The 72,089-nt window shown below is 36.5% G+C and overlaps 2 protein-coding genes across 2 annotated transcripts; both read left to right on the forward strand.

Moving 5' to 3' along the window:
- Nucleotides 1-12,289: 12,289 nt before the first annotated feature.
- On the forward strand, nt 12,290-19,552 carry LOC128661639 (histamine H3 receptor-like). Its single transcript, XM_053715870.1, has 4 exons — nt 12,290-12,518; nt 15,430-15,596; nt 18,681-19,416; nt 19,524-19,552. Exons 1-4 carry the CDS (start codon nt 12,290-12,292, stop codon nt 19,550-19,552), a joined length of 1,161 nt encoding a protein of 386 aa, XP_053571845.1.
- Nucleotides 19,553-32,565: 13,013 nt separating this feature from the next.
- Nucleotides 32,566-40,590, forward strand: LOC128661640 (histamine H3 receptor-like). The gene is made up of 3 exons (XM_053715871.1): nt 32,566-32,794; nt 37,041-37,207; nt 39,817-40,590. The coding sequence occupies exons 1-3, from the start codon at nt 32,566-32,568 to the stop codon at nt 40,588-40,590; spliced, it is 1,170 nt and encodes a 389-aa protein (XP_053571846.1).
- Nucleotides 40,591-72,089: the final 31,499 nt, after the last annotated feature.

Here is a 72,089-nt window from a genome sequence, read left to right on the forward strand (position 1 = left end):
ATCATGCGGCTAGACTAGCACAAGCTTCTCTATTAGGTAAGAATGATCGTAATATTTTATGGACCGGACTTCAAGCTGATCTGGAGGGATACGATTCCTCAGCAGATATATTATGGGACTTAGCACATGTATATGGTAGTCAAGGTGGTAGAATACTAGCTACAGTGGACACAATTAGGGTGTGGAAATCACTTACTGGACCCTTGAGACTCATTCACACAAATTCTAGGACCAAACCATTCAAATTTATTCTGCACCCAGACTTGCATAAACAAGTGGGGAAGTGGATTAATAAGGGACTCTATAGGGTAGCTGATTTCCTTAGCGGGAATCACATACAAACATACTCCCAAATTCAGGATAGAATCCGACCACTGAAACTACATTGGTTTCTTTACCTCCAAATCTCCTCTGCCTTACACAAATATTGCAACCTTTGCTCCCCACAGATACCCACAACATTAGAAAGTATTTGCTCCTCCCCAGACAGGCTGAAGAAATTGATCTCAATATTATATTTGACTCTCCAGGGAGCTAACTCTCCGACTCACTCAACAATAGTAGTTAAACAGGATACTGGACTGGACCTTCCACGAAATAAATGGGACTTGATCCTGCGCCACTCAAGTAAGGGTCTGATCAATGCGGATCTCAGATAGAACTGTATTAAGACGGCCTTTAGGTGGTACCTAACCCCAGAGAGAACATACCATTTTTCCCCAAATGGAACAAACCAATGTTATAGAGGGTGTGGGGCTAGGGGGTCCTATATACACATGTGGTGGGAATGTCCCGGGGTTAAGGCTATTTGGGAGCAGCTTCAGAGACTCTTGGGCAGAGTTTTGCAGGAACCTATTGCCCTAACAATAGCTCAAGCTCTCTTAAACCATAGAATCATACTGTATAACAAAGCAATCAATACATTCATTAGGACATTGTGTACTGCGACGAGGGTTTGTATAGCCAGACATTGGAAGACAGGGGCTCCATCCTGGTCTGAGGTACTAGATAAAATAGAGCACATATATACCATGTCAGAAATAGCTGCTTCTATACAAGGGACCAGGGATCAGTTTACTAAAATATGGTTTTATTGGATAATGCGAGAGCAGGAATGATGGAGGACTCTCCAGAGGTCGAGTGTTATTGTATAAGAAGTCACACATCACTAGAGACCCAACCCACTCAAATTCTCAGGTCTCACTCATTAGATTCTACTTCCCTCTGAGAAAGAGACTCGAGCTCCATAAAATACTCTGTAGTTGCCAAATAATAGTACCACAGAAATATTTAAAGTTAAGTAGTGTTTATTATTTATGTTTTAATGTAAGCTTAATAACTGGCAAAGAACTTGAATGTTTTTCATGATACTAGATGTGAGACAAAGGGACTTCAATGTAGCAACTGAATGTATATATAAAGATTGAAATTATGTCCTTGGATTGACAAGAATGTTTTTGATTGTACCCTAATTTTTTTGCTTCTAATAAAGAATTATTTCAATTAAAAAATCCTTACACTAACACCTCTTTAGGTGCTCACAGTTGCTTAAGTCCCACTTGAAGGATCTTCATCCCGGCGGCTCCATCTTCATCCAGGTGGCTCCATCTTCATCCAGATGGCATCTTCTATCTTCATTCTGGCAGCGTCTTCTATCTTCATCCCGGTGGAGCGGAGCGGGTCCATCCTGAAGACATTCGGCGCGGAGCATCCTCTTCATACGGTCGCCGCCGTATACTGAATCTTCAATGCAAGGTACGCAATTCAAAATGGCGTCCCTTGCATTCCTATTGGCTGATTTGATTTTGGAAATTCAAATCAGCCAATAGGATGAGAGCTTCAGAAATTCTATTGGCTGTTCAAATCAGCCAATAGAATTTCAGTAGCTCTCATCCTATTGACTGATTTGAACAGCCAATAGAATTTCAGTAGCTCTCATCCTATTGGCTGATTTGACTTTCCAAAATCAAATCAGCCAATAGGAATGCAAGGGACGCTATTTTGAAAAGGCTCCCTTGCATTGAAGATTCAGTGTACGGGGGCAACCGTATGAAGAGGATACTCTGCGCCGGATGTCTTCAGGATGAACCCGCTCCGCGCCGCTGGGCTGAAGATAGAAGATGCCGCTGGGATGATGATAGAAGATGCCGTCTGGATGAAGATAGAAGATGCCGCCTGTATGGATAAAGACCTTTCCGCCTGGATGAAGACTTCTCGCCGCCTGAATATCCGGGCTTCAGAAACTGTAAGTGGATCGTCGGGGGTTAGTGTTAGGTGTTTTTTTTAGTTTAGGGTTTGGGCTTTTCTTAAAAGAGCTAAATGCCCTTTTCAGGGCAATGCAAAAGAGCTAAATGCCCTTTTAAGGGCAATGCCCATACAAATGCCCTTTTTCAGGGCAATGGGTAGCTTTGGTTTTTGTTAGAGTTAGGTTTTTTTATTTTGGGGGGTTGGTTGGGTGGTGGGTTTTACTCTTGGGGGATTCTTTGTATTTATTTACAGGTAAAAGAGCTGTTTAACTTAGGGCAATGCCCTACAAAAGGCCCATTGGAGGGCTATTGGTAGTTTATTGTAGGCTAGGATTTTTTTTATTTTAGGTGGGCTTTTTTTATTTTTATAGGGCTATTAGATTAGGTGTAATTCTTTTTTTTTTTTTTTGATAATTTTGTTTGTTATTTTTTGTAATTTAGTGTTTGTTATTTTTTATAATGAGATACTTTGTAATTTTTATAGTAGTGTTAGGATTTCTTTTATTGTGTATTTTAGATTTCTTTAATTGGTAGTTAGTTTTATTTTAGTTTAATAGTTATATTAGTTTAATTGTTACAGGTAAGTTTTAATTTAATATAAGATAGGGAAATTGTAATTTTAATATAAAGTTAGGGGAGTGTTAGGTTTAGGGGTTACTAGTTTAAATTAGTTTATTGCGATGTGGGGGGCTTTCTGTTTAAGGGGTTAATAGTTTAATTTAGTATATTTTGTTGTGTGGGGCTTTCAGTTTAGGGGTTAATAGGTTTATTATAGTGACGGCGGAATTAGGGGTTAATAACTTTAGTATAATGGGGGTGATGTGGGCGGACGGCAGATTATGGGTTAATAATATTTAAATAGTGTTTGCGATGCGGGAGGGTGGCGGTTTAGAGGGTTAATAACTTTAGTTTAGTGGCTGCGATGTCGGGGAGTGGCGGAATAAGGGTTAATACATTTTATTAGTGGCGCCGATGTTGGGAGCGGCAGATTAGGGGTTAATAACTTTAATATAGTATTTGCGATGTGGGAGGGCCTCAGTTTAGGGGTTAATAGGTAGTTTATGGGTGTTTAGTGTACTTTGTGACAGTTTAGTTATGATTTCTATGTAACAGCTTTGTAGCGTTAAACTCATAACTACTGCTCCCAGATTGCGAAAAAGGATCTTGTCGGTATAGGCTGCAACGCAAGCTTTTTAGCCTCACCGCAAAACTCGTAATACCAGCGCTATGGAAGTCCCATAAAAAAACGGAATTTTTTACGAGTGCGGGACTGACATTGCATTACAGGCTAAAAGACTTGCGGTACAGTTATGCCGACAAGACTTGTAATGGCTGTGTTCCTGTTTTAACGCTTAAAAGACAATTTTTTCAGTGTTTGTAATCTAGGTGTAAATAAATAAACAGATACTAGAATCTCAATGAATAGCTGCTAAAATACTGCAACTGGACAATTGCATATCAATAGAAATTGAAATAGATATTCATTACAAAAAAACAGAGAAATAAAGACACCGGTGTCACAAAACAGTCTGATAAAATATCGGCTATTTTTAAAAGTGAATATATTAAATAGATTTATTAAAAATATATATTAAAAAGTCCAATGATAATGTCTCTCAGATATACTGAATAGGTGTTACAAACAAAGTCAGTATGGTTCAGAAATTACCAATAGTTGCGGCATTGGTGAATATGTCATCCACAGATAATAAATTAAATCGATTTGAATGACACCTTGATTGTGTATGTATTAAGCCGTTTAATGCATTATGTGTTGTTGAATCAGGTAAGATATTTTATATAAAGTACCTTTCTCCAATAATGTTTCTCTTACTGTGTAACCGCGTTTTCTGTGGCTTCCTTACTTCGAGCTATGTGTAGAGCTCTTCCGACATTTCCGTGGTCACATGGATCTCTTTAGCCAATAATTAGATGAGTAGTGTGCGCACTGGTATGATTGGCTCCAAAATGAAATTTCAGCTCCTCCCGCTATTCATATACATCTTCCGCAAATTAATGGATCAATGGCAGGGTAGATGCAGCGGTCCTAGGAGTACTCTGCTTTACAAACACGTCCTCAGTATGTGCTATTGGATATCATCTATGCGATTTGGCTCGTAGAAAGCCTTTGTCAAGATGTCCAATAGCCAGCTTGTAGTCCTTTTATAGGGTATTAGTTTAACCCTTTATTGTTCCAATCTGGCTTTATATTAGGTTGTCCGAAAAGAACATATATCAAATAAACTTATTAAATCTGTACATTTTGGGAAATAACTTAAAGTGCCAGTAAACCCACAAAATAATGTTATATAATTCTGTACATAGTGCAGAATTATATAACATCAGCTTAGCAAAAACTTTGTACCTTAAAAGATTAAAGTGAAAAAATGCTATGAAATTTACTTTCACAGTACGCCGCTCCTGGCTCTACTGAGCGGGTCTGTTTGTTTCCTCTAAGCCAGCCCGATTGTGCCATTAAACTCAATGTAATTCGCTCCCTCTCTGGTCTGGTAGCAGGAGTGATTTACATTAAGTTTAATGGAGCGATCGGGCCGGCTGTGAATAGACAGCGTGCCCGATGCGCTTAGAGGAAACAAACAGACCTGCTCAGTAGAGCCAGGAGCGGCGTACTGTGAAAGTACATTTCGTAGCATTTTTTCACTTTAATGTTTTAAGGTACAAAGTTTGCGCTAAGCTGATGTTATATAATTCTGCTTTATGTGCAGCATTATATAACATTATTTTGTGGGTTTACTGGCCCTTTAATGCATAATTGGCACGGAACATTATAATAAAATTCAAATATAAAATTACAGCAATAGTATGATCAACATTCCTAGTCATAGTTTAAATGTAAATTGAAAAAGTTAATTAAAAATAAAATAAAAATAGTCTGCTGATGAACTTTTAGGGGAGTATTATTTTAACCCCTTCTTGTTACAGTCTAACTGCATACTAGTTATTTTGATGAAAACATACCAATAAACTTATTATTAGATCTGTACAGTTATGGGAAATCGTTTCATACATACTAAATATAAAATCTTTCAATACAACTCAAATGAAGAAATTAATAAAAATCATCAACATGGAAATTAACTTTCTTAGTCTTAATTGAAGTGTATATACTTATAAGGCAAGTAATGTTTAAAGGGACAGTCAACACCAGAATTTTTGTTGTTTTAAAAGATAGATAATCCCTTAATTACCAATTCCCAGTTTTGCATAACCAACACAGTTATAATTATACACATTTTACCTCTGTAATTACCTTGTATCTAAGCCTCAGCAGACTGCCCCCTTATTTCAGTTCTTTTGACAGACTTGCATTTTAGCCAATCAGAGCTGTCTCCATGGTAAATTCATGTGCATGAGCTCAATGTTATCTATATGAAACATGTGAACTAATGGCCTCTAGTGGTGAAAAACTATCAAAATGCATTTAGATTAGAGGCAGCCTTCAAGGTCTCAGAAATTAGCATATGAACCTCATAGGTTTAGCTTTCAACTAAGAATACCAAGAGAACAGAGCAAAATTGGTGATAAAAGTAAATTGGAAAGTTGTTTAAAATTGCATGCCCTATTTGAAACATGAAAGTTTTTTTTGGACTTGACTGTCCCTTTAAAGGATATATTGTATTAGGAGGGGAATGGGTCAAATCAAAATATAGTGGTGTTTAAAATCTGATTGCCCATTATAAACTGCGATATAAACCTACCAGTAAACCTATTATTAAAACTATATATATTTGGTAACTTATTTGATACTAGTGATACTTTAAAAGAATAAATAGTATTACTAATAGTAGAAAAAATAAATAATAGATAAAAGTATCGTTGGATCTATCTTATATCAAGCAGTTTAGATCTAATTCGCCGTTTAAACCTGATGAAAATAAAGTGCCAAAGCTATATATAAATTCTGCTTCTTTCCTAAGTAATTTTTGTTCTATATTCCCTCTCCTGCTATCTTTTTCAATTTTCAAAATTCCCCGGTATTTCATAGGTTGAACTTTGCTATTATGTTTTTCTTTAAAGTGCCTATATAGTGCCTTATCCTCTATGGCTAGTTATATGGCTAGTACGTGTTCTCTAATTCTGTCCTTAAGTTTTCGGCTCGTTTGTCCGAAGTATTTCAGATTACATTCACATTGGATCATATATATTACATTCATATCTGTACATTTTATTATTTCTTTTGATTTTTGTTCCAGTTTTTGCTGATTTGATACTTTTTAGTTTGGTACTAAACTAGCATGACTTGCCGCTTTGGCATGGAAAGAAACCTTCAATTTTAATGTCTTCTAGGTCCCTATTTTCTTTCTCTTTCTTTTTATTTCTGTACTCACTAGGTGCCAAGAGATTCTTAAAATTTCTAGATTTTCTATAAATAAATCTTGTATTGTCTCCTAATTGGTTGCCTATTATTGGATCCCTCTGTAAGAGGTGCCAATGCTTTTTGACAATCCTTCTGAACATTTTATGTTGGGAGGAATAATTTGTTATAAAAGGTATTTCTAGTTTTTGAGTGTGCTATGAACTTATAGCACATCTAGTTTGTTTTTCTTTCTTAATTTTTTTCATAAGTAGACAATCTCTATCCACGTTTTTAACTTCCTCCACTATAGCATTTAGTTTAGTTGAATCATATCCTTTCTGTTCAAATTTTTCTACTAGAGTTTTTAATTGCTCCTCATAATTTGATAGAGTCGAGCTGTTTTTTCTAATCCTTAGTAGTTGTCCCTTAGGGATATTCCTTTTCCAGTTGTCATGGTAACAACTTTTAGAATCTACATAATTGTTTGAATCAACTTTTTTAAAAAAGTTTTTGTCTGGATTTGTTCGTCAATAATTTCTAAATCTATATATAGAAAGTTGTTTTTTTTCTTACTATATTCATGTGTGAATTTTAAACCAAATCTATTTTCATTTAAATCTTCAAAGAATACAGGTGGCCCTCGGTTTACAATTTGCACCGTTTCAGAATAACAAACTTTTTTTTCAGTCATGTGACTGCTATTGAAAAGAATTGAGAAGCAGTGCATTGATTAAAATAGCCAGTAGGTGGAGCTGTCCGCTTGTGTTGCAGCAAATATATGCAAGCCAAGCAAGTTGAAATTAATCATTTTAACCAGACCTGAGCTATTGAGCAGCTTGCAAAGGAACAAGATCTTCCTGTCTATAAATCAGTCCAGATTGGAATGCATAGAAAGAACTGTTTGCAGAAAAATGCAAGTAAAGTCTGTGTTGTGTGATTATTTTATTAGGTTTATAATGCTGTTTAGCTAATGTTTTTGTTCATTTAACTTATTTTAATTATATATTCTGTGTTGTGTGATTATTTTATTAGGTTTATAATGCTGTTTAGCATTTAAAGTCTTCATTTCAAAGCTTTAAAAATAATGTATTCGGTGTTACTTATGCCAATTTTGAGAGGGGCCTGGAACCTAACTCCCTCACTTCCCTTTGACTTACATTATAAACTGTGTTTTAATTTACAATGGTTTCGATATACAACCATTCCTTCTGGAACCTAACCCCGGCATAAACTGAGGGCTACCTGTATATCTAGAAGTTCTGTATCTCCTCTCCAAATAAAGAACAAGTCATCAATATAGCACTTGTAGAGCACAAGGTTCGCACCCCATGGGGAATTATAGATCATATCATCTTTAAATACCCCCATGAATAAATTAGCGTAACTGGGTGCGAACCTTGTGCCCATCACTGTACCCTTAATCTGTAACAAGAAATTGTCCTCAAATCTAAAATAATTTTTATTAAGTATGAATTCTATTCATTGTATTATGAATATTCCTTAGTTTTCTGACATAGTTTCATCTTTTTGTATATATGATCTAATAGCTTGTGTCCCTAATTTGTGATCTATGTTAGTATATAACGGAAATTATTGGGTGACCTGGGTGATTGGTGAGATTTTTGTGCACTTTTGGGAGAAAGTAAAAGATCAGGGTTCTAAAGTGTTTAATTAATAGAAAGGCGTGTTCAGAATTGTCAATTAAATTTGTTGCCAAAGCTTCATCTAATAATATTTTTAATTGAGTTTGATATGTATCTCCCGGATCATTTTTTTATTTTTTATATGTTACACTGTCTCCTAATAATCTATGTGCCTCTTTTAAATAGTCGCTGTCCATCATAATTACTGTGCCCCCACATTTATTGTCTTGCTTTATTACTATAACTGCTCTTGATTGTAAATTTTTCAAAGCTTGTTTTTCTTTTTTATTAAAATTACAATTAATGTTTCTGTTATTCTCTATATCCAATTTGTCTAGATCTTGTTTTACTAGTTTTTCAAATGATTCAATGAAATTGCCCTTCTCTTGTGTTGGAAAAAAGGTGGATTTCGGTTTAAACCCTGTATGAACATATTCTTTAGTAGGTTAATTTTCTAATGTAACACTATTTTTCATAATTGGATTTTTAAAAAAATATTTTTTAAGAGTGAGTTTTCTCATGAATTGGTTTACATTTATTAGATGTTCAAATTTATTTAATTTGGTAGTCGGTACGAATGATAGTTCCTTATTAATGACATTCTCTTCATTCTTAGTTAGGGGGATGCCACTCAGATTAAAATTACCTGTGGGGTTTCTTAACCTCAAATTTGAGATCTCTGCTTCCTCTCCCTCTACTACCTCTCTTTGTCTTTACCCTTTGGGGGGTCATTTGCTTTTTCAAAACCCCTGTCTAAAAAACATTGGAATTATTAGGAACATTATATGGTTGTTCTTTCAGTGTTTGTTCATTTCTTCGATCATTAAATACCTCATATCTGTTATTAGTGGGTAGTCTCCAATCATTACTATCTGCATCAGATCTTCTCTCCAATTATTTCCATAATTTCTATTTCCGTTGGACCTTCCCATTTGTTCTTCCTTATCTCTATTGTACCATCCCCTTTCTTCATACCTGTCTTTGTTATACCTTCCTTGGTAATTCTTAGTATATCTTTCTTGTCGATAAATGCGGGGGCACAGTAATTATGAAGGACAGCGTCTATTTAAAAGAGGCACATAGATTATTAGGAGACACTGTAACATATAAAAAAAAATATCCGGGAGATACATATCAAACCCAATTAAAAAACATTATTAGATGAAGCGTTGGCAATAAATTGAATTGACAATTCTGAACACGCCTTTGTATTAATTAAACACTTTAGTACCCCGATCTTTTACTTTCTCCCAAAACTGCACAAAAATCTCACCAACCTACCAGGTCACCCAATAATGTCCGGTATTGATTCAATCACATCAAATTTGTCCCAATATGTTGATTACTTTTTGCAAAATTATGTTAAAAATATTCCTATTTATCAGATTCTACTCATTTCCTCAATTGTTTAGAAAATATTGAATGGGATAGCAGCTTTGTGCTTGTCACATGTGACGTTAGTGCGTTCTATACTAAATAAGATCACAAATAAGGGACACAAGCTATTAGATCATATATAAAAAAATATGAAAATATATCAGAAAACCAAGGAATATTCATAATACAATATATAGAATTCATACTTAATACAAATTATTTTAGATTTAAGGACAATTTATTTTTACAGATTAAGGGTACAACGATAGGCACAAGGTTTGCACCCAGTTACGCTACTTTATTCATGGGTTTTTTTGAAGATGATGTGATCTATAATTCCCCATGGGGTGCGAACCTTGTGCTCTACAAGCGCTTGATGACTTGTTCTTCATATGGAGAGGAGATACAGAACTTCTAGATATATTCTTTGAAGATTTAAATGAAAATAGATTTGGTTTAAAATTCACACATGAATATAGTAAGAAAAAGATCAACTTTCTAGATATAGAATTCATTTTAAGGTATTAACTTTTGCTTAGACCAGACTTTTTCTACTTAGCACTTTTAAACCTGTGAAATTGAGTGTGAGAGGCTCCACCAGTAAGGGAGGTTCAGTTCATTCTTTTTTCACTTTATCTAGGAAAAAAATGTTGAAAGTGGTAATTGAGAGAGTTTTATATACCAGAAAATACTTTAAATAGGTAAACATTCAGAAATCAATCTTGTGAGAGCATTTTATTTTTAAGCAAATTCCCTTCTTTTATTTTTTTAATAGGATAAACACATAGCCAAAGGTACGCTTCTGGACCACCAGCTTTCTGTTGCAGATGATGATATAGTAGCCAATGATTGGAGCATACGAATGTATGTCTGTTTTTCATTTGCCAGTCTGTATCCTCATCTAGAGTGGAACAGGAGTACAACTTTGGCAATGTATTGAATCTTTTTACAGGGGTTAGACACAAAGGAAAGGATTTTTTTCCAAAAATAAAATGCTTTTAAAAAGAGGATTTTATTTTTTACACTAAAATTTCTATTTAGTCATGTGCATGGACACTTTGATGTTATTATCTTTTGCTATTAAAGGGACATTCCGGTCAAAATTTAAATGCATGTGGTTAAATTACATCTTTGAAAAAAAACATAATTGCAATATAGATGTATTGTCAAAAATGCTTCTAGTAACAGTTATCACTGTTTTAGTGTTAGCATTTATCTCTGCACGTGCATGTGAAGCATAGCTAAATATTCTCAGTGCACCAGCATTTTAAATACTGCAGCTGCTCAGAGCACCAGTGGGGCTTGTACCATGTCAGCAATTAACAAATTGAGTCATTACCAGATAGTACAAGCACCTTAGGCTCTCTGAGCAAATACTGTGTTTAAAATGCTGGTGCACGGTGCATACTTAAATACACATTTGAAACAACTATAGCTTTTATAAGCAGCATTTTTACTAATACATGTGTTTTACAAAAATGCTTCTATTCAAAACTGAAATTCATCATTGTGGATTACAATTTTGGCTGGAATGTCCATTTAACCAGTTTTTGATGCATTTTTTTAAACTACCTGCCATGCTGTAAAAATATGAAGGCATTTTTTTCTTTTTTTTTTCTGCTACCTTAAAATACCAGTTGATCAGTGCCAACATATATTTGACCTTTTCCTACAATATTATTGAGTGTAAATAAGATAACACATGCATATTTGTGTATAGTTAAAGGGATATGAAACCCATTTTTTTTCTTTCTTGATTCAGATAGAGCATGCAATTGTAAGTAACTTTCTAATTTAGTCCTATTATCAAATTTTTGTTGTTCTCTTGGTATCTTTATTTGAAAAAGCAGGAATGTAAGCTTAGGAGTCTGCCCATTTTTGGTTCAGAACCCTGGGTAGCACTTGCTTATTGGTGGATACTAAAATGGACTGTCTCCTAAGTGTTACATTCCTGTTTTTAAATAAAAATACCAAGAGAACGAAGAAAATATGATAATAGGAGTACATTAGAAAGTTGTTAAAATTGCATGCTGTATCTGAATCATGAAAGAAAACATTTGGGCTTCATATCCCTTTAATGAAAGTAAATCCGTATTTTATTCATACAAATCCCTTTGTGTAAAAATAGTTTAGTTTAAGGACAGTAATGAGGATTGATGTGGAACTTTAATTATGCCATTGGGAGAAGAAAATGAGAGGTCACTTTTTGACACTACTCTTCATAAGTGATTAACAGCTCTGGGGGGGATTAGGTTGTCATGGTGATTCATATTGTAAATATATTAACTGTGTATATATAATGCACAATCAATAAAACATCAGAGCAAAAAAATGTAAAACTGTACAAGATATTGTGGGTTCCTTGTTTTTCAAATCATCAATCAGGATAACTGAAAAAGAGAATAAGAAAATAAAATGGGAGAAAAGTCAACTGCAATCCATGAAATTATGTAAATAAATAACAAGGGAGCGTTTTATATTTGTATGCTTTTTTATGGGTTATGATCATTATATATATAATTTATATACATTTCAGTTATAAGCCTTGCTTTTTATCCTGACAATAGGATACAGATTTACTAGCCAATTGAAAACTGCTGGATTTAATCAAGAAATAAGTATTTGCAATAGGAATTGTAAAAATATTGTGTGCATCAAGGATGTTCTTATATAAAGTACATACAAGATCCCATTTAGTATATGTCATGTTAACTAATGTTACAAACAATAGTGAAGTCGGTTCTTCATTTTTTGAGGATGTTCTGCCACATTCTCAAGGCAAACTTATTTTCTTATATATATTCATATCCTTGGTTGTTTCAGTTACAGTCATCGGTAACACTTTAGTTATTTTAGCTTTTGTTTCTGATAAGAGAATTAGAAACCAGAGTAACTTCTTCCTCCTTAATCTGGCCATTTGTGACTTTTTTATAGGTAAGTGGCTGTTTTATTCATTTTATGAACACATATAAACACTAATGTAGCCATATTGTATGGTAATATTGTACTTTTCCTTTTTTCTATGTAAAATGTTATACTTGTATAAACAGGGATTGGATATGAGCAAGAATATAAATACTTTAAATAAATAACTATAAATAAATTATGAATGCTGTTAATATCAGATTTTATAACATGTTTAAAGGGACAGTAAAGTTAGAGACAGTAAAGTAAAAAATAGCAAATTGTTTGGATAGAACAATACATTGTATCAGTTTCTCTTAGTTCTTTTGGTAAAGGGTAATCCTAAGTGAGGTCAGGAGCATGCGTGTGTCTTTAGCCATCTGGCAGCAGTGTCAGCAACAATGTTTTTTTTTTTTTTTTTTTTTTACCTTTATTGAAGAAAAAAAAAAGATATTACAAATTATAATTTTTGACTAATAAAGTCATATGTCAAATACACAATTTATATTATATTTCACTTAAATATCTCAGACAATAATGTAAGATTACAAAAAGGAAGATAAATAGCTAGCAGCCGATCACAAATAATGAGTACAAAGGTTAAATCAATGTCTAATTATCTCCCACAACAAAAGTAATCAAATTTGTATCAAGAACCTTACAATTCTAGGAATATTCCAACATTCTAATAAAAGGTTTCCATTTTTCTTTGAATATTTTATTACTTCCTAATTTATTATAATAAAGATCAGATCTCTCTAGAATCAGTTGATGGGGCAGGTTGTATTTAAGATGTTTTATAGTAGGGGGATTCTTGTCTATCCATACTCTAAAAATACTTTTCCTTCCCAATATGATGGTAGCAATAATTAAATTATTTAAATTTGTTCCATATTCTGTTTTATCTAGCAGGAGTATATTCAAACTGTTTAACACAATCTTTGTATTACCCAATTTTGACAAAAATATGAAATCTTAGCCTAAAATTGGTAAATCTTAGGACAAGCCCAGATATAATGAATGAAGTCTGGATCTATTATTGAACACTTAGGGCAACATTTTTTTTACATCTTGTCTCCATTTGGAGACCTTTCTAGGTAGAAGATAATCTTGAAGCATCATCGAAGCAATCTCTCTAAATGTTTTAAATTTATTATTTTTGCTTTTAAAGCATTGATGTATATATTTAAAACCTTTTTTATACCACTGATTAAAGGGAAATTGATATCCTACCATAAATTTAGGATTGCCCCAAAAAGTTAAATATCCTGAAATCATATAATTCGTCTTAGTTTCTTTATTTCCTCTGTACCAAGCATTATTTATGTCACGAAAAAATAAACTAGATTTTACATGATATGGTAAATCGATAGATCTACTATGCATCATATATGCCAAAATAATAATTCCTATTCTCTCTTTGATCAATGTCATAGATATTGTTATCATTTTTATCTAGAAGCCAATTAAAACTATATTTCATTAGTATAGCAATATTGTAGTATTCCATATTAGGGAGTTCCAATCTCCCATTAGTATATGGTAAGTATTGTCTTTTTAAGTCAATTCTTGGTTTCTTATTGTTCCATAGGAATAATCTCATAGCTTTTTCAATTTGAAATAAATCTAGTTTGGTAATTTTTAATGGAAGCATTTGCAAAATATACAGTAAAGCAGGAATTATCTTCATTTTTATTAAATGGATTTGACCATTTAGTGATAGTGGTATATTCACCCATGTTTTCAATTTTTCTTTTATTTTTATTATAGCCTGTTTCACATTTAATTGATAAAGATTTGAAATTTTGGAATAAATCTTAATCCCTTAATATCCCTAAAGATCTTTTGAGGGTTTTTTAACCAGAGTATTTGTGATTTTATAAAATTGATCTTATATCATGAAAATTGACTATAATGGTCTATAATTTTTAGAATATTATTTAGATGTTCCTTAGAATCTGTAATACATAATAATAAATCATCTGCATACGCAACTAATTTCAATTTACATCTCCCAATTTTGATTCCTGGAATAATCTGATTTAAGTTAGATAATAAAGGTTCCAAAGAAATATTAAACAGAAATGGGGATAGAGGGCAACCCTGCCAAGTCCCCCGCTGTAACTGAATAGTCTCTGAATACTGTCCATTTATTTGAACATATGCCCTGGACATTGTATATATATTTTTTACAAATCCTAAAAAAGTCCCTTAAAGTCAAAATTTTCCAAGAAGGTGAAGAGAGGGTGGCCACTTGATTCTGTCGAAGGCCTTCCCTGCATCCAAAGATAGCAGGAAGGCCTCTGGCAGATCAGCAGCCCTACCCCTCCTATTTCATATTTTTCTATAGCATATAAGATTTTCCTTAAGTTTGTAGCTGAAGATCTACCAAAAATAAATCCTGTTTGATCTATCGTTATTAAATGTGGTATTATTGTCTTTAATCTATGTGATAGTATTTTCATTAAAATCTTATAGTCCACATTTATAAGTAATATAGGCCTATATGTTTGTGGTAAGAAAGGGTCCCTATTTGGCTTTGGAATAATAATTATATTGGCACATTTGAAATTTTTAGATGGAATAGTACATCTGTATAAAATATGAATGAAAAAGTTGGTTCAAAATAGGAACAGTTTTATCTATTAGAATTTTATAAAATTCAGCAGGGGGGTAGTCAGGGCCCGCTGCTTTCCCTAACGATAAACCCTTGGTTATTTATTTAATCTCTTCCGAGTTAATAGATTTATTTAACATGTCTAATTGAACCTTTTCTATTTTCAGCAGATTAATTACATTTTTTTCCCAGCAACAATGTTTAGAACAATATTATACATGATTGCAAACACCACTGCCATAGAATGCTTAAGACAGGTGCACAAGAAAACCTTATTAGAAATTACCATATTTGCCTTTGTGATTCTATGAGATTTCTTAGCAGGTGCTGTTTGCATACCCCTGAGTACTCCCTTTATATTAACTGGAAAATGGACACTTGGAAGATTTCTTTGCAAGCTGTGGTTAATTGCTGACAATCTCATGTGCACAGCATCTGTGTTTAATATTCTTCTCATCAGTTATGACCGGTTCTTCTCCATCACTATGGCTGTATGTATTCAACATTTTGCTTTTATTTAGTATTCATTAGTTAGACACAACAGATTGTTAAGCAAAACCTACCAATTATTTAAAGGTGTGATTTTATAGATTATACTTATAATGCAAATTAAAATTACTAAAATACATTATTGCCCAATAACCTCTCCGCAACTCAGAAATAAAACATTGTCCAGGATGATTGAAAAACCTGTACTCACTTGATTGCAGGGGTCAAGTCGAACGGGAACGTATGGGAACAAAGTTCTTGCACTATTTTTGCAGGTAGAACTAAGTTTCCCCTGGACAGAGAACAGAAATGCTTCAGTAAACACTGCTGCTGGAGGTGAGAGGAGCTGGAGCAAAGTTTGGTTAGAGGGATAGTGAGATCCTGTGGTAATGGGCAGTAAAACTTCCTACAATACACTAAAAGCAAGCCTTTTTAGCAGTCCTGCTGTGTGATCACCCCGCAATGTGTGTAACACATGGTGCTTACATTACTGTGCAGCTTGCTCTGGGGTTATTTAACTCCCCTCAGCAGAAAAAGGACTATTGCACCTTAAGTGGGTGAGACTCTGCGACAGAGGAGCATTCTCAGGCCCAAAGGCAACCATTCAACCCTTCATTGGATTTAATTTTCTTTCATTAGCCAAAGTGTATAGATTATATACAAATAAATAGAGTGTGTTTGTGTAAGTGTGTGAGTGTGTGTATGTGTATTTATAAAACAATACTAATTGTGAGGGGGGGTGGAAGTCGTGGTGAGTTCCCACACTTTTTTTTGTAGGACTTGACCCCTGCTTGATTGGTTGCTCAAGAACATATGAAAGTGCAGTAGTGTAGGTTAAATCTGAGAAAGAGAGTGCCAGGTTTTATTAATAGGGAGTTAGAGATGAAAATGTCATATATCAACTGAACTTGTTGCAGACAAAGCAGAGTTTCACAGAGAAAAGACTTGGCTTGTACAAGGCAAGGGTTGGCTTTGTCTTGATAAGTGTTTGCAAGGTGTATGGAAAAATGAGGATATATATGAAAGTGTTAAGATTTACTTGAAATATCCTGCATTGTTAATGTTATTATGATTTTTTAAATATTAGTAAGTAGTTCATGAGAACTAATGTGAGGAGAACACAGACGAGATTGATCCATGAATACTACATTTAAAGTGGGGTAATGAAAAAGTGGGTAAAATAATTTGTTAAAAAGGCTTGATGCATTTAGAAAAGTTTAACAGAATGTTTCCTTCAGAATATTAATATAAAGGGCCCCATTTATTATACTATGGGGGAACAACATTCCCAGGTAGGAAACCTGTCTGTCTACTTTCACATGGAGCTAGGCAATTTACAAATCCAATTTCTGTTTTTCTTTTGTATCTGCCCACTTGTCACACCTAAACCAAGCTTCCATTTTAAAAATTAAATTTTTACTATTTCTTCAAAATATTCCTCTGTATATAAACACTTTAATCACTGGAACCAAGGTATAGAAGATTCCGTTTATAAATAAATTCAAAAGATTTAATTGTAATTTCTCTTTACTACATGCAGTTTTGTTTCAAATAGTTTAATTTTCTATTCGACCCCCAGCAACCTTATCATGCTAAACCACACCTCTCTAATTTTTCAAACTCTTCCTCCAAACATTCTTTCTTTCCTTCGTCTGTACAGGAATACAGCCTCCATTTTCCAAACCCCCTTCCACTATCTCTGCAAATGATCCCTCAGTATATACTGTATATATTGTACTCATCTGAAACACTTGCATCACTTTTCTCCTCACAATCATCTCAACCAACCTTAATAACCTAACACCTATAACAGCAGTAACTCCCACATTTAACATGATTAAAAGACAAAAATATACTTGTGGTTTAAAAGTTACCATTGCCTTACTTTTATACAGATTCCTGCACTACTACATGTAAAACACCTTTCTACACCCCCTCACTGAAAACTTTCCTTATTTTTATGAGGTGATACATTCAGATAAAGTTAATTACTTTTCTTTCCTCCCACATATACCTTTATGCTATTCTTTACAGACACATTTCTACCTAAACATTTACTGATAGTATTCCCTTGGTGACTTTTATCTGCTTTCATAACCTTTTGTTTTTAATTCAATTCATTTAAACTGTAAGCTTCAGCAATTCTAACTATAGTGTACTTTGTAAAAAAGTACACTTACCAATGTTTTTTAATGAAGGGCAGGGGGTTCCTACTCTTTTGAATTTGTTGAAACATATATTAATAATGTCCCATGCATGTCTGTATAGAACTGCATAATATGTTTGCACTTTAAAACAAAATAAACTAATAATAGTTTACTTGATGTCTAAATACATTATAGACAAATATATATCTACTTGTATTCTGATTGTATTCCGGTTCTCTTTGTGTGGCTTTTTATAATGGTATACAATAAAGTTGCTATTAATTTTTTATTTTTAATAATTTTGATGTGAGGTAGTGGGTAACTAATACCCTTAGATCAGCACTGGTAGCATTATGTATAATACAGCACATCTCTTGGTAACAATGGCTGTATTAAACATGTTAGGAAGCCATTCTGTATATTTATTTTATTATTTTAACACATTGGTTGCCATTTAAGGTAGTCTGAGCTGTTAATATGTTTGGAATCTCATGTTAACATTTTGAATAAGGCTTAAAGTGATGTTAAACTTTACGTTTTAGAATTAGGTCCGGAATATAAGTGATATTTTAGAGTGACATCCACTGAAGATGTGCTGTAATTTACCTTTTAATGTAGGTATGCCATTCTAATTCCCCGCGCTCTGGCCTCCCATTTCAAAACCCATTATACCCCGCGGTTGGGCTGCTAACTTCAAAACAGCACTTTTTTTGTAGCTAGAGCGCCAATTGGAGAACAATTTCAAACTGTTAGCCCACAAAAAAGAATTTTGAAGTGGAGGGCAGGGTATTATAATTTCAAGGCTAGATTTAAACATAAGCATCTTTATTAGAAGTGATCAATTAAAGACCATCTAAAATATCACTTAAATGCCGGACCTGATTTTAAAACGTGTAATGTTTGCCCTCACTTTAATGTTATTTTTTTTTAATTCCTTAGATCAGATATCGCTCTCAGCAAAAAAATCATACTCAGACAATTCTTAAAATGGGAGCAGTTTGGATATTGTCATTTCTACTATATAGCCCAGCAATTATATTCTGGAAGAATGAAGACAATTCCACTACTGAAAGTGACTGTGTTCCTGGATATTACCTTACCTGGTACTTTCTTCTTGGAGCATCAACTTTTGATTTCTATCTTCCCCTAATAAGTATTTCATTTTTTAACCTGAGCGTTTACTGGAACATTAGAACTCGAAGCAGAAAGAAAAGGCCAACTATGGTGCAGCCTACTCTATATCATGAAAAGGAAATGACAGCAAAATTGTCAATTATATCTGGAAATACTGTTTTTGAAAGATGCAATGACACAAAAACAATAAATAGTAGGAATATAACCAATCTTATTACCAAAATAAAGAAGCACTCACACATCACCCCCGGTTCAACAGAAGCTGGCGAGACCGTTAAAAGTAGACTGAGTGCCATAAAACTGTCCAGAGACAAGAAGGCTGCAAAATCCCTAGCCCTACTGGTTTGTGTATTTGGAGTTTGTTGGGCACCATACACATGTCTTCAGTCTGTCCGTGCAGCCTGTCACAATGACTGTGTTGAGTCTTACTGGAATGAAATTACAGCCTGGTTGTTGTGGCTAAATTCTTCAGTTAATCCTATTATGTACCCCTTGTGCCACAGAAGTTTCAGCAAAGCGATTATGAAAATATTTAATAAATGTGTAAGTCAAAATGACTGAATATGTATTATATATTCTGTATGTTTTAATTAAATGTAAATGATTTTCTATCATTTTGAAGTGTATAAATATATATCCACATTGCAGTTATGAAAAACATGAGTTTAAAATTTTAAGTAGCAATCTAGATTTAAAAAAAATGAAAAATCACAAAATGTTCTAATGATGATTTGTGTATTTACCATTTTTTTTTTCAATTTAAAGGGACATTAATCCTTTAACTGCTGAGCCATTTCTACCCCTGTTCAATCCCCTACTGTAGGTAATTTGTTAGTGATATTTATTTTTTTCAGTATACCAAGCAGATGCAAACTATACCATTATTTTATGTACTGACTATATCATGACGTGTGAGAAATCTGCAACTTAAGGTGTGTGGGGGGGGAAATCATTTTTTTAAATTAAAATTTTAATAAACAAAGATATAAACACTAGTGTGTGTCTGTTTTTCCCCCTAAACTATAATAAAGTAACATGTAATATGGGTAGACTTGATGGGCCTTTTTGGTTCTTATCTACCATCAAATTCTATGTTTCTATGTAAAAAGAATAGGTTATCCTCATATAAATAATGGGCTTTTGGGGAAAAAAATGCAATATACATATTAATATATCTATTTATTTAGCCTGCTTTTCCTGTAATTTCACTGTGCACTTTGTATTTTTGCCCAAACCCACTCCCCAGAGAGGTTGGAGTTCTTTCAGTGGAATTCAGAACCCCAACCATCTTAAATGCTGCGCAGCGATGCTTGATATGTGTGGGAGTTCACTTATATTTGTTCCTAACTGTCTATACAAAAGATATAATATAAAATTAAACAACACTTAAGAGACTTTTCAATGGTTTTGTCCATGGCCTGCAAAGTAATGCACATTTTGCTAACAGTATCACAGTTTTAAAGCACCTAATTTGAATGCAGATCCTTTGCAATAAAGCAATTCCTTTTTTATGCATTTATAAGGTAAATTATTTAAATCTCTCTTTACAGGGACATACTAGTTGAGCATGTCATTTTAAGTCTATCAACCCTGCACTTCTGTGTGCTTAAACCCTGCAAAGTAGTTAAACACACAGTAGAAGAACTGCTTAGGAGCGGAAACTGCTGTTGATCCAATCAACAGCGCTAGGTACACAGCTGAATCGTCCAATTATTGCTGCTGCTTGGCTCAGTGGCAGTTTTCTCTTTGTACCAGCAGTGCTCCAGGGCGGTACTTCTGCTGTGTATTTAACCCCTTTGTGGAGGTTAAACAAACACTAGTGCAGGTTTGATAATCTTAAAATAACATCTTCTAATTAGAATTAGAACATGCAATTTTTTTGACTATTATGGCCCTTTAACCCCTTAACGACCAAGGACGTGCCTGACACGTCCTCTGGTGTATCTAGCACTGGAAGCGATCCTGATCGCTTCCAGCCTCTTTCAGGGTATTGCAGCGATTCCTCAATATTGAAGCATCATACAATACCCTTTTTAAGCACACCGATACAGAGGGGGGGGGGCTGAAGAGGGAGCGGGGAATAACTGTTGGGAAAGGGATCTGGGAGGGGGGTAGGGTATTGAGTGGGGGGCAGCTACACTACAGAAAAAAATGGATTTAGCACCAGGATGGCGGCAAATAGGTAGAGGGGGGTTAGATAGCTGTTTGGGGGGATCATAGAGGCTGGGGGTTAAGGGGGATCAAAAACTGCAGCATATATATATATATATATATATATATATATATAAATACCGTCCTCTTTACTGTGTTACCCTCCTTGGGGACAGCTGCCTGGGTGCAAAGATACTTCAAATAATCCTTGTAAATAAATGCACTCTCAAGCCTTTTTCAAGTGAACAATCTAAGCTTTCTTTAATGAAACGTTTTCGGGGATGTTTTCCCCTTCATCAGCATCGCTGATGAAGGGGAAAACATCCCCGAAAACGTTTCATTAAAGAAAGCTTTGATTGTTCACTTGAAAAAGGCCTGAGAGTGCATTTATTTGCAAGGATTATATATATATATATATATATATATATATATATATATAAAAGCATATACAGGTAGCCCTCAGTTTACGCCGGGGTTAGGTTCCAGAAGGAATGGTTGTAAATCGAAACCGTTGTAAATTGAAACCCAGTTTATAATGTAAGTCAATGGGAAGTGAGGGAGATAGGTTCCAGGCCCCTCTCAAAATTGTCATAAGCAACACCTAATACATTATTTTTAAAGCTTTGAAATGAAGACTTTAAATGCTAAACAGCATTATAAACCTAATAAAATAATCACACAACACAGAATATATAATTAAACTAAGTTAAATGAACAAAAACATTTGCTAAACAGCATTATAAACCTAATAAAATAATCACACACCACAGACTTCACTTGCATTTTTCTGCAAACAGTTCTTTCTATGCATTCCAATCTGGCACAGGAAGCTCTTGTTCCTTGGAAATCTGCTCAATAGCTCAGGTCTGGTTAAACTGATTAATTTCAGCTTGCTTGGTTTTGCTGCAACACAAGCGGACGGCTCCACCTACTGGCTATTTTAATAAATGCACTGCTTCTCAATGTTTTTCAATAGCAGTCACATGACTGGAAAAAAAGGTTGTTATTCTGAAACGGTGTAAATTGAACCGTTGTAAAACGAGGGCCACCTGTATATATATAAGCCTTTTGTTTTAGTACTGGCAGACTTTCTGCCAGTACTTAAGATGGTGGTGACAATTGTGAGGTAGGGAAGGAAAGAGAGCCGTTTGAGGGGGGGTCAGGGAGGGATCAGGAGGTGGAATGTGTCAGGTGGGAGGCTGACCTCTGCACTAAAGCTAAAATTAACCCTACAAGCTACCTAATTAACCCCTTTACTGCTGGGCATAATACAAGTGTGGTGCACAGCGGCATTTAGTGTCCTTCTAATTACCAAAAAGCAAAGCCAAAGCCATAAATTTCTGCTATTTCTGAACAAAGGGGATCCCAGAGAAGCATTTACAATCATTTGTGCCATAATTGCACATGCTGTTTGTAAATAATGTCAGTGAGAAACCTAAAGTTTGTGAAAAAGTTAACCATTTTTTTTATTAGATCGCATTTGGCGGTGAAATGGTGGCATGAAATATACCAAAATGGGCCTAGATCAATACTTTGGGTTGTCTACTACACTAAACTAAAGCTAAAACGAACCCTACAAGCTACCTAATTAACCCCTTCACTGCTGGGCATAATACAAGTATGGTGCGCAGCAGCATTTAGCGGCCTTCTAATTACCAAAACGTAATGCCAAAGCCATAAACGTCTGCTATTTCTAAACAAAGGGGATCCCAGAAAAGCCTTTACAACCACTTGTGTCATAATTGCACAAGCTGTTTGTAAATAATTTCAGTGAGAAACCTAAAGTTTGTGAAAGTTAACGATTTTTTTTAATTGATCTTATTTGGCAGTGAAATGGTGGCATGAAATATACCAAAATGGGGCTAGATTAATACTGGGTTGTCTACTAAAAAAAATATACATGTCAAGGGATATTCAGGGATTCCTAACAGATATCAGCGTTAACTCGCTTAGATTTAGAGTTCTGCGTTAGCCGTCAAAACCAGCGTTAGGGGGTGCTAACGCTGGTTTTGGCCGCCCGCAGTCAGGAAAGGGTCTAACGCTCACTTTCCAGCCGCGACTTTTCCATGCCGCAGATCCCCTTACGTCATCAATTGCGTATCCTATATTTTCAATGGGATCTTTCTAACGCCGGTATTTAGAGTCTTGGCTGAAGTGAGCGTTAGAAATCTAACGACAAGACTCCAGCCGCAGAAAAAAGCCAGGAGTTAAGAGCTTTCTGGGCTAACGCCGGTTCATAAAGCTCTTAACTACTGTGCTCTAAAGTACACTAACACCCATAAACTACCTATGTACCCCTAAACCGAGGCCCCCCCACATCGCCACCACTCTATTAAATTTTTTAACTCCTAATCTGCCGACCGCAAACCGCCGCAATTTACATTATCCCTATCCCCTGACCCCTACATAATATTTATTACCCCCTAATCTGCCATCCCCAACGTCGCCTCTACCTACCTTCAATTATTAACCCCTAATCTGCCAACCGGACCTCACCGCTACTATAATAAATGTATTAACCCCTAATCCACCTCACTCCTACCTCAAAAACCCTATAATAAATAGTATTAACCCCTAATCTGACCTCCCTAACATCGCCGACACCTAACTTCAAGTATTAACCCCTAATCTGCCGACCGGACCTCGCCGTTACTCTAATAAATGTATTAACCCCTAAAGCTAAGTCTAACCCTAACACTAACACCCCCCTAAGTTAAATATAATTTAAATCTAACGAAATAAAATAAATCTTATTAAATAAATTATTCCTATTTAAAGCTAAATACTTACCTGTAAAATAAACCCTAATATAGCTACAATATAAATAATAATTATATTGTAGCTATTTTAGGATAAATATTTATTTTACAGGCAACTTTGTATTTATTTTAACCAGGTACAATAGCTATTAAATAGTTAATAACTATTTAATAGTTACCTAGTTAAAATAATTACAAAATTACCTGTAAAATAAATCCTAACCTAAGTTACAATTAAACCTAACACTACACTATCAATAAATTAATTAATTAAATAAACTATCTACAATTATCTACAATTAAATCATCTAAACTAAATTACAAAAAAACCCAAACACTAAATTACAAAAACAAACAAATACTAAATTATAAAAACAAACAAACACTAAATTACAAAAAATAAAAAAAGATTATAAGAATTTTAAACTTATTACACCTACTCTAAGCCCCCTAAAAAAATAACAAAGCCCCCCAAAATAAAAAAATGCCCTACCCTATTCTAAAATAAATATTTTACAGCTCTTTTACCTTACCAGCCCTTAAAAGGGCCTTTTGCGGGGCATGCCCCAAAGAATTCTGCTCTTTTGCCTGTAAAACAAACATACAATACCCCCCAACATTACAACCCACCACCCACATACCCCTAATCTAACCCAAACCCCCCTTAAAAAAACTAACACTAAGCTCCTGAAGATCTTCCTACCTTATCTTCACCACGCCGGGTATCACCGATCCGTCCAGAAGAGGGTCCGAAGTCTTCATCCTATCCGGCAAGAAGAGGTCCAGAAGAGGGTCCGAAGTCTTCATCCTATCCGGCAAGAAGAGGGCATCCGGACCGGTAGACATCTTCATCCAGGCGGCATCTTCTATCTTCTTCCATCCGGCGCGGAGCGGGACCATCTTCCAGCCGACACGGATCCATCCTCTTCTAACGACGTCCTAAGTCCGAATGAAGGTTCCTTTAAATGACGTCATCCAAGATGGTGTCCCTCGAATTCCGATTGGCTGATAGGATTCTATCAGCCAATCGAAATTAAGGTAGGAAAAATCTGATTGGCTGATTGAATCCGATCAGCCAATAGAATGCGAGCTCAATCTGATTGGCTGATTGGATCAGCCAATCCAATTGAACTTGAATCTGATTGGCTGATTCAATCAGCCAATCAGATTTTTCCTACCTTAATTCCGATTGGCTGATAGAATCTTATCAGCCAATCGGAATTCGAGGGACCCCATCTTGTATGACGTCATTTAAAGGAACCTTCATTTGGACTTAGGATGCTGCCTGGATGAAGATGTCTACCGGTCCGGATGCCCTCTTCTTGCCGGATAGGATGAAGACTTCGGACCCTCTTCTGGATGGATCGGTGATACCCGGCATGGTGAAGATAAGGTAGGAAGATCTACAGGGGCTTAGTGTTAGGTTTTTTAAGGGGGGTTTGGGTTAGATTTGGGGTATGTGGGTGGTGGGTTGTAATGTTGGGGGGGTATTGTATGTTTTTTTACAGGCAAAAGAGCAGAATTCTTTGGGGCATGCCCCGCAAAAGGCCCTTTTAAGGGCTGGTAAGGTAAAAGAGCTGTAAAATATTTATTTTAGAATAGGATAGGGCATTTTTTATTTAGGGGGGCTTTGTTATTTTTTTAGGGGGCTTAGAGTAGGTGTAATTAGTTTAAAATTCTTGTAATTTTTTTTATTTTTTGTAATTTAGTGTTTTTTTTGTAATTTAGTGGGTTTTTTTTTGTAATTTAGTGTTTTTTTTTTTTTGTAATTTAGTTTAGTTGATTTAATTGTAGATAATTGTAGATAGTTTATTTAATTAATTTATTGATAGTGTAGTGTTAGGTTTAATTGTAACTTAGGTTAGGATTTATTTTACAGGTAATTTTGTAATTATTTTAACTAGGTAACTATTAAATAGTTATTAACTATTTAATAGCTATTGTACCTGGTTAAAATAAATACAAAGTTGCTTGTAAAATAAATATTAATCCTAAAATAGCTACAATATAATTATTATTTATATTGTAGCTATATTAGGGTTTATTTTACAGGTAAGTATTTAGCTTTAAATAGGAATAATTTATTTAATAAGATTTATTTTATTTCGTTAGATTTAAATTATATTTAACTTAGGGGGGTGTTAGTGTTAGGGTTAGACTTAGCTTTAGGGGTTAATACATTTATTAGAGTAGCGGCGAGGTCCGGTCGGCAGATTAAGTGTTAATACTTGAAGTTAGGTGTCGGCGATGTTAGGGAGGGCAGATTAGGGGTTAATACTATTTATTATAGGGTTTTTGAGGCGGGAGTGAGGCGGATTAGGGGTTAATACATTTATTATAGTAGCGGTGAGGTCCGGTCGGCAGATTAGGGGTTAATAATTGTAGGTAGGTAGCGGCGACGTTGGGGGGGGCAGATTAGGGCTTAATAAATATAATATAGGGGTCGGCAGTGTTAGGGGCAGCAGATTAGGGGTACATAGGGATAACGTAGGTTGCGGCGGTGTACGGAGCAGGGGTCAGCGATAGCGGGGTCAGCAGATTAGGGTTTAATAAGTGTAAGGTTAGGGGTGTTTAGACTCGGGGTACATGTTAGGGTTTTAGGTGTAGACTTAGGAAGTGTTTCCCCATAGGAAACAATGGGGCAGCGTTAGGAGCTGAACGCTGCTTTTTTTGCAGGTGTTAGGTTTTTTTCAGCTCAAACTGCCCCATTGTTTCCTATGGGGGAATCGTGCACGAGCACGTTTTTGAAGCTGGCCGCGTCCTTAAGCAACGCTGGTATTTAGAGTTGCAGTGGCGGTAAATATGCCTGTCTACTCCCTTTTTGGAGCCTAATGCAGCCCTTCAGAGAACTCTAAATACCAGCGTTGTTTAAAAGGTGAAGGGGAAAAAAAGCATGCGTAGCTAACGCACCTCTTTGGCCGCAAAACTCTAAATCTAGGCGAATGTAACTATCGCTAATTTTGAAACAAAATTATTTGGAAATAGCAAAGTGCTACTTGTATTTATTGCCCTATAACTTGCAAAAAAGCAAAGAACATGTAAACATTGGGTATTTCTAAACTCAGGACAAAATTTAGAAACTATTTAGCATGGATATTTTTTGGTGGTTGTAGATGTGTAACAGATTTTGGGGGTCAAAGTTAGAAAAAGTGTGTTTTTTTCCAATTTTTTCATCATATTTTATAAAAAATGTTATAGTAAATTATAAGATATGATGAAAATAATGGTATCTTTAGAAAATTCATAAATGAATTTACAGCTAAACACAAACACTACAGAAATGTAAAAATAAACGTTTTGTCCTATTATTGCATGTGTGTTGAACAAGTGAAATAAAATTTCCTCAGTTTATTAATACTGCTGTGCTGCTCCATTTTTACTTTTTACCATTGGTAAGCAGTTGGTTCCTGTTTTTTCGAGCATTGCACCTTTGCCCTTTTGCATATGCCCTTCTGCCTCAATCCGTGGCATCTGACGTCACCAGTGTGAGCCCGAGAGAAGCGCTCGATGAGGAGTTTGGAGCGGCCAGCCGACATTGTTAAATGTAAAAATAGCCCTGGCCCCTGGTCCTTAATGGGGACTTTTCCTGCATACGTTTGAGCTTGATGCTCTGCTAAATGTTTATGAAACATTGAATAAAAATGGGAGAGAAAGTAACTGAGAGCAGAAATTAAGCACCAAATGATTCTCTTTTTCAGTAATGTTTGTCACCATTAATCACATGAACTTCTAAACGGAATAGGTAGATTTCTTCTGAGTATTTATTGTGGCAAAGCTATCAAGCATGTTTGCATATTTTATATAGTAATAGTGCTCCGTATTGCTTTTTATAAAATTAGGCTAAAGTAGCAACAAATCTCATAAATTACTTAAATATTGTAAAGCTAAATATTAAAGGAAAGCTTCCTTGATGTCTAAGAATATCTTTAAATTTAACTAGTGGTATTCCAGTGGTTCGCTACCACCGGGGATGTAAACTATAGTCTGAGGCAATAAAGCTTTAAATATATGTTTAAGTTACTTTTAGATATTAGACACTAGCTAAACTCTCAAAGGTGTCTGAAGGTTATTTCGTTAACATTCTGGTAGTCACATTTAAAAAAAAAAAAGGCTGCTTCACTGTAAGTGTCGCATTATAGCATCTCTGCAACATTACTGCTTTTCTCATCAAAAGGTTGTCAGCAAGTTTGTAGAGGAATGAGTCATCTGCAATGCATGCTAAAAATATGTGTAGAAGAATGAGAGAAGAATGAAGAGAGCAGTGGCATAGAGGTGAGCACCACTGCCTATAGAATATCACTATGTCAGTGAAAAACAATGGTTAAATCACTGCTGTATCACTAAGTCAATTAATAAATACAGATATCTGTGCTGTCGACAGCTAAAACAATAATGGAACTTTTATGTGTGTAAGTGTTAGACCAGAGTGCAACTTAATACTCACTCAAATGTGTGACATTGGTAAAATATCAAATAGGTTCAAAAACATCTGACATACATTGGTATTTTTTATAAAGTTTCACAACTAGACATAATTTAAAAACACATGTAAATGTAATAGTTGTGAAAATATTCCCAGCTAGAGGTGACAATAATTATTTGAATTTTGCTAAAAAAATAAAATTGTAATGTGCTTTTAGATTTTTAAATTAAACACGACACCTTTTTATATGAAATGTATTTATTTATTTAAATCTTTATGAAATGTTCATTGAATATAAATAATTTGTAAAGCAAAGATTAAAGACATTGAAATAGCAGCAATCTATTGAGAATGTAGTAACTTGCTTAGAATTATTTTAATTAATACTTTACTTGATCCCCTCCAATCTGGTTTCCACCCTAAACACCCAACAGAAACTGCTCTCATTAAAGTAACAAATGATCTTCAATCAGCTAAAGCAAGGGGCCACAACTTATTTATTCTTCTGGATCTATCTGCTGCCTTTGACACAACTGAACATAACAAATTATACATTCTTTTGACTTCCAAGACGCCAATCTCTCAAACCGCTTATTTGCAATTTCCATTTATAGCATATCTTCTGATCATTTTCCTCTCTCAGTATGAATACCACAAGTCTCTGTCTTGGGCCCCATGTTTTTTTCTATCTAAACAGCCTCCCTTGAAAAACTCACATACTCCTTTGAGTTCCAGTAACACTTATAGCCTGAGGATACCCAAATCTATATTTTCTCTCCTGCTAGCTCTCCCTCTTTATTCAGCCTGATTACCAACTGTCTCTTTGCAAATTCCTCTTTAATGTCTGTGCACTACCGTCACCTCAATCTGCTTAAAACTGAGCTGCTTCCTACCCACCCCACTCACAGAAACCCCAACCCTGGCAAGTCTATTACTGAGATTATATTCTCAACATCTCATTCAATGTCCTCTGTCTTAGAGGCACACTTGATTCTAAACTTACAGTCACTCCACACATACAAGCACTTGTTGTTTTTGGTCATAATTACATTTCTATATCATATTAACACTGTAATTAACACCCTAACTGTAAGATCCCCTTCCTTAATATCTACCTAAACCAATTAACCCCTTAAACTTTAGCAACTTAACCACATTTAAGCTTTAACAACCTACTGTAGCCTTCCTAGTAACTACCCACTCTCTGACCCAAATTTCTCTCTCCATTGCTTTAATCTACCTTCCTTAATGGATGCCTTCCTGTAATAAGGCTCCAAGGTATCCAAGAAAATAGAACCCATCTTATCCTTCATTAAATATCTTTAGCATCCTAAAAGTCCCACTTTCTTAAAAGAGCACAATCGCGATTTACGCTAGAATGATCACCGCAACTTCAGAGCTCTGTTAATTGTTATGGAAGTCAAAAAAATGTCACAAAACGTCAAAAATACATTTAAAAGTACAGTTATACTCATAATAACACTGTCTAATAAAAATTATTAAAATAATTGCAATAAAAAGTTATAAGGGCTCAAAGATAAGAGATCTCGTGTTAGAAAAAAAGGACTGCAAAGGGCTTTAACATAGAGATACATACATATACATGTCTAAAGATAGTTTCATATTATAATACTTTTACAAAATGGTATTTAGCTTTTTTCTTTTTAATGATAATAATAATAATAAAAATAAATGATAGCAGCAACTTATATAGCGCTTTTCTCTGGATTGGACTCAAAGTGCTTTGCACATGGGATATTTACATAAAAGGGATAGAAGTTACAGATTTTAATGGAAGATAAGGTGTTACATGGCAAGATTTTGGCTAGCCAGTTATAAGCCTTGCTGCAGCATTTTGTACCAACTGAAAATGATGAAGTTGTTTTTTTAGGAGACCATAATAGAGAGCATTGCAGTAGTCCAAATGTGATGTCACCAATGCATGAATGATCGTGGGAAGATCTTCTGTAAAAATCAGGTGCTTGATCCTGGCTATATTGTTTAAATGAAAGAATGAGGATGAAGAATGTATTATGGATGATATATGTTTCAGAGAAAGTTAATTGTCAAACATAAAACCAAGTTTTTGTACTAGATTTGAGGTTTGTAGTTTTGATCCTCTACATTCTAGACCAATTTGTTGACCTTGCTGCAGCATAGTTATCATATATAGTAAAGAACAGTAAATAAATTCTGTAAAAAACTGCACATACAGACATTTCAGCACAATGAGATAAAAATAAGCACAAAAAGTTTAAAAATGACAATTAACTGCAGTGTAGATTAAATGCATACATTAATACAGACACAAATTCATACATTTAAAAAGACACAAATTGATACATTTAAAAAGAGAGACATATAAATACAAATACAAATATAAATATGACCATAAATGTAAAACCCTTAAATTCCATTATTATGTTGCCTACCTAAGATCCATAAATCCCTAACCTCCCCACCAGGTAGACCAATAATATCAGGGATCAGCTCAATAACTTCTAATGTTTCTGAATACATCGATATTTATCTACAGAAGTATGTAAGGGAATTACCCTCTTATCTAAAGGACTCCACTGATATCTTAAAATTATTAGAAGACTTTTTATGGGAAGAAAATTTCTGGTTTGCAACATATGATGTTGCTTCTTTATACACTTGTATAGCTCATAAAGACAGATTAAAAGCAACTCAATGATTTTTAAATAAAGATGACACTCTAGCCATCCCAAAAATCATTAATTTTGGAATGTATTAATTTCATCCTGACTCATAACTATTTTTCTTATAATAGTCAATTCTTTTTACAAAAATTTGGTACCGCTATGGGGACCAGATTTGCCTCAAGTTATGCGAATCTCTTGATGGGACTTTGGGAGAGAGATTTTCTATCCAATACCATACTTGCGGCAAATCTGGTCCTCTATAAGCGGTACATATATGACAAAAATTCCGGTGTTGACTGTCCCTTTAAGGCTACTGTGCATTAAAGCTTTATAGGGTCCTTAGTTCTCACAATTTACCCTCTGTCCAACTTGAAGGTATTGTTGATTAACTTCATTATAGAACATTTGTCTTTACACTGACTTCCTTCATAATAAATTAGTAACATTTATAAGCATTCATTTTGAGTACCTGAAGTTTGAAATGTAGATGGGGTTTTCCAACTTTTATTATTTTCAGATATAAGGGCAGCCATCAGATCATCGCTGATCACATGGATTCCAAAGCCATCTTGCAAATTGATACCTTTGCCAAGTTGATGTTAACAATGTCATACACAAAATGGACATTATTTATTATAATGTGGGATCACATGAGGTACTATTTAGTGGGTGTTTAACTTTTGGAAAAGGGATAAAACCCATGTTTTTCTGTTGCTGTTGGGTAACACTTTTGTAATTGGGAGTTACTGGTGGGAACAGGGTTGCATTCCTGTATGATATGTGCTACTTGTATAGGAGGTTGCATCACTGCCCTGTTTATTGCTGGTAGAAATGTTACTGCATGCAATGTGTGTATGTTGTTGCCAGAAATGGGTTAATAATGCTCAATAGTAAGAAATATGAGACAAGTTTCATATGAAATTGTATAGGTGAAATGACAACTGCAACAATGAATCCACACATATCACTGATTAAATGTAATAAATAATGTACTATTCCACTACTGTAACTGATTAAACTCTATAGGATTTATGTTTATGATATTTACAAATAGAATGATTATATTGTTTAAAAAAAGGATCTAAATATTAAAGAAAATCAAAGTAAAAATCATCTAAAGGTCATTGTATATGTGACACAAACGAAATAAATGGTGACAAAAAGGGAACGTAATATAGATTATGATTGTTTTCAAATCGTAAGGGAATATAAATGTAGTCATTTAAATACACCCAGCTGCAAGAAATCACTTTATTCCCCTATGTGGATCTTGTTAAATTGAAAATGTAACATTTGGGAAAATAAAAATTCCCTGGGGTTTGCAGCATATGCTCTTGAATTTTGTTAAATAAAAATATATTTATAAATATAATTATATTTGCATACAGAAGTTTACTTATCAATATAATGATGATATAAAATGTGTATGCCTACTTCTATTTGTAACAAGAAATGTTTATTTGTGTCTTTTACAGCTGTGGCGCTCCTCATTAATTAAATCTATAAGGCAAGTACCCCGTAGCACCACCCCTAAGACTCCACTCATATAAATGATAGAAATAAATCACTGCTAGTTTTATAGCAGAATCATTAGTTACATCCCCTTTACAGGCATCTCCAGCCTTAGCTCCATCAGCTTTACAGATTTAACTTTGTTTTCTTTTGAAGAAGAATTTAAAATAGATTTTATAATGCAAAAAGTATCAGTAAGTAATGAAACTACTGAAGATTTGAGTGGCGATTTGCAACTTCAGTTTCCTGAAGAGATAAGGGTTTTGATTATTGTACTTGTAGTGTTACTTATATTTTTGACAGTTTTTGGCAACATGATAATTATGTTTGCTTTCATTGTGGACAAAAGACTTAGAACACAAAGTAACTTCTTTCTACTTAATCTTGCAATTTGTGATTTTTTCATAGGTAAGTTGTTTTTTTTATTTTCCCCTTGAAATATGGTTAATTACAATATAATGTATTTCTGAATATAGGTGCTAGTTTGAGTTTTAGAAAAAAAAACACTTTCAATTATTATGGTATAAATCACTAGAAATGCAATTTTAGAAATATCAAAATCCAATTTTTTTTTAAAATTTCAAAAAACAAAAAAATAAACACAAGTAAATTAATAAAGTTTTAAGTGCATATAAATAATGCAAATTTGTGGAGCGCTTGTACCTCTCTGGAACTGAGTTTGGGCACTACATTGTTTTCATAAAATTGAAAAGTTCCTGGAATTCATTTGTATTAGCTTTTTACTTGATTTACACCTATTTTGGAGTCTTATTAGTATTGTGTTTTTAAAGGACTTTAATATTTTCTATTTTCCCAATTACACATGACTTAAATCCCAACAATCAAGTATTATAGGAGCGCAAATACAGGAGATTCCATTTAATATATAAAAAAAATAATTAAAGGGACACTGAATCCAAATTTTTTATTTTGTGATTCAGATAGAGCATGCAATTTTAAGCAACTTTCTAATTTACTCCGATTATCAATTTTTCTTCGTTCTCTTGCTATCTTTATTTGAAAAAGAAGGCATCTAAGCTATTTTTTGGTTCAGACCATGGACAGCACTTGTTTATTGGTGGGTGAATTTATCCACCAATCAGCAAGAACATGCTGAAAAATATGAAGAAAGAGAAGCGCAGCACGCTCTAAGTGTAATCTGTTTGGTAGTTATCAATTATCAAAACCCCCTTCCCTGGGTATTACTCACAGGATCGTTCTGTGTGATGTGCGCATCAGGTTGTATACAACCATGAAGTTTGTTCCTCAGATAACCTCCCTCAGTGACGTCTGGAAAGCCTGTCCAACCGGAGAGATTGTTTCACTTTCCCACAGCAGTCCACAATCAAACATGGAAGGGATACCACTCCAGTGTTTAAAGTATAACACGTTTATTGTGAAATAAAATATAAAAACTTACAAATCTGTGTCTCTCAGCTCACCCAATAGGTGCCCACAACATCTGAGCCCTGGTAGCCTCCCTGAGACAATAACTTTAAAAATAGAACTTCTCAGCAAGAACAACCCAGGTTGGTCACCAAAAATGGGCCGGCATCTAAACTTACATTCTTGCATTTTAAATAAAGATACCAAGAGAATGAAGACAATTTCATAATAGGAGTCAATTAGAAAGTTGCTTAAAATGTCATGCTCTATCTGAATCACAAAAGAAAAAATTTGAGTTCAGTGTCCCTTTAATATCTGTGCTGATCTAGTGATAGTTTTATCAAGCAGATTTTTTTAATGATTTTTGATTGTTATAGTATATATTAAAATACTCTTTCATCACTTAGCTAGGTTCTCCACGTGTGTAGAGTTTAACTGGAGTGTCTTCTATGTTAAATGGCTGTCTTGTAAAATATATTTAAAAACTGGAGACTTGAACGGACATGAAACCCAACATTTTTCTTTCATGATTCAGATAAAGAATACAATTTTAAAAAACTTTCCAATTTTTCCTCGTTCTTATGTTAGTCTTTGTTGAAGAGATACCTAGATGTCTTGCAAAATTGTTGCAAAACAATTGTTTCAAAACATCTGCTATATTTGTGCTGCAGATACATGCACGGCCTTGAGCTTATCTTTCTGTTTTTCAACAAAGGATAACAAGAAAACAAAGAAAATTTGATAATATAAGTAAAACGGAAAGTTCTTTAAAATTGTTCTATCTGAATCATTAAATAAAAAATGCGGGTTTTATGTCCCTTTAACTGACTATAGGGTCAATCACAATCCTATAGAAAAGCTTATCAAATTATTTATGTTTATTATAAAAATCCACACAGCCTTTAGTAGTGAGTTTATAAAAGATTATTAGAAAACTCTACAGGATTGTGATCTACCCATCTGGTGGAGCTTAAAGGCACATAAAACCCATACATTTTATTTTATGATTCAGATAGAGCATATGATTTGAAACAACTTTCCAATTTACTTTTATAATCAAATTTGCTTCAGTCTCTTGGTATCCTTTGTTGAAAGAGTAGCAATATACTACTTGGAGCTAATTGAACACATAGGGTAAGCCAATGTCAGGGAGCCTGTTGTGTTTTACTCGAAGAAAATAAAGCGTTGGATGTTTTAACTTACCTGCACTTCTAGGATCATTTGTTCACCTCTTATTGTTACTGAGCATTGAGAGTTGGTAAAGGGGAGAGCAGTCGGTCATAATTGCCCTGCTGATTATCACACTGACCGGTGTCATTATTAAAGTATATCATATTCCCGCGGCGTGGGGCTGCACAGTGAGTAGAAGGATATGTCACGAGTTGTAATACTGTTGCAAGCTGTGCGTTTCACCTGGACCAGTCGGCACTATTTAAATTTTTTTTGTTGATACAGTATAATATACCTGTGTACACTATAGGCTGATATGGGGAAGGTGTATTTCTACCATACAACAATATGACCACGATGATCAAGACTGCATAACTTGCTTATTCAGTGACATTTTGTTTTCTCAGTAATACCTCTGATTACTGTTTGATTATTAGCAGCAGCAATTGCATAGTAGATTCCTTTCACAAGTTTGATTTTTTGTACTAAGGGATAAGGTGCAGGCATACTATGTGCAAATAGACTAAGGTACTGACCCCCTTATATTGCAGCTAAGTTATCCCTGAACTATACTACTAATTGTTTACACCACTATGTGCGTTGGAGTGTTATCAACTGAAGTGTTGTTGCTTGTAATTATATTATAAACAAATCCAAAAAAGGTATCTAAAGTCACAACAGACTATTCCAAAAACCATTGTAGTTCTCACGCTGAGGCAGCACCTTGTATAAGGGCATGGTCAAACCTTAATAGAATATTCTGCAATAAATAAATAAACAATAAACAATGGCCTAGTACAGTGACAAAAGATTTAATAAGATTCAGATGCTAAAGGTACTCACAAACAATAAGCACCTCCAGGTGCTATAAAGGCTGACTGGAATCTCACAGTTGTCCAGCAAACTGATATCCCAGCAATCAGGCACCAAACTGTGAGGTTCCAGTCAGCCTTTATAGCACCTGGAGGTGCTTATTGTTTGTGAGTACCTTTATCATCGGAATCATATTAGATCTTTTGTGACTGCGGTGCCCTTGTTTATACATTTATTGCAGAACATTTGAGTATATATATATATATATATATATATATATATATATATATATATATATAAAACACAGTTCCAATACGAATCCGCCCTCCTGAGGTCAACTACCTGGTAGGTCCTTGCAAAATATAACAATCCAAAAAACAGCAACAAACCAGGATTTGCATCAAATAAAGAAGTCAAATTTATTGACGTTTCGGGAATATATTTCCCCGTCTTCAGAACAAGGGGAAATATATCCCCCGAAACGTCAATAAACTTGACTTGTTTATTTGATGCAAATCCTGGATATATATATATATATATATATATATATATATATATATATATATATATATATATAATGCTCTATCTGAATCATCAAAGAAAAACATTTTGGTTTCATGTCCCTTTAAGGTCCATGGGTCAAATCTGAGGTCTGATATAGATAAATAACTGGAAGGGACTGCATGCAACAGGGTCTGATCTGATGACTTAGATAAGCATTTGGGTAAAAGGAACTGCGGGATCATAGGTTCGGATGTGAGATCTGACAAGACTCTTATATTCATGCTCTAGTTGTCCAGTATTTTTTGTGGATATCTGCCAACCCTACACTCAACACTATATTTTTTTGCTGGCCAATGTTTAAATGGTGGTGTTTAACCATTGAGTGAACACTGTATACTACTTTTTGTTTGTTGTTATTGGTCCATATAATAAAACAGACATAATTATTATCTTATTATATAATGTCCTCATGGGTAAATCTGTCATTTTGAATAACATATCATTTACCACATACAATGCTTGCAACTGAGTAGGGTCCACAGAACAAAAAAGTTAACTGTCTTTTTTAAACAATATTCAAGAATTAACATTTTGTGGTATTTTTCTCAAAAGACAATATGATTTAATTATACTATAACTTATAGTTATATCTATGATGAATATATATATGCAATTTGAATAATAAAATAATCAACACCCTTTTAAAACATGTCAGTATCATATTATTTCCCATAACTTACAAAAAACATACATATTTGTTAACATTGCCTTTATTACTCAGGTGCAGTAGCCATTCCATTATATTTGCCATACATGACGACTGGAAAGTGGATATTTGGAAGATTTCTCTGCAAGCTGTGGCTAGTTGTTGATTATACAATGTGCACAGCATCTGCATTTAATGTTGCCCTTATTAGCTATGACAGATTTCTTTGTGTCACTATGGCTGTAAGTATGCTGTTTGGTTTTCATTCTATTTGTTATATATAGGGAGCTTATTAAAATGTTTAATGTCTATTTTAAAAGGACATTAAACATCTTTTGTTTATGTTAAAAATTCTCTTTGTCTAAAGAGAAAAAAAAGCAATATCTGTAATCAAAATGCTGCAAATTGCCTAATCCGGATGTTTAATATGCAGGATTTGCAGCAGGGTTGGAATGGTCAGGTGGTTGGGTGGCAATGGCCACCCCTGGGCTACTTTACTTAAAGGGATACTAAACCCATTGATTCAGATAGAATATGCAATTTTAAACTTTCTAATTTACTTCTATTATCAATTTTTCTTCATTATCTTGCTATCTTTATTTAAATAGCAGCAATGTAAAGCATAGGAGTCATCCCATGTTTGGTTGAGAACCTGGGTTAAACTTGCTTATTGGTGGCTAAATGTCAGCCACCGATTAGCATGCAATGTCCATGGTGCTGAACCTTAAATAGACCGGCACCTATGCTTTACATTCCTGCTTTTTAAATGAAGATAGCAAGAGAACAAAGAAAATTTGATAATAGGAGTAAATTAGAAAGTTGCTTAAAATTGCATGCTCTATCTGAATCATTAAATAAAAAAAATTGGGTTTAGTGTCCCTTTAATGAATGCAGGACTGGCACAGATACAGAAGGTGCAGAGCTTGGCAAATATTTCATATTTTTTTTTTTTCTAGTGAGCCCCAACTGCAGCAAGACCAGTTATTACTGTATTCACCAGCACTTCTGTTGCTTTACTGCCTTCACTCTCACATTTCCAGAGGGCCAGCACTTGGCAGGGACTGTGAGGAGAAACTTAGATACTGGCCCACAATTGGGAACTACTATTCCCTGAATTCCCTGAATGTTATCGTTCTGCAATGTTGCAATTATCTTTCAGACTTTATTGGGTGTGTATCTCTATATGTACAAATATATATATATATATATATATATATATATATATATATATATATATATATATATATATATATATATATATATATATATATACAGTATATAGACCCTTGTGCCAAAAGTTGTCAGTCCTCCCCTGATTTTGCAGGTCACATAATTAGCTTTTTGGTCTCTCTAGGGAGTGTGGGACAAAGCATTATCTACTTAATTTAATTTTTAAGAGATTTTTGGAATGGAAGAATCTGAACTTTCTGCTTTGTATTTCGATACTAACTGTTAAGTCCATGTTTTTCTTTTGCAAAGCTGGCCTGTGGGATATACATGCCCCCCCCCAAACATATAAACAAAGCAGTACAATAAAATAACATCATACAAAAATGTAATACATTTAAAAATGTTCAGTATTGTCCAAAAAGAAAAGTTGACATAACTTTAATGTGTTGTGTTCAAAATATTTTTGTAGGTAACATTCTATATATATAAAAACAAGAAAAAATGTTTGGAAGATACAATTTTCATAAGAATAGTTTAAAATCGATATGTTTTTGATACAATATTAGAAGATATATACAGTATAGGCTTTCTATTTATCAGTTATTGTATTTTTATTTAGTTTGCATTCGGTTTCTGAAAAAAATTCTCATTTCATTATTTTTAACTTTTTGTTAAGAAGCTCATTATTACAGTTTATAAGCTTATTTTACTAAATAATTTTGTCCTATTGTTTAAATGGGATAAATATGAACATTTGAAAAACTATTTAAATTGAATACTGTCCATTATTAACATAATTTCCTCCTACAAAACAAATTAAGCAGATAATATAGAATATGTGTATAGAGCACATGTTGTAGAAGTATAAAGATAATAATAATATTATTCTTTTTGTGTTGAAAATGGTGTCCAACAAAGCACAAAGGTAAAGACATTATTAATGGAATAAATAAACATGAAGTCTACTGATAAAATATTGCAGTCTTGGAGTATGGCGGTGACAGGCTTTATGGAGATTGCTTCCAGGATAGTTCAAATTTACAATGTGCCAGAGATTCTTGAAGTTTTGAAGGTGATAAAGCTCTAAAATGAACTATGCTAGGCAAAGATATAGGCTAAACAAATGAGATAGAGAGTAACACAGAAGAAGGGTATTTATTTTCAATATATAGCTAATCTCTCTTCAAAATTTAAGCAACAACGATGATGTATTCTTGTCAACATATCTGGCACACAAGTGGTTAAACACTAGTTTGCACATAAAGAGAAGTGGACAGACACAGAAGTGGAGTGACAATGGGGTATAACAGCAGCACCAATTTCCCTTGTTATATCTCAGACCCTTTATTCTTCTGGCTGGACTCTATTTCCCCAGTGCTATAGGTAACTAATATCTTGTGTACCAGACCTGTTAACACTATAAACAGGGACAGTTTAATGTCACTTTATTACATTTCAGCATGTTCATGTGCAGTTTTGGAAGTAAAAGCAGAATTATCCGGGGAAGTGACAAGCTTGTCGATAAAGCAAAGAGACAGGTTTGAGAACCTTTACATAAATAAAATTGTGAGGAAGGTTGCTTATGGTTTTGTAATTTATTTTTTCGAACCCAATATCATTTATTATGTTTTCTTTTACTTCAGATATTGATGAGATACAACTTTTTTTTCTCTTTTAACAGGTTCTTTATCGTTCATTACAGAAAAAACACAGCCAGACTGTATTAAAGATGATTATAGTCTGGATACTATCATTCTTACTGTATAGCCCAGCCATTCTATTATGGGAAACTATTGTTGGTAAATATAGTCCAGATAGTGTTTGTGTTGCTGGATTTTACTACACGTGGTATTTCCTACTCGGAGCTTCATCAATAGGGTTTGCCCTTCCACTGTTGAGCATTTCCTTTTTTAATCTAAGCATCTATTGGAATATTAAAAAACGTAGTCGAAATAGAAGACAGTCTTCCAATCAGAGTAATTCAGAAGAAAAACTGACAAAATTGAGGCCCTATGTCATAGCAACTAAATCATTTCTTGCATCTTCAGATGGAGAAGAACAGACCAGATCATCTGTGAGGATGAGAGTTAAGATTTGTTTTCATGGTAGAAAAAACATTGGTAGAAACATTTTGATCTCCTATACTACAGCTAATGGTGACCAACATAATGATATTCATATCATTAAACTCTCCAAAGACAAAAAAGTTGCCAAATCTCTTGCCATACTGGTTTTAGTTTTTGCCTTTTGCTGGGCTCCATACACATTTCTAATGAGCATCCGTGCTGCATGCCAAGGATATTGTGTTGGTTCATATTGGTATGATGTAACATTTTGGCTTTTATGGATCAATTCAGCAATAAACCCTTTTCTTTATCCTTTATGCCACAAAAGCTTTAGAAAGGCTTTCATAAAAGTATTTTTACAAATAGGTTTACAGAAGTATACTGCTTAAGTTTCTGCATAATAAATGTGTTTTTTTTAATGTTCATATTTTCTCATTCAAGATGAAAATTAAAAAGTAGCAAAAATGTTTGTACAAGGCTTCTAAATTCTTTCTTTTAAAGCTGCATTTTTATTTATTTATTTTCCTCAACAGTTTGGCACTTTTTGATTTTTTTTTCATGCATCAAGTGTCCTTTTTGTAAAACGCTTTAGAAAAATAACCTACCCTTGAACCTGCTGCCTTAATTACTTTTAAGTTAAAATGTTGATGCTTAACAATCACCTAAATTATGAGTTTTGCGTTACGGTGCTGTATGGCTTTTAACGCTGAAAAATTGGCCATTACGCTGGAATGGCCAGGAAAGCATATTAAGAGTCATGTTGGTATAGCTTTAACGCAAGCATTTTAGCCTGGACCGCAACGTCCATTCCGCACTCAAAGAATTATGTTTTTGTGTGGGATTTTCATAGCGCCGGTATTACAGGTTGTGCTTTTAGGCTAACATGCTTTCAATATGCTCTATACACACACGAGCCATACCGCCATCTGAGAGCAGTAGTTATGACATCGCTGACACTAATAAAAGTTATTAACCCCTAACCCACCGCTCCCCAACTTCACAACACCTAAATAAACCTATTAACCCCTAAACCTCCAGCCCCCCAAATAGTAACTACTAAACTAAACCTATTAACCCCTAGACCGCCACCTCCCCACATCGCAAAACACTAAATTAAACTATTAACCCCTAAACCTAACACCCCCCTAACTTTAAATTAAAATTACAATATAACTATCTTAAAATAAATAAAAACTTACCTGTGAAATAAAAATAAACCTAACATTCAACTATAAATTAACCTAACATAACTATTCTAATAAAATAAAAATTACTCTCAATTGAAAACCTAAATTACAAATTTAAAAAAAACTAACACTACGAAAAAAATAAAAAAATCTAAAATTACAAAAAATAAACACTAAATTACAAAAAATAAACAACACTAAGCTTACACAAAATAATAAACGAAATTATCAAAAATAAAAACAATTACACCTCATCTAATAGCCCTATAAAAATAAAAAAGCCCCCCAAAATAAAAACACCCCCTAACCTACAATAAACTACCAATAGCCCTTAAAAGGGCCTTTTGTAGGGCATTGCCCTAAGTTAAACAGCTCTTTTACCTGTATAAAAATATAAATACAAAGTCCCTCAACAGTAAAACCCACCACCCAACCAACCTCCCAAAACAAAAAAACCTAACTCTAAAAAATCCTAAACTACCCATTTCTATGGGCATTGCCCTTAAAAGAGCATTCAGCTCTTTTTCACTGCCCTTAAAAGGGCATTCAGCTCTTTTCCAAGTGCCCATCCCTAATCTAAAAAAAAACCCCACTAACCCCAGATTATCTACTTACGGTTCCTGAAGTCCGGACATCTATCTTCATCCAGACGACGAGAAGTCTTCATCCAGGTGGCAACACCTTCATTCATCTCGGAGACGTCTTCTATCTTCATCCCGGCGGCCCGGAGTGGAACTATCCTGGAAGTGAATCCTATCCTGAGCGGATCGTCCTCTTCATACAGTCACCGCCATACACTGAAGTTGAATGCAAGGTAGCCGCTTCAAAATGGTGTACCTTGCATTCCTATTGGCTGATTTGATTCTTCAAATTCAAATCAGCCAATAGGATGAGAGCTTCCAAAATCCTATTGACTGTTCAAAACAGCCAATAGGATGAGAGCTACTGAAATTGGTAATATTGGTAATATTTTTTTTATTTTATTAGAATATTTATGTTAGGTTAATTTATAGTTTAATGTTAGGTTTATTTTTATTTCACAGGTAAGTTTTTATTTATTTAAAGATAGTTACATTGTTAGGGGGTGTTAGGTTTAGGGGTTAATAGTTTAATTTAGTGTTTTGCAATGTGGTGGGCTGGTGGTTTAAGGGTTATTAGGTTTATTTAGTGGGGGGCTGGAGGTTTAGGGGTTAATAGTTTTATTTAGTAGCGGCAATGTGGGGGCTGGAGGTTCACAGGTTCATAGGTTTATTAAGTGGCAGCGATACGGGAGGCTGGATGTTTAGGGGTTAATCATTTAATTTAGTGTCGGCGATGTCGGGAGTGGTGGATTAGGGGTTAATAACTTTTATTAGTGCCTGCGATGTCAGGGGCGGCGGATTATGGGAGTTTAGACTAGGGGTTTATGATAGGGTTTAAATGTAACTTTTTTTCCCCATAGACATAAATAGGGTTGCGTTTTTCAATCCGTACTTCAGGTGTTAGGTTTTTTTCTAACACTCTCTCCCCATTGATGTCTATAGGGGAAAGTGTGCACGAACACTTCAAATCAGCCCTTAGATTTTGTGCGGTATGGAGCTTAACGCCACCATATCGCATGCACACGGAGGCTTTAAAGTAACTCGTAATGGCATCGCTACGGAGAGTGAATTATCACAATTTATTTGGCATTAGTTTCGCACCCTGTTTAGGGCAAAACTCGTAATCTAGGCGACTGTTATTTCTGTGTTTGTGAATAAATAATGCTTTCCTTTTAAACTATAAAATATAATTAAATATACAGTATGGGGCATATTTATCAAGCTCCGTATGGAGATTGAGGCCCCCTGTTTCCGGCGAGCCTGAACAAAAGTTATGAATCAGTGGTCTAAAGACCGCTGCTCAATAACCTGTCCACCTGCTCTGAGGCGGCGGACAGAAGTCAATCCGATCAAATCCGATCAGGTTTATTGACACCCCCTGCTAGCGGCCGATTGGCTGCGAATCTGCAGGGGGCAGCATTGCACCAGAAGTTCACAAGAACTGCTGGTGCAAAGATAAATGCCGAGAGCATATGCTGTCGGCATTTATCGATGTGCAGCGAACATGAAACGCTATATTGGATCATGTCCGCTAGCACAATCATAAATATGCCCCTATGTATCTTTTAATCTTACCACATCTCTCCCTCCGGCTATACATAATACAGTACATTTTTTTATTTTAGTAAGTCTCTTATATTTAGGAGATACAGCATTGTACCATGAGTGAACTACAGCAGTGATTTTTAACCTTTTTTTTGCCATGGCACACTTTTTTACATTAAAAAATCCTGTGGCACACCACCATCCCAAAATTTAAAAAAAATCACACATTGTAGCCTAATACAGTGTATATATATATATATATATATATATATATATATACATACACACACATACTGTATGTATTGTGCTGTTATGCCATGCCTCCTACAAACTACCCCTGCACTAGGAGTAAAAAACAAGCAAAGTTTAAAAAATATGTCACACTGTTGTCAGTCTGCCGTGGCACACCTGAGGATCTCTCACGGCACACTAGTATGCCGCGGCACACTGGTTGAAAAACACTGAACTACAGAATTACATTTTTACCTCAGCTTTATCTGCTGTGTCTCATCCTATGCAACCAGTCAGCATGCTGAGTTTATCTGCTGCACTATTGAACTGTTTAACTATCAATAAAGCATATGCCATAATAACTCCTTAGGGCTAGATTTACCATTGAAGTTCTCCTCTATTTCTCCTTTATTTGCTCCTGAGAATGAATCCATTCATTTATCATGTGAAAATGCACCTAAAATGAAGTCAATTCTACTCCAGAATTCTCCTACCAAATTCGTGTTCGCCAAGGTGCACAGGTACACCAAAAAAAAAAAAAAAGGTTTAATTCTAGCTGCTGTGGTCACATTTTTAAGAGTATGCCATTTAATATGACCAGCCACAAATTTATCATTTACATGCATCTTGCCGGAACGCAAAATTCTCTCACAAATGTGCGCACAACAGTTCCTCATAAGTACTGTGGACAACAGCATTGAAATCAGTTATATTTCTGCTCTGGTTGTGCGTGCATCTAGCTTTATCATGGAGGTTTTTTTTTTTAACGCTAGCAGCAGCTATATCTGTTGCAAGTCAAGAAGTTGCATATGCTTACATTTAAATGAAAAACTTTAATATCATAAATATATATTTGTATACTAAATTATGAAATGTACTTTTTTTTCTTACACAAATGTGTTACACATTTTTAAATTCACATTTATTACACACAGAAGTAATATAAAATACTTGTTACAAATATGGTGCAAATTTACCCCATTAATTTACCCTGTCAATTTAATTCTTGCACATAGTTAAGATTAGCTGTAGCTGTAAAGCAGCAATGCACTACTGGGAGCTAGCTGGACATGTTTGGTGAGTCAATGATAAGCAACAACATGTGTGTAACCACTAATTACTCACTAACTTTTTTCTTGAGCATGTTAAGGTATGCTTTTCTACACCAATACAATGTACATTTAATACTATTACATACTCTATGGAAGTACTGTACACTTCTGACATTATCTTTTTTTACTAGGTTAAATACAAAATGTGTTATACATTTTAAATTTCTCATTTTTTTACAACCATATGATATATTCAAATGTATTGTTCATATATTGATATATATATATAAAGGTGCAAAAACTGAACTAAAAACAGAACACTTTTACATAATAAATATTGAGCACTTCTTGTTTGGCGTGGAGAAATTTATCATTATTCACCCAAGCTTGCCTTCTGAAAAGCGCAATTTAATACAACCTATTTTTTTTATAAGTTTGAGCCTACTGGAGCCCCTCTCTGTTGGCGACCTGCAGAGAATACAGAGGAGTAGTGATGTCGCGAACATAAAATTCTGCGTTCGCGAACCGCGAACACGAACTTCCGCAAAAGTTTGCGAACGGGCGAACCGCCATTGACTTCAATAGGCAGGCGAATTTTAAAACCCACAGGGACTCTTTCTGGCCACAATAGTGATGGAAAAGTTGTTTCAAGGGGACTAACACCTGGACTGTGGCATGCCGGAGGGGGATCCATGGCAAAACTCCCACGGAAAATTACATAGTTGATGCAGAGTCTGGTTTTAATCCATAAAGGGCATAAATCACCTAACATTCGTAAATTGTATGGAATAACGTGCTTTAAAACATCAGGTATGATGTTGTATCGATCAGGTAGTGTAAGGGTTACGCCCGCTTCACAGTGACAGACCAAACTCCCCGTGTAACGCACCGCATACAAACGCAAACAGTCCATTTGCACAACTGCAAACTCCCCATTTGCACAAGGTTGGATACCAAGCTAGCCATGTCCAGTTCCTTGTCCTCACTGATGTCATTGAAGGTCTCTTCCTCCACCCAGCCACGTACAACACCAAGGGTCCCCGAAAGGTGACAACAAGCCCCCTGGGACGCCTGCTGTGTTTGGTCTTCCACCTCCTCAAAGCCACCTTCCTCCTCTGACTCCTCTTCTTCAGACTCCTCTCTCTGCATTGCCTCTCTCTGCGTTATTATAAGGTGTGTTAGTAGTACTATTCCTATAATTTTAATCACTGTTACGTCCCCTATCAGGGGACGTGTATATGGCATGGAATTTAGGAACCGGGAGATGGAAAAAGATGCTTGGTCGGTCCTCCTACTTCAAATTTGGGGCACTGCGCGTGCAATCTACTGTGCCACCAGATATGAGTGGTGTGTTAAGTAGTACTATTCTTATCAGTTTAATCCCTGTTACGTCCCCTATCAGGGGACGTGTATATGGCATGGATTTTAGGAACTGGGAGATGGAAAAAGATGCTTGGTCGGTCCTCTTACATCAAATTTGGGGCACTGCGCGTGCAATCTAATGTGCCACCAGATAGGAGTGATGTGTTAAGTAGTACTATTCCTATCAGTTTAATCCCTGTTATGTGCCCTTTTTATTGGTTTGGTTTTTGAAGCCACAGTGCTGCACCAGAGGCCAGAAAAATTAGGCATGTACACATGCCTGAAAAATTAGGTATTGTTGCAGCTGTTGCAGCGGCCAGAAAAATTGATGTTTGTTTCCCAGGCAGAAAGTGCCCTAAAACATTGCGGCTTGAACCCTAGTTGGTGGCAGATAAGTCACGCAAGTCATCCGGCATTCAGAGATAAAATACAGCAGCATGTGGACCATTTTTAGCCCAAGGCAGCTCATCTCATCAGGCCTTTTTTAGTCGATTGTATCGCCCAATGTCAGTCCCTTCGGGATCCATCCCTCATTCAACTTAATAAAGGTGAGGTAATCTAGACTTTTTTGACCTAGGCGACTTCTCTTCTCAGTGACAATACCTCCTGCTGCTCTGAAGGTCCTTTCTGACAGGACACTTGAAGCGGGGCAGGCCAGAAGTTCTATCGCAAATTGGGATAGCTCAGGCCACAGGTCAAGCCTGCACACCCATTAGTCAAGGGGTTCATCACTCCTCAGAGTGTCGAGATCTGCAGTTAAGGCGAGGTAGTCTGCTACCTGTCGGTCGAGTCGTTCTCTGAGGGTGGACCCCGAAGGGCTGTGGCGATGCATAGGGCTTAAAAAGCTCTGCATGTCCTCCATCAACAACACGTCTGTAAAGCGTCCTGTCCTTGCCGGCATGGTCATGGGAGGAGGAGGATTACTTTCACCTCTTCCCCTGTTAGATTCCCGTTGTGCTGTGACATCACCCTTATACGCTGTGTAAAGCATACTTTTTAATTTCTTTTGGAACTGCTGCATTCCTTCCGACTTGCGGTAATTCGGTAACATTTAAGGCACTTTATTCTTATACCGGGGGTCTAGTAGCGTGGACACCCAGTACAGGTCGTTCTCCTTCAGCTTTTTTATATGAGGGTCCCTCAACAGGCACGACAGCATGAAAGACCCCATTTGCACAAGGTTGGATGCCGAGCTACTCATGTTCCGTTCCTCGTCCTCAGTGATCTCACTGAAGGTATCTTCTTCCCCCCCAGCCACGTACAACACCACGGGTACCAGATAGGTGACAATGAGCATGCCTGTTGTGGTTGGTCTTCCTCCGCCTCCTCAAAGCCACATTCCTCCTCTGACTCCTCTTCCTCACAATCCTCTTCCAGCGTTGCCGCAGGTCCAGCAAGCGATGCTGATAAGGCTGTTTCTGGTATTGATGGTGACCACAACTCTTCCTCTTCCCGCTCATCTATGGCCTGATCCAGCACTCTTCGCAGGGCACGCTCCAGGAAGAAAACAAATGGTATGATGTCGCTGATGGTGCCTTCGGTGCGACTGACTAGGTATGTCACCTCCTCAAAAGGACGCATGAGCCTACAGGCATTGCGCATGAGCGTCCAGTAACGTGGCAAAAAATTCCCAGCTCCGCAGAGGCGGTCCTAGTACCCCGGTCATACAAATAGTCGTTAACGGCTTTTTCTTGTTGGATCAGGCGGTCGAACATTAGGAGTGTTGAATTCCAACGTGTCGGGCTGTCGCAAATCAAGCGCCTAACTGGCATGTTGTTTCGCCGCTGGATATCTGAAAATTGTGCCATGGCCGTGTAGGAATGCCTGAAATGGCCACACACCTTCCTGGCCTGCTTCAGGACGTCCTGTAAGCCTGGGTACTTATGCACTAAGCGTTGTACGATCAGATTACACACATGTGCCATGCACAGCACATGTGTCAACTTGCCCAAATTCAATGCCACCACCAAATTTCTTCTGTTGTCACTAACCACTTGCCGATCTCCAGTTGGTGCGGAGTCAGCCACTGATCCACCTGTGCATTCAGGCCGGACAGGAGTGCTGGTGCTGTGTTGCTCTCTGCTTTCAGGCAAGTCAACCCCAAGACGGCGTGACACTGCCGTATCCGGTATGTGGAATAGTACCTGGGGAGCTGGGGGGGTGCCGTTGATGTGGAGCAAGACGCAGCAGCAGAAGAGGACTCAGCCGAGGAGGTTATGGAAGAGGATGGAGTAGGAGGAGTAGAGGAGGTGGCAGCAGGCCTGCCTGCAAGTCGTGGCGGTGTCACCAACTCCTCTGCAGAGCCACGCATTCCATGCTTGGCAGCCGTCAGCAGGTTTACCCAATGCGCAGTTTAGGTGATATACCTGCCCTGACCATGCTTTGCAGACCAGGTATCAATGGTCAGATGGACCCTTGCCCCAACACTGTGTGCCAGACATGCCATTATTTCCTTTCACACAATCGAGTACAGGTTGGGGATTGCCTTTTGTGCAAAGAAATTTCGGCCGGGTACCTTCCACTGAAGTGTCCCAATAGCTATAAATTTTTTGAACGCCTTAGACTCCACCAGCTTCTATGGTAAAAGCTGGTGGGCTAAGAGTTCAGGCAAGCCAGCTGTCAGATGCCGGGCAAGGGGGTGACTTTATGACATTGGCTTCTTACGCTCAAACATGTCCTTGACAGACACCTGACTGTGGGCTGATGAGCAGGAACTGCTCAAGGCGAGAGACAGAGTGGCGGATGGTTGAGAGGGGGCAAGGAGGACAGCAGTGGTTGACGTGGCTGAAGATGCTGGACCAGGAGGAGGATGGCGGCTTTGAATTTGTGTGCTGCTTGTACTCATGTGTTGATCCCATAGGCGTTTGTGATGTGCGATCATGTGCCTTCGCAAAGCAGTTGTACCTAGGTGGGTGTTGGACTTCCCACGACTCAGTTTCTTTTGGCACAGGTTGCAAATGGCATCGCTGTTGTCAGAGGCAGACACACAAAAAAAATGCCACACTGCTGAGCTCTGCAATGACGGCATTCTGGTGGTGGCAACAGCATCTGTTGATTGGCGTGCTGTGTGGCTGACCCCGGGTGCCGATGCATGCTGTCTGACTGTGCCACTAGCTCCTTGCGACGACCTCCCCCAGCTTCCAACTCGTCTCCTCCCCCTCTCTGTCTCCCCATCTGAACTTTCCCCCTGTTCTTCTTCTCTTCTAGCGGGCACCCACGTGACATCCATGGACGCATCGTCATCATCAACCGCTTCACTTGTATCTGACAACTCAACAAAGGAAGCAGCAGTGGGTACAGCATCATCATCATCACACCATAAGTCCATGTCTGTAATGCTGCCTGACTGAGACATATCACTGTTATCTACATCCTCTGTCAATGATGGTTGCGCATCACTCATTTCTTCCAACTGATGTGTAAATAACTCCTCTGACAGATCAAGTGAAGCGGCTGTGGTGCTAGTGTTGGTGGTGGCGGCAGGTGGGCGAGTGGTAACTTGAGAGGTGCTCGAAGCTAAGCTGGAGGAGGATGGTGCATCAAGGTTCCGAGTGGAAGCTGTAGAAGATTGGGTGTCCTGTGTTAGCCTGTCAACTATGTCCTCAGAACTTTTCGAGTTCATGGTACGTGGCCTCTGAACACTGGGCATTATTCTAGGGCCAAAGGGAATCACAGCACCTCGACGGCACCTGCGGGGTGGCCTGCCTCTGCATGTAATTTTTTTTTAAATGTACACTTACACTACTATTAAACAAGATATGAGTGGTGGCACTGGGCAAGTTGGCATAGTATACGCTGTGAGCCTGAGACAAAAAAGCAGACTGATGTTTCACAGTCCAAAAAGTTTTTTTTTTTTAAATGTACACTTACACTACTATTAAACAAGATATGAGTGGTGGCACTGGGCAAGTGGGCACAGTATACGCTGTGAGCCTGACACAAAAAAGCAGACTGATGTTTCACAGTCCAAAAAGTTTTTTTATTTTTAAATGTACACTTACACTACTATTATTCAAGATATGAGTGGTGCCACTGGGCAAGTGGGCACAGTATACGCTGTGAGCCTGACACAAAAAAGCAGACTGATGTTTCACAGTCAAAAAAGTTTTTTTTTTTTAATTTACACTACTGTTACACCAGATATGAGTGGTGGCACTGGGCAAGTGGGCACAGTATACGCTGTGAGCCTGACACACATGCTGGCAGGCAGGCAACTGCAATTAGATTACACAGGAAAAAGAAAAAGCAGCCCTAAAAAGGGCTTTTTGGGGTGCTGTCCTTACAGCAGAGATCAGATGTGTCCTTCAGGACTGTAGTGGACACTGAATACACTAGCCTAGCTATAGATTTCCCTACTAAATTAGCAGCAGCTACACTGTCCCTCCTCTCACTAAGAATGCAGCTTCTTTTTTTATTTTTTTTATTTTTTTTATAACATCGTTTTTATTGTTTTATACACAGTTACAATCACAGGAAACACCACGCAGGGTGTGCAATAATAAAAGTAAAACAAAATAAACTTGCAACCACATCTCCTACAGTTGTGGTTGTAGGCACAGAATACAGTATCTTTGACACATTAAAACAAGCAATGAGCATAACAAAAAAGGAAAAGGAAAAAATAATAAAAATAAACCAAAATAACCTGTGACTTAAAAATAAAATTTAGTTTTAACAGAGATACGTTAGACACAGAATCTCTATAATCCAATATCTGAGCTTTTTGTTTCTTTTATAATCTGATCTAGAGAGAAACTGTGATATACTACATAAATATTCACATAGCTGGTCGGATGAAACCCCAACCGACCAGAGCAGAACCAGAGCTAGTTCAACAAAAAACAAGACGAGACAAAACAAAACTAAACAAGACAGGACCAGGCAAGGTGCGGTACAACAAAAAAAAGAAGGAAAAAGAGAGTGCAGTACATAACCTCAATTGGGTAGTTCTCCTCTTAGACAAGCTTCCAGAACAGAAGCAGAGTTTCGAAACGGGAATATGTATTGTTTCTGCATTCCTATAGGTAAACTTTGTAGAAAATTAATCCATTTATTAAGGAATCTTTTAATCTTCTGTTCTGAGTCAATCGATGTATCATATTGTTCAATAGTTAATTTTAAATGCATATTATTTATGAATTGCAAAAAACTTGGAGATCTCTTCGATTTCCAAGAAGCAAAAATAGTATTCCTGGCACATAAGATTGTAAAATTTATAAACGTTGTATTCAGATTAGGTATCAAGGGTATCCTTTCATGTAACAAAATAATATCATCTAATTTAAGGTGAAACTGTTGCCTGAATATTTTTGAGAGCCAAAATGATATTTTAGCCCAGAAGGATGCAACCTTTGGGCAGCTCCAAATACAATGGATCAAATTAGCCTTTGGGAAATTACATCTCCAGAGGCATTATTATTATTATTATTCCAGAGATTTAATTTCTCTCCTTCTTTTTGTAATAACAACTTATACCAATAGGAGATGGAATGCACACCAGCACGGAAGAGGCGAATCCCTGTATGCAAAGCCTCCCAACTTATGCTATCAAAATTAATTTTCCTAGTGTTCAAGAAATGTCTAACTTGTAAATATCCAAAGAAGTCTTTATTGTCAATTCGAAAATTAATTTTAATACTTTCAAATGAATGAAAATTTCCGGTCTCCCGGTTGATACATTGGTCAAAATAGACCAGGCCCCCAGCCTGCCAGTTTTTAAAGATCTTATTGTTTATACCTTCTGTAAATTCGGGATTACCTATAATAGGTAAATATTTAGAATAACTGTGGTCAGTTTTTATAAGTTTACATATCTTATGCCATGCAATAATAGGGTTTTTGAAAGTACACATCCTTTTCATCAGAATAGGTAATTTAGATATGTTTAAGTGAATGAGAGCTTTGAGCGAGAAAGGCAAGAAAAAGTCCTGTTCTAACTCCTTTATTTGAAAGTGTCCCACATCTACTAGCCAATCTGGGATAATTTTTACTAGACAAGCCCAATTATATTTTTGAAGACATGGAAAACCAAATCCCGCTGAATCTCTCTCAAGAACAAGTTTGTTTAAGGACAGTTTAACTTTCTCTTTTCCCCATAAAAAAATCCTAAAGGCTTTATTCAGTCTTTTAAGATCAAAAGATTTTATAAACAAAGGCATATTCTGCATAATATATAGAAATTTAGGGAGAATTATCATTTTAACTAGGTTTATTTTACCTGCTAGTGTGAGAGGGAAGTTTATCCATCTTGACAAATCATTTTCCACTTTGTTAATTAGCCCTACGAAATTTTCCTCGTACCATTTTTCGGAGATGTATTGACATTAATCCCTAAATACCTCAAACTTTCAACATCTTTAAATGGACATTCACTTTTATAGATACCTGACTTTTGAACCCATAATATTTCAGATTTTTGTGAATTTACCTTGTATCCTGAGAAAGTACTAAAACTATCGAGGATTTTCATAAGTTTTGGGATATTTTCATCTCCTTTACTGATAAACACCAGAAGATCATCCGCATAGAGGGATATTCTAAACTCTTTGGACCCACTCTAATACCTTGCATGTTATTCCTCAGCACTATTGCTAATGGTTCTATGCTTAAATTAAACAGCAGTGGCGATAACGGACATCCTTGCCTGGTCCCTCTATTCAGTTGAAAACTCTCAGAAAGTAAACCATTTACCACTAGGGCTGATAATGGGTTATCATATAGTTTGTAAATAAATTTGAGGAAATTACCTATTAGGCCAAAACTTGCTAGAGAATTAAAAAGGTGCTGCCACTCTATTGCGTCGAAAGTTTTTTCGGCATCTATGGCGATCACTGCCTTATCATCACCCAGATGTGTGTTATCCTTAGCCTGAGCATTATAATAATCCACTGTTAAAAGCAGTTTCCTTAAGTTGGTAAAGGAAGACCTGCCCTTCATAAAACCTGTTTGGTCACTGTGTATTAAATTTGGTAGTAACTTCTGGAGTCTTGCTGCTATTATTGCTGTTAGTCTGAATTGAGCAATGAAATTGGGCGATAAGCGTCTAGGGATTCAGGATCTTTACCTTTTTTGGGGATTAGAATAATTGTTGATTTAGTAAATTCTTTAGATGGACTTGCACCTTTAATATAGAAGTAGTTAAATAAATCAACCAAATTTTTTACAATATTATTTTGTAGAATTTTATAATATTAGTTTGGGAGCGCATCAGGCCCTGCAGCTTTATTACAAGCTAAATCATTAATTACTTTCTCAACTTCCTCCTGCATAATTGGACTACTTATTTCTTTTAGATCTTCCTCTCTAAGATTTGGTAGGTTACATGATTCCCAGAACTTTTTCTTATTATCCTCATTGCTTACAGAAGATGAAAAAATTTGCTTGTAATATTTTAAGAATTCAGCGCTAATATCATTAAGTTGGGTTAGTCTTTTCTTGTCACTTTTTATCGCCAAGATAGATCTTGAGCCCTTAGTTGCTTTAACCAAATTAGAAACACATTTGCCCATTTCCCCCCCATGTCTGTAATATTTTGCGTTTCTTTTTACAACTTCTGTGGCTGCGTTCTGATGTAAGAAAATTTCCCTTTCCCTCTTTGCTTGCTGGTATGTATTCCATCCTCCACTTGACAATTCCCTTAAATAAGCATTATATGCGTTAACTAGTTGATTGGCGAGTTGTGTTTTGCGCTCACTGTTCTTTTTTTTAAGATGGCACAGGTATGCTTTTACTTCTCCCCGCAATACCACTTTAGAAGCTTGCCATACAATTTCAGGGTTTTGGACCGAGTTTTGGTTAATATGAATTTATTCTTTCCATTTTTCATTTAGCCAGTTTTTGAATTTAGAGTTATTGATAAGATATTTTGGGAAGCTAAACGAGAGATAAGATCTTTTTATCAGGTCAGTTTGCAGTTGCAACATGATAGGGGCATGGTCTGACATAATAATTGCAGAAATATCTGCCCTTGGTGCCCTACCTGCTAATTTTTTGTCTATTAGGAAATAATCAATACGTGAAAAAGTTTTGTGAGTTTTAGATTCACATGTATATTCTTTTAAATCAGGATTTTGCAATCTCCAGATGTCCACCAGATTTAATGTTTTTTTAAATTTTTTTAAGATATTTGTCTCAGCCTTATAACTTTTATTTTTTATTTGATTCTTGCTATTAACTCTATGTAAGGGATCCAGGGGGTATTGTGTAATTAGATTTAAATCACCTGCAATAATCAGACCATCATCTAAATAATTTGTTAATTTCCTAGTTAAATTCTTCCAAAAATCTTTATCTCCATTATTTGGAGCGTAGATATTACATAACGTATATTTATAGTTAGCTATAACTACCTGTACTATGATAAGTCTGCCCTCTTCGTCAATATGTTTATGTAATATTTTGTAGTCTAAGTTTCTATGAAACAGTACAGGGAGTGCAGAATTATTAGGTAAGTTGTATTTTTGAGGATTAATTTTATTATTGAACAACAACCATGTTCTCAATGAACCCAAAAAACTCATTAATATAAAAGCTGAATAGTTTTGGAAGTAGTTTTTAGTTTGTTTTTAGTTATAGCTATTTTAGGGGGATATCTGTGTGTGCAGGTGACTATTACTGTGCATAATTATTAGGCAACTTAACAAAAAACAAATATATACCCATTTCAATTATTTATTTTTACCATTGAAACCAATATAACATCTCAACATTCACAAATATAGATTTCTGACATTCAAAAACAAAAGAAAAACAAATCAGTGACCAATATAGCCACATTTCTTTGCAAGGACACTCAAAAGCCTGCCATCCATGGATTCTGTCAGTGTTTTGATCTGTTCACCATCAACATTGCGTGCAGCAGCAACCACAGCCTCCCAGACACTGTTCAGAGAGGTGTACTGTTTTCCCTCCTTGTAAATCTCCCATTTGATGATGGACCACAGGTTCTCAATGGGGTTCAGATCGGGTGAACAAGGAGGCCATGTCATTAGATTTTCTTCTTTTATACCCTTTCTTGCCAGCCACGCTGTGGAGTACTTGGACGCGTGTGATGGAGCATTGTCCTGCATGAAAATCATGTTTTTCTTGAAGGATGCAGACTTCTTCCTGTACCACTGCTTGAAGAAGGTGTCTTCCAGAAACTGGCAGTAGGACTGGGAGTTGAGCTTGACTCCATCCTCAACCCGAAAAGGCCCCACAAGCTCATCTTTGATGATACCAGCCCAAACCAGTACTCCACCTCCACCTTGCTGGTGTCTGAGTTGGACTGGAGCTCTCTGCCCTTTACCAATCCAGCCACGGGCCCATCCATCTGGCCCATCAAGACTCACTCTCATTTCATCAGTCCATAAAACCTTAGAAAAATCAGTCTTGAGATATTTCTTGGCCCAGTCTTGACGTTTCAGCTTGTGTGTCTTGTTCAGTGGTGGTCGTCTTTCAGCCTTTCTTACCTTGGCCATGTCTCTGAGTATTGCACACCTTGTGCTTTTGGGCACTCCAGTGATGTTGCAGCTCTGAAATATGGCCAAACTGGTGGCAAGTGGCATCTTGGCAGCTGCACACTTGACTTTTCTCAGTTCATGGGCAGTTATTTTGCGCCTTGGTTTTTCCACACGCTTGTTGCGACCCTGTTGACTATTTTGAATGAAACGCTTGATTGTTCGATGATCACGCTTAAGAAGCTTTGCAATTTTAAGAGTGCTGCATCCCTCTGCAAGATATCTCACTATTTTTGACTTTTCTGAGCCTGTCAAGTCCTTCTTTTGACCCATTTTGCCAAAGGAAAGGAAGTTGCCTAATAATTATGCACACCTGATATAGGGTGTTGATGTCATTAGACCACACCCCTTCTCATTACAGAGATGCACATCACCTAATATGCTTAATTGGTAGTAGGCTTTCAAGCCTATACAGCTTGGAGTAAGACAACATGCATAAAGAGGATGATGTGGTCAAAATACTCATTTGCCTAATAATTCTGCACTCCCTGTATTGCTACTCCCCTCTTCCTTTTGATACCCGAAGTCACCACCACTTCACAGACCCAGCCTGACTTAAGTTTAAGAGCTTTGTTGGCTACCAAATATGTTTCTTGTAAGAAGGCAATTTGCGCATTACACCCCTTTAAATGTTTCGAAATGGCTTTTCGCTTAATGGGAGTTGTTATTCCACGGACATTCCATGAAACCAAATTAATAACCTTATCACTCATATTTTATTTATGTACCACACACGGATTAACCACCAGCCTTCCACATAAAATGAGAGGAAAGCCAGGAAGAGGAAGAGAAAAAAAGAAGGGGAAAAAGAGAAGAGGCAAAAAGCAATAAAATAAAAAAAAAAAAAGAAGAAGAAAAGAGAAGAGGGGCAAACCCCCCTTTCGTGTAAAAACTCTTTTGTAACCCTTTCATTAAGACTTTTCGGTGTTACCATTTCCTGCATCAAAGGATTTACCTAAGAGCAGATATAATTAACTACTACTCAATTACCTCTAGTCAATCCTGGATATTATCCAGAAAGGAATTGGCTTCTAGTTTGTTGGACAAAACATGCCACACTCCAGACTTCAATACTTCGATCTTAGCTGGGTAGAATAGAAAAGCATTGAAGCCTTTCTCTATTAATTTAGAACAAAACGGAGCCATTTCTTTTCTGCGATTAGAGGTCTCGGTTGAATAATCTTGAAATAAAAATATCTTTTTATCGTTTACAAGAACTGTGGCTTTCTTTTTCCTATAGTAACTCATAATAGCTACTTTGTCTTGAAAGTGCGAAAATTTGACAATTATGGGTCTATTCATTATTGTGCCGTCAGGTCTTTTATTTTCGGGTCCTATTCTGTGTATTCTTTCAATCATTATTTTAGCTCGGCTAATAGGCATCTCTAATAAATTTGGTAGAATTTCGTCAATAAACTTATTAAGATCAGCAAATTCTTGGGTTTCAGGAACACCTACTATTCTCAAGTTGTTACGTCTGGATCGATCTTCTAGATCGTCCAGTCTATCCTGTAATTTTTTAATTGTATAATCGTAATGCTTAGAATCTTGCTCACGTGAATTCAATCTATCTTCGATTTCAGAGATTCTAGCCTCTGCTTCGTCTAACCTATTATTGAACTGCCTTACTTCCAATGACAGGGCTGCTACATCTTGTCTAATCAACTCTAAGTGGGGTAACATTGATAGTGAAAACTGCTCTACCAACTGTTGAACATCTAGATTTGTCTGAGGTATGGAGGGTTCTTCTGTTATACTATCTTGAGATAGCGAAGTATGAGCTTTAACTTTGTGTTTGTCTTTTTTAGGTGTCATAGTAGGTGATTTATTTTTAGCTATATGTACGAATTTCTCCATATAAAGTAAAAAAAAAGTGACAAAAAAAGAAAAAATAAAGAATGGGGTGAAGTGCAAAAGTTTGAGAGATTGTGGGTGAGGTGTAAGATGTGTCTTACTTTGTGGTAATAAAAAAAAAAAAAAAAAAGTGTGAATACAAAATAAGGAAGATCCTCGAATGGGAATTAGTGCATTTATGTGAGTGTGTATACAAGTGTGAAATAAACTCTATAAATTTAATACAGACAGAGAAAATTCTGCCTTTAATTAATTTGCCTGCTCCTTTTCTCTCCCTCGCCTCAGTATTTTATAATTTAGACCAAAGTGTTGATGCAAAAGATTAGTAATTCACTTCTAACGTAAACCCCATAAAGTTAGCTGGTCTATTTGATACAAGGGGTTCTTAATTAATACAATCGCCTGGCTGAGAACCTAACAATCAAGAAAAACAATTTTAGTAACCTAATTTGCTGCGTTCCCAATACTAAAACAAGAATTTATCATTTTTAGTAAGATTTATTTTGCAAATAACTGTGTTCCCAGAATATAGAAGCAATACCTCAGGCTTAAAATGCCACCTATAATGAGCTGCCTGTTAATGTGAAAAGCAACACCAACTAGTCAGTTTTCCTTAACTTCAAAATCTTAACACACACTCAGTCTTGTTATCCAATAAACAGCACAATATTATTCTACAAAACACAGGATGAAATAAATCTATATCTGCCTTTGAAAATGTAGTTATATTTCCTCAGCCTTGAGGAAAACCTTGAGTACGCCTACTAAAGTAAATTACATATATCTATCTTTAAATAACCAATAGCAATATTTTCTGTATGGCTGTGGACCCTTGTTTCACACAAAATACTTTCCAATAATATAAGCAGATAGAGTATAGAACAACATGACTTTAAAATCATTCAACTTCGGCTATCGGTTACTGCATTTTGTTCATTCCAGCAACATAAGAATTAAATAAAATAGATAGGACACTGTTCTGAGCAACCATCTGTCCAACACAGAATCCTTCCTTCCCCCTTTCCTCTTTTAAGTCAAAAGCACACCTTCTGGTTTGAGGATAGCTTCACTGGGATGACATTCTCCCTGAGGGGGGACTTAAGTCCGTGAGTTCAAACCGCTTCCTGACTTTCTGAACCAGATCACTGGCCTTTGATATGCGGCTGAGTTGCATATGTGTGCATAGATGTTGTATAATTTCACCCGCCTTCTCTAGGGCCCAGACTAGATTAGCCTCTTGTACCAAGCAAGGAAAAGGTCATGAATACCCACTTCTGCTATAGCAATATGCCAGATAGGGGGAGGAATGTAAGCTTTATCTAGGTTGCTATTAAGGCACAGACCAGCAAAGTCCTGATTATCTTCACTGGGATATGTAGGCTTTGGAGGGAGGACTTGGTAATAACACAGTTTATCTATTCCCAGGTTGTATGTCTGATATATAGCAGATTTTGTCCTTCCCTTTTTTTTTTTTTTTTCTTCTTTCTACCGAATTTTTAAGGGAGTATGGACAGGCTTCACCTACCCTCTTACACACCCAGACTTACAACCCAGGAGGACATCATTTTTAGGGCTTTTAATTTATGTACTCTCTGCTGCTTTATAAAAGTTGCTCCCCAAAATAAACTTTAGCCGGTATAGGGAGGACCTCCAGAGTACTTTTCAACCTTCCTTGCCCAGCTCCTGTGCTATAACACATTAGCAGTCAACGTTTACAAAGGGGTCAATAATGTGTTTTTAGAGGCAAGGGTCCTGTAAGACATGTTAAGCAATAAGATACAGTCTGTCCTTGGCCAGGGGACTTGTTCAAGGCCAGTTCAGAATTACCGGATCAAGCACACGGCAGTGTGCTTTGGACCACTACTTTGCCGCTTCTCCACTCCTTTCCACAGCGGTCTATCTCAGGCGGAACCAGGCCGCCACGAGCTGCGTCGTCCTTGCAGAACTGAGGTGCAGGGGTGAGCCGGACAGAGATGCTTGGGTAGCGACAGTGCTGAGGACTTCCGCCCTGCTGGGCACTCCTCCTGCCGTGTAGAAGTTAGCCCGGCGGGCTGCTGGCACAAACAAGCTACGCTGTGTTGAACTCCCGGAGGCTCGTAGGCCTACACACCGTGCTCACTGCTCACGCACGTCAGGCGCGCACGTCAGGGCTGCTGACGTCAGATCCGGATCCCGACTCGCAGCTTCTTAATGAATCTAAAATGGATGCTGTCCAGGAGGTAGGAGGGTCTGGGAGGGAGGGTCTACTGCTGCTTGGCTGGAATGTGCCTGCTGACTGTGAGGTACAGGGTCAAAGTATTACTCAATGATGACGAATAGGGGGCGGATTGAACATCGCATATGTTCGCCTGCCGCAGCGAACGCGAACATGCTATGTTCGCCGGGAACTATTCGCTGGTGAACTATTTGCGACATCACTACAGAGGAGAATCTAATGGAGAATATTCCTACATTATATAGGTATCAGTACACTAAGAGGTTCTTATGATCCACTCAAACTCTACACCTCAGTAATAAACACTATCACCTAGATTACGAGTTTTGCGCTGTACTGGGTGTGTAAGGAATGCAAAAAAATTAGCGGTCCCGCACTTTCCATAGTGCTACCATTATGAGTTACTGGAAAAACTCCTTGTGCTGTGTGTTATGGTGCATTAAGCTCCATACTAGACTTGTGCGTGGCGGAAACATTTGTTTCGGTTTGTTTCGAATCTATTCCGATGTTTTCGAATTTCATTTTCGGATCAATTCGAATTCAGATACATTCGAATGCATTTGTTTTCGTATTCATTTGTATTAATTCGGATTTGATAGTGTTTTGCGATGTGGGGGGCCGGCAGTTTAGGAGTTAAAAGGTTTAGTTTAGTAGTTACAATGTGGGGGGCTTGAGGTTTAGGTGTTAGGTTTAGTTTATTAGTTACGATGTGGGGGGCTGGAGGTTTAGGGGTTAATACATTATTATAGTGTTGGCGATGTGGGGGGCGGCAGTTTAGGGGTTAATAAGTTTATTTAGTGTCAGTGATGTTGGGGGCCGGCGAATTAGGGGTTAATAGGTTTATTTAATAGTCGCAATGTGGGTGGGCGGCAGTTTAGAGGTTAATACGTTTAATATAGTGTTTGCAATATGGGAGGGCGGCGGTTTAGGGGTTAATAGGTAGTTTATGGGTGTTAGTGTACTTTGTAACATTTTAGTTATGAATTTGGTGAAACATTTTTGTTTTGCAAAATCCATAACTACTGGTCTCAGATGGCGGAATGAACTGCGGCGATATAGACCATAACGCAAGCACAACCTGTAATACGGCGCTATGGAAAATCCCAAACGTAATTCTTTTGAGTGGGGAATGGACGTTGCGTTACAGGCTAAAATGCTTGTGGTATAGCTGTACTTCCACAACTCATAATATCCATAATAATTTCAGTGCAATGGCAAATTTTTCAGCGATAATAGCAGTACCGCAACACTTCTAGCCGTATGTTCCCCTTTACAAAAAGCCGTAAACTCACAGGTCTCAAATTGCAATTGACAACTCTCCTTTAGCCTGTCACAGTTCCACTTACATCCTCTGTCCAACTAAACAACCCAATCCTCCCAAAGCAAACCCTCTAGCACCTAATGGACCCTCTTACATGATTCTCCCATGCAACAGCCCAACAGTTGAGGGACAACCCTTACTCTAACAATGTAAAGACACCTTAACATGTAAAGGAACCCCTACTGACCAGTTGATTTTCACACTCAGCCCTCCACCTTTTCTGTTTCATTTTGTAGGACAGATTCCTTGATGTATTGGAGGTTGGTTTTAAGCCATTGTGTGGGGGGTGGAGCTTGGGTAAGGAAAGTTGGGCTGGGTTCATATAGTGCTGTTTGGGTAATTTAGAAAGGTGAAGGCTAGTGCATTTAGGATTAATTCTGATGGGAGGAATTAACAGTTAAAGTACATTTTGGTGGATATGGGTAAGTTATGGTTAAATACTGTAGGCTAGATTACAAATAGAGCTACAGAATCTGTAGGCACCTTACAAATAACTCATAACAACAACAATAATAAGTAGCTGGCGGGCTATTGTGAGCGCAGGCAAGATATTGCAATACTGCAACCGTGTTAACTTGTGCATGTGTTACAAGTTAAAAATACACATATTCATTTGAGCACGATTTATTTTAACATGCATCGGGTTAGAGTGACTGAGGACCTCGCATAAAGGGTTAGGGCTAAAATAAAATCTGCACCAAGCACAACATAAATTCATTAAAATAAACAGTTTCACTCATAAATACACTATCTTATACAAATTAATGATACAAATATATAGACAAAATAATAAATAATAATAATTATCCTATATAATTATGTCTCTTTATTAGAATACAACCAGAAAATACAGGATATTTTTATGCAGTATTAAAAAAAGAAAAAAAATCAGAAAAAATTTCTTCTGTAGGCTAAAGTGACAAGTATTTAGTGTGACATCCCCTTACACTTGAACAATAGCAGCAACCTGGCTCTCGTAAACCTAAATGGAATGGAACCCTAATTAATGTCATTGCTAACACCTATATTTGTCATTCTATTTTATGTGAAAATCACTGCTTTGAAAAAGGTCTAATTAATTGGAAGCTTGCTTATAATAGCAACTTTCAATCACATCATTCCATTCAAAATGCCAGAGATCACAGAATTTGACAGACATAAAATCATACTTTTGCATCAACAAGACCACTTTCAAAGGGAAATCAACAAACAAACTGGATGCTCAAGATGTGATATTTGATGTGGTATTTGAAGAACCAGGAGAAGTTAAAGGGCCATAATACCCAAATATTTAAACACTTGAAAGTGATGCAGTATAGCTGTAAAAAGCTGACTAGAAAATATCTCCTGAACATCTCTATGTAAAAAAGAAAGATATTTTACCTCAAAAGTTCCTCAGTAGCCACCTCCCATTGTAAAGGATTTCTAAGCAGCATTTTAGTGTGTCTGTCCTGGGACATCTTAGGGGATGAGCCTCGTGCACTCTCATATTATTTCCCTATTCAGCTTACTATGAAATCTCATGAGAGTTAAGTGAAATCTCATGAGATCACAGTAAAAGAGTTGATGACCTTAGCACTGCTGATGCTGATTGGCTGCTGTTCATTTCTTCATTTTTTTTTTTAACTGAAGCTGGGAACAGCTGAGTATAACTTTTTACACAGAACTTACTCTGCTGAGCTGAGGAGACTGTGAGGTAAAATATCTTCCTTTTTTACATAGAGATGCTCAGGGGATATTTTCCTGTCAGCTTTTTAAAGTTATACTGCATCAGTTTCAAGTGATTTAGCCTATGAGTATTATGTCCCTTTAAGGACAAAAAAGGACTGGAAGGACCAGAGAACTTTCAAAATCTGATGAGAGGTTTCTCAGAGTTTCTTCTTTGAGAGACCAGAAGATCAGTGGCAAAGAGTATTGTGGAGTGACGAATCCAAGTTTGAAATTTTTGGGTCCAATTGTCGACAATATGTGAGAATAAGAGTTGGAGAGAGATAGAAGAATGAGTGCTTGCGGTTTTTATTTTGCAGCATGATAACGATCCCAAGCAAACTGCTAATGCAGTGAAATCATTTTTGAAGAGAAAAACAGCTGATAAAACACTGACAGTCATGGACTGGCCTCAACAGAGTCCAGACCTGAATAGTATAGAGGCACTATGGGATCATCTGGGCAGAGAGAGAAATAAAATACAACCTAAATCTAAAGATCTCTGGGAAGTGCTAAAAGAAGCAAGGTATAATGTAACAGAAGATTACTTCAGAAAACTTCAGGACAGTCTCCCCAAAAGAGTTAAAGATGTGCTAAGTTTCAAGGGAGGTCACACTAAATACTGACTTTTGTTCTGAAAATTGTGTTTTTTTTTATATTTTGTGTACATATTTCCTATATTTTATGTTTGTATCTTAATAAAAAGACCGAGAAATAAATACGGATGGTCATTAAAACTTTGCTAAAACAACAAATCTAATGGTGCCCTAACACTTTTGCACAGTACAGTATATATAGAAATATCTCTTTAAAAATACACAGAACATTTACCCCTATGTGAAGAACATTGGAATGTGAATATTAATAACTCATGTCGGGTAAAGCGCTGTTTGTTTAATATGGTGTTGGTTTAGCTCACAACCAATAAGTGTATTTTTTAAATTCCGCTCTATTGAAGTCCATGGGGAGAATAAGGTAACGCTGTCACAATATCTGAAGTCCTTTAGTTAACTTGCATTGGGTTTGGCTTGCGTGCAAAAGCATTAACTTGTAATATGCAAGCTAACCGGAGCGTGTAAAAACGTTGCTTCTGGCAGTGTAATTACTGGAGCGAAAGCACTTAATAGCACACCACTTGTGACCCAATAACTGGAGATCATAGTAAAGACTGCTGGATAGACATCCTTGTACCTATAAGATATAGGAACCAATGTATATTGTTGCTGGGTTTGGAATCTCTTTACAGGGTGATTAGCAGTAAGGAGGTGTTAATTTTAATGACCCATGAATAATATGTCACTAAATAATATTGATTTGAATGTAATGCAGTAACAAAATATACTGTATCTACAATTTCAGGTTTCTTTAGTAGCAGCATGTTTACAGCGTTATTGAAAGAAAGCCCAGTATAGGGTTCCTAAGGTTTATCCGCTAAAATGTATTTTCGTTTAAATTCTTAATTTTTATTTTCTTCTGATGTTCTTCATAAATTACCAAACAAGAATGACTGCACTTACTATAACTAAATATAAAAGTACTGGACCCTATTTCTCTTACAATACTCAATAAAAAAGGAAAAATATGATTAGTAAAGTTAAACTTTATATTAAAGGGACAGTTTACTGTAAAATTGTTTTTATATTAATGTAGCTGGTTTTGTGCTTTTAAACCACAGCCAATAACAATGGGTTGAGCTTCAGGTAATACCATATTGCATTATATTATCACTTTGTGTTCACACACTTGCTTCCTTATCTTATATTTGTCTGGAAAACCAAAGCTCAATACTTAGAGAGAACAATGGAAAATGATAATTTTATTATTTAACTATCCTGCACCCCATTGAGAGTGTAATCTATTCTGCTGGCTGTGTTTATTTATGCTATTCAATAGAATATACTCCAGTATAGAAACTTTCAGTATAGGTTGGGAAACCACAAGCTAAACAGCTATTTCTAATTCCAAAATAGGAGTAAAGGAGCTACTTGTAAACAATTTAATACACTCCAGCAGGTAAAAGGAATCATTGGGAACAATTTAAAGGGGAGAACATGTCCCTTTAAGCACTGCACTGCATATGATATGCAAGCAAAATAATATTGATAATAAAAATAGACTGGAAAGCTATCCTTTTACATCTGACTCAGATAATTCAAATGCTGTCTGAAAATCAGCTGATTAGTACATATAGGCCTAGATTTAGAGTTTGGCGTTAGCCGTGAAAACCAGCGTTAGAGGCTCCTAACGCTGGTTTTAGGCTACCGCCGGTATTTGGAGTCACTCAAAATAGGGTCTAACGCTCACTTTTCAGCCGCTACTTTTCCATACCGCAGATCCCCTTACGTCAATTGCGTATCCTATCTTTTCAATGGGATCTTTCTAACTCCGGTATTTAGAGTCGTTTCTGAAGTGAGCGTTAGACATCTAACGACAAAACTCCAGCCGCAGGAAAATAGTCAGTAGTTAAGAGCTTTCTGGGCTAACGCCGGTTTATAAAGCTCTTAACTACTGTACTCTAAAGTACACTAACACCCATAAACTACCTATGTACCCCTAAACTGAGGTCCCCCCACATCGCCGACACTCGAATAATTTTTTTAACCCCTAATCTGCCGACCGCCACCTACGTTATCCTTATGTACCCCTAATCTGCTGCCCCTAACACCGCCGACCCCTATATTATATTTATTAACCCCTAATCTGCCCCCCACAACGTCGCCTCCACCTGCCTACACTTATTAACCCCTAATCTGCCGACCGCAAAGCGCCGCCACCTACGTTATCCTTATGTACCCCTAATCTGCTGCCCCTAACACCGCCGACCCCTATATTATATTTATTAACCCCTAATCTGCCCCCCACAACGTCGCCTCCACCTGCCTACACTTATTAACCCCTAATCTGCCGAGCGGACCTGAGCGCTACTATAATAAAGTTATTAACCCCTAATCCGCCTCACTAACCCTATAATAAATAGTATTAACCCCTAATCTGCCCTCCCTAACATCGCCGACACCTAACTTCAATTATTAACCCCTAATCTGCCGACCGGAGCTCACCGCTATTCTAATAAATGGATTAACCCCTAAAGCTAAGTCTAACCCTAACACTAAATATAATTTAAATCTAACGAAATAAATTAACTCTTATTAAATAAATTATTCCTATTTAAAGCTAAATACTTACCTGTAAAATAAATCCTAATATAGCTACAATATAAATTATAATTATATTGTAGCTATTTTAGGATTAATATTTATTTTACAGGTAACTTTGTATTTATTTTAACCAGGTACAATAGCTATTAAATAGTTAAAAACTATTTAATAGCTAAAATAGTTAAAATAATTACAAATTTACCTGTAAAATAAATCCTAACCTAAATTACAATTAAAACTAACACTATACTATCAATAAATGAATTAAATAAAATACCTACAATTACCTACAATTAACCTAACACTACACTATCAATAAATTAATTAAATAAACTACCTACAATTAACCTAACACTACACTATCAATAAATTAATTAAATACAATTCCTACAAATAAATACAAATAAATAAACTTGCTAAAGTACAAAAAATAAAAAAGAACTAAGTTACAAAAAATAAAAAAATATCTACAAACATAAGAAAAATATTACAACAATTTTAAACTAATTACACCTACTCTAAGCCCCCTAATAAAACAACAAAGCCCCCCAAAATAAAAAATGCCCTACCCTATTCTAAATTACAAAAGTTAAAAGCTCTTTTACCTTACCAGCCCTGAACAGGGCCCTTTGCGGGGCATGCCCCAAGAAGTTCAGCTCTTTTGCCTGTAAAAAAAAAAACATACAATACCCCCCCCCCAACATTACAACCCACCACCCACATACCCCTAATCTAACCCAAACCCCCCTTAAATAAACCTAACACTAAGCCCCTGAAGATCATCCTACCTTGCCTTCACCTCACCAGGTATCACCGATCCGTCCTGGCTCCAAAATCTTCATCCAACCCAAGCGGGGGTTGGCGATCCATCATCCGGTGCCTGAAGAGATCCAGAAGAGGCTCCAAAGTCTTCATCCTATCCGGGAAGAAGAGGCGATCCGGACCGGCAACCATCTTGATCCAAGCGGCATCTTCTGTCTTCATCCGATGACGACCGGCTCCATCCTGAAGACCTCCACCGCGGACCCATCTTCTTCCGGCGACATCCAACTGCAGAATGACGGTTCCTTTAAGGGACGTCATCCAAGATGGCGTCCATCGAATTCCGATTGGCTGATCGGATTCTATCAGCCAATCGGAATTAAGGTAGGAATATTCTGATTGGCTGATGGAATCAGCCAATCAGAATCAAGTTCAATCCGATTGGCTGATCCAATCAGCCAATCAGATTGAGCTCGCATTCTATTGGCTGTTCCGATCAGCCAATAGAATGCAAGCTCAATCTGATTGGATCAGCCAATCGGATTGAACTTGATTTTGATTGGCTGATTCCATCAGCCAATCAGAATATTCCTACCTTAATTCCGATTGGCTGATAGAATCCTATCAGCCAATCGGAATTCGAGGGACGCCATCTTGGATGACGTCCCTTAAAGGAACCGTCATTCTGCAGTTGGACGTCGCCGGAAGAAGATGGGTCCGCGGTGGAGGTCTTCAGGATGGAGCCGGTCGTCATCGGATGAAGATAGAAGATGCCGCTTGGATCAAGATGGTTGCCGGTCCGGATCGCCTCTTCTTCCCGGATAGGATGAAGACTTTGGAGCCTCTTCTGGACCTCTTCAGGCACCGGATGATGGATCGCCAACCCCCGCTTGGGTTGGATGAAGATTTTGGAGCCAGGACGGATCGGTGATACCTGGTGAGGTGAAGACAAGGTAGGATGATCTTCAGGGGCTTAGTGTTAGGTTTATTTAAGGGGGGTTTGGGTTAGATTAGGGGTATGTGGGTGGTGGGTTGTAATGTTGGGGGGGGTATTGTATGTTTTTTTTTACAGGCAAAAGAGCTGAACTTCTTGGGGCATGCCCCGCAAAGGGCCCTGTTCAGGGCTGGTAAGGTAAAAGAGCTTTTAACTTTAGTAATTTAGAATAGGGTAGGGCATTTTTTATTTTGGGGGGCTTTGTTGTTTTATTAGGGGGCTTAGAGTAGGTGTAATTAGTTTAAAATTGTTGTAATATTTTTCTTATGTTTGTAGATATTTTTTTATTTTTTGTAACTTAGTTCTTTTTTATTTTTTGTACTTTAGCAAGTTTATTTATTTGTATTTATTTGTAGGTATTGTATTTAATTAATTTATTGATAGTGTAGTGTTAGGTTAATTGTAGGTAGTTTATTTAATTAATTTATTGATAGTTTAGTGTTAGGTTAATTGTAGGTATTTTATTTAATTAATTTATTGATAGTATAGTGTTAGTTTTAATTGTAACTTAGGTTAGGATTTATTTTACAGGTAAATTTGTAATTATTTTAACTATTTTAACTATTAAATAGTTCTTAACTATTTAATAGCTATTGTACCTGGTTAAAATAAATACAAAGTTACCTGTAAAATAAATATTAATCCTAAAATAGCTATAATATAAATATAATTTATATTGTAGCTATATTAGGATTTATTTTACAGGTAAGTATTTAGCTTTAAATAGGAATAATTTATTTAATAAGAGTTAATTTATTTTGTTAGATTTAAATTATATTTAACTTAGGGGGGTGTTAGGGTTAGATTTAGCTTTAGGGGTTAATCCATTTATTAGAATAGCGGTGAGCTCCGGTCGGCAGATTAGGGGTTAATAATTGAAGTTAGGTGTCGGCGATGTTAGGGAGGGCAGATTAGGGGTTAATACTATTTAATATAGGGTTAGTGAGGCGGATTAGGGGTTAATAACTTTATTATAGTAGCGCTCAGGTCCGGTCGGCAGATTAGGGGTTAATAAGTGTAGGCAGGTGGAGGCGACGTTGTGGGGGGCAGATTAGGGGTTAATAAATATAATATAGGGGTCGGCGGTGTTAGGGGCAGCAGATTAGGGGTACATAAGGATAACGTAGGTGGCGGCGCTTTGCGGTCGGCAGATTAGGGGTTAATTATTGTAGGTAGGTGGAGGCGACGTTGTGGGGGGCAGATTAGGGGTTAATAAATATAATATAGGGGTCAGCGGTGTTAGGGGCAGCAGATTAGGGGTACATAAGGATAACGTAGGTGGCGGCGCTTTGCGGTCGGCAGATTAGGGGTTAATTATTGTAGGTAGGTGGAGGCGACGTTGTGGGGGGCAGATTAGGGGTTAATAAATATAATATAGGGGTCGGCGATGTTAGGGAACCAGATTAGGGGTACATAGGGATAATGTAAGTAGCGGCGGTTTACGGAGCGGCAGATTAGGGGTTAAAAATAATATGCAGGGGTCAGCGATAGCGGGGGCGGCAGATTAGGGGTTAATAAGTGTAAGGTTAGGGGTGTTTAGACTCGGGGTACATGTTAGAGTGTTAAGTGCAGACGTAGGAAGGGTTACCGCATAGCAAACAATGGGGCTGCGTTAGGAGCTGAACGCGGCTTTTTTGCAGGTGTTAGTTTTTTTTTCAGCTCAAACAGCCCCATTGTTTCCTATGGGAGAATCGTGCACGAGCATGTTTTTGAGGCTGGCCGCGTCCGTAAGCAACTCTGGTATCGAGACTTGAAGCTGCGTTAAAAATGCTCTACGCTCCTATTTTGGAGCCTAATGCAGCCTTTATGTGGACTCTCGATACCAGTTATTTTTATGGTGCGGCCAGAAAAAAGCCGGCGTTAGTTTTTCGGGTCGTTACCGACAAAACTCCAAATCTAGGCCATAGTGACTAAGATTATTATTTCAAGTGTCATGCTCTACCAACTTACTTTATTAAGTACTTAAAAACCTAACTATAGCAAACTTCACGTGTGATAAAATGTATCCATTCAAATGTGGATAAAAGCACATATTCTGTGTCATGTTCTGTATTTCTTCTCTTGTGTGCATGACATCATCATGATGTCCTCCTTTGTAGGCCATCTATAGAGGGAGATGAAGAGGTACCATTGGTTCATCCTCATTCCTAGTATCCTTGGTATGAACAATGGTGTATGACACTGTATTATATAATGTCACACACAAAATGATGGGGTGGAGGCAATTTCTCTTTAGTAATGGTGCAAGGGGAACTTCTGGAGCCATATTTTAGTTTCCATACCAAATAGAGGGACATGCAACACATCATTGGGGAGTGTTTCCTGTATGGCTTTATACTATGTAGGATGTGGCTAAAATAATTGATAACTTGCATGAAGCCCCTATCTTGTTCCACCCAATTTTGAGCTAGAGGGAAAGTGAACCCTCATTAGATGCTTTCCTCTCAAAACACCATACACAATGTATACAAAATATCTCACTCATAAAAGAGGCGATTATCTTTCTTCAAATTAATAGTCTCATGCCCCTGTAAAGAGTAGCTGATTGCCATAAGAATTATATCGTATTTCTGCTAGATTATTTTTATATTTTATATTTTTATTGAGGAGTTGAACATATTAAATATCATACTAACATAGAAGAAATATACTCTCAGCAAAATTACAGACATTGCTTAGAAAATATATTTATACATTTAAGACAACTATCCTCATTTTTTGTCCCTATTATTATTAGTTCGGGACGCTCTTGGATCCTTAATTATAATATATGATAGAATGATATGGGGATAATATAGAAGTGAAACAAGAACAACACTTTATAAACAAAATAATATGAAGTATACAGGCTAAAGGCCAAAACTAAACCTTCTATTATCGTTGTGAAGCATAAATAGCACCTTGCATATACATCCTTCATGTAAGAAGGAGGGACGTGTCTGCAATAAGAGGCGGAGGGTGATAGAATAAAAATTCATACGATGTTGAGTATTGTGTAAAGGGGAAGTGCACCATACTAAGATTTTAGGAAAATTCTCTGTATAAAATACGAAACAGAGGAATTTAGTTCTAGCAATATGAACAAAAATGCTAAATAATTGTAAACAAAAATAGATTCATATTCCACATGGGGATTATAAGTGAGCAGCTAACCTCCAGCATAAGACGTACTATCATGTAATACTCATGTGATATCTCTTTTTGTCTCTCCCGCAGCGCCGGACACCAGCCATGAAAGTAAAAGCAAAATTATACTTAAACAAGCATGTCCTTTTTTTTGTCAAAATTAATAGCAATGTGTAGAGGATTAACACATCTCTCATTATCACAATGGACAGAATAAGGTTGTAGACTGTATGGACAATATAATATAACATGGGAATAAAGTCATCTTTTGTCTCAATAGGGTGACTATAACTACAACATTATCATAAATTCAATAAAAAGATGCATATTAGTAAATACAATTATACAAACAAAACTATGGAATACAGAGAAAATGTAGCAAAATATATTAATATCCCTCCAATCAGTTTCTTTTATGTGTTTTATATAGCAAGTGTATGTTCATTAGCCTGAGGAAACAGCTCCATAGAGGCTGAGAAACGCGTTGCTTTTAATAAAGTATTTTTTTATTTGTACACCTGCTGCTGTGTTTTATCTGGGGATATTCTTTACCCCTGAGTCTTTTTGGGAACAATTTTTTGTTTGCTGAAACCTTTGGAACCAGTCAGCTGGGCGACTGAGAAGCTCCAGCCTGTGGATATTGCACCTGGAGGTGCTTAGAAATATGTAAGTGTGCCTATTTCCTTCATACACACATTTTCTACAACACTGTACTGGGCTATGTTGGCTCTGTATCCCTCCTTCTAGGAACCCTTTTGGCCCAACAGGCGTGGATTCCTCTTTGGATTTCCGGCTACGCTTATTCAGTTTGCTGGGCAACTGTGAGGTTCCAGTCTGCTATCTTGCACCTTAGGGTGCAGTTTGTTTGTGAGTATATTTCTTGCATACTGATACCCACCTTGTGTGTTTGGTATTAGGCCATTGGGTGCCTCTGTGTTCTTTTCTTTTAGACCCTCAAAACATAGATGGCAACAAAGACAAACTACATAGGGTTTTGTTTGCAAATAAAGCAGATTCTTGGTAAATATCTGAAAGCCTTATTGTAAAAGATTGATGGGGTGGTTTAGAGGTGATAAGGGTCTCAGGCTAGCATTGCCTAATGTCATTTTAGGAAAGCTCAAAGACTGTGAGTTGCCATGCAGTTTATTGAAGACTTCAGACTGGGAGCTTAGTTCATCAGAGACGTCATCCAGAGTGAGGATATTAAAAAAAAGCATGTCTTCTCTGCACTTATGGCAATTCGGGAGTCCCTCCCAAGCTCCTGTAAATGTCCTCCTGTCTGCAGAGACATACTTA

Source organism: Bombina bombina, chromosome 5 (assembly GCF_027579735.1).
Source record: "Bombina bombina isolate aBomBom1 chromosome 5, aBomBom1.pri, whole genome shotgun sequence".
Taxonomy (NCBI): Eukaryota; Metazoa; Chordata; class Amphibia; order Anura; family Bombinatoridae; genus Bombina; species Bombina bombina.

Excerpts from the sequence above, each read along its gene's own strand:
- LOC128661639 (XM_053715870.1), top strand. The coding sequence starts at position 12,290 with ATGTTAACTAATGTTACAAACAATAGTGAAGTCGGTTCTTCATTTTTT. Across the intron at positions 12,519-15,429 it reads CATTTGTGACTTTTTTATAG|GTGCTGTTTGCATACCCCTG; the intron begins GTAAGTGGCTGT and ends ATTTCTTAGCAG. Across the intron at positions 15,597-18,680 it reads TCTTCTCCATCACTATGGCT|ATCAGATATCGCTCTCAGCA; the intron begins GTATGTATTCAA and ends TTAATTCCTTAG.
- LOC128661640 (XM_053715871.1), top strand. The coding sequence starts at position 32,566 with ATGCAAAAAGTATCAGTAAGTAATGAAACTACTGAAGATTTGAGTGGC. Across the intron at positions 32,795-37,040 it reads AATTTGTGATTTTTTCATAG|GTGCAGTAGCCATTCCATTA; the intron begins GTAAGTTGTTTT and ends TTTATTACTCAG. Across the intron at positions 37,208-39,816 it reads TTCTTTGTGTCACTATGGCT|GTTCTTTATCGTTCATTACA; the intron begins GTAAGTATGCTG and ends CTCTTTTAACAG.